Here is a 72,089-nt window from a genome sequence, read left to right on the forward strand (position 1 = left end):
AACGATCGGCCGTCTTTTGTCCAGTGCTGTCGTGTTGGTTGAAAACTGCTCAAGACTGCACACGAATTTTGTCGGCCAACAACAACCAACTTCAGAAGTGATGTCATGTGATGGTTAACCTTCCGTGTTTTTTCTTCTCTGAGCATGCCCAGTCTTGCTCATCTGCTTTTTGTCGGCCGAAATCTGTACTGACTGATGAACAATCGGCCGTTCTTTGTTGGCCTACAAAAATTTTATAGCCTGCACACCAGATTTTGTTCGGCCGAAAAGTCACAGTCGGTTGTCGGAAGCATCATACTAACAAGCCGACAATCGGCCGATCGGACGTTGGCCGAACATTTACGGCCGACAATCGGTACGTGTGTACGGGCCATTACAACTGGATATGTTTATTTGTGAACCATTCCGTTGTAGATTTTGCTTTATGTTTTGCATCATTGTCTTGTTGGAAGACAAATCTCCATCCCAGTCTCAGGTCTTTTGCAGACTCCATCAGGTTTTCTTCCAGAATGGTCCTGTATTTGGCTCCATTCATCTTCCCATCAATTTTAGCCATATTCCCTGTCCATGCTGAAGAAAAGCAGGCCCAAACCATGATGCTGCCACCACCATGTTTGACAGTGGGGATGGTGTGTTCAGGGGGAGGAGCTGTGTTGCTTTTACGCCAAACATAAAGTTTTGCATTGTTGCCAAAAAGTTCGATTTTGGTTTCATCTGACCAGAGCACCTTCTTCCACATGTTTGGTGTGTCTCCCAGGTGGCTTGTGACAAACTTTAAACCACACTTTTTATGGATATCTTTAAGAAATGGCTTTCTTCTTGCCACTCTTCCATAAAGGCCAGATTTGTGCAGTATACGACTGATTGTTGTCCTATGGACAGAGTCTCCCACCTCAGCTGTAGATCTCTGCAGCTCATCCAGAGTGATCATGGGCCTCTTGGCTGCATCTCTGATCAGTCTTCTCCTTGTATGAGCTGAAAGTTTAGAGGGACGGCCAGGTCTTCGTAGATTTGCAGTGGTCTGATACTCCTTCCATTCAATATTATCACTTGCACAGTGCTCCTTGGGATGTTTAAAGCTTGGGAAATCTTTTTGTATCCAAATCCGGCTTTAAACTTCTCCACAACAGTATCTCGGACCTGCCTGCTGTGTTCCTTGTTCTTCATGATGCTCTCTGCGGTTTAAACTGACCTCTGAGACTATCACAGTGCAGGTGCATTTATACGGAGACTTGATTACAAACAGGTTGATTTTATTTATCATCATTAGTCATTTAGGTCAACATTGGATCATTCAGAGATCCTCACTGAACTTCTGGAGAGAGTTTGCTGCACTGAAAGTAAAGAGGCTGAATAATTTTACACGCCCAATTTTTCAGTTTTTTATTTGTTAACAAAGTTTGAAATATCAAATAAGTTTCGTTCCACTTCATGATTGTGTCCCACTTGTTGTTGATTCTTCACAAAAAATTACAGTTTTATATCTTTATGTTTGAAGCCTGAAATGTGGCAAAAGGTCGCAAAGTTCAAGGGGGCCGAATACTTTCGCAAGGCACTGTATGTCTTCAATCACATCAGATTTCCCCCATCACTGAGTCTACTCATCACACAGTCCCCTCTTCCCATCCAAGAGTGCAGCAGAGGGCAGGTGGTTGAGCAGGTCTGGAGAAGTCAGACTGCCAGCTGCCAACACCATAGAAATGAATGACATAGTGCTTAGGGCCTTAAGGCCCGTACACACGTACCGATCGTCGGCAGACAAGCGTCTGCCGACGACCGATCTGCCGATTGTACGCTTGTTAGTATGATGCCTCCGACAGCCGTCAGCGCACATTCTGCCGACAAGAATCTGTCATGCAAGCATTAAAATTTTTTTAGAGAGTCATTGTTTGTTATGGTGCAGGTGGCAGGCCCTGGAACAGAACTCAGGACTCTGATCTAGAGCACACTGGGTCCCATGTTCATGGCACCCCAGAGGAACCCAAAGAGCACCCCAGTTGAGAAGCGCTGACTTAGATACCCTTTGGTCCATAATCAGTTCTTCTTACAGCCTCTATTTTTTTTTCCCAACTCTGACAATGTTTTATTTTTAAAGTCTGCACCGCATAAGGATTGTTCTGTGAATCACATGGATAAAGAAATTTAAATATAATCACTTGGTGATAATTTCCAGCCCACTGGCAAATCTCTGCAGCGAAAGTAATGCTGTCACTCTGCGTCACCTACGTTACCAGATTTAGATTGATCTCATCGCTAGGGGAAAAAGGTACTGTGTGGTCAGCCGACAACCAATATCTGGGCTATTCAGGGAACTTTAGGTTAATAATACCCTCCCCCATGCCTCTGTCCAGATGGACAGCCACAAGGAACCTCCTCCACCTTTCAAATCCATACACTGCTGAGTCCCCTTGCCTTCCCATGGGCTTCTCTCAGACAAACACCTCCTGGACATCAGAACTAGCAGCTACATGGCCTGAGAGCTCCCACAGTGCAAAGTCCTGTCCTCAGCCCTCTGTGCTGTGAAGCACTGTGCATGCCACCATACAATCAGTCGATATTACAGGCACATTGACAGTCATGTGTCCCGGGGACTGCAGAAAGCAAAAAACGCCTAAGCTGACAAGAAAGGTAACTGCATTTTACTTCCCATTTCTAAGTCCCCTTGCACAATAACCTCTAACCCTGTTTGCTAACGTGGCAAATCTATTGATTATTACTGATTAGTACGGAGCAAAAAAAGAGTGAAGTGATAGCTATACTGAGCAAACCCTGTCTGCAGCTGTAAATATTTAACTCTTACAAGCCCTACTCCATACCGGGCACAGCTGCCAATGACTGGGTGAACTGTCATGAATTATACCGAGCATGCTCACTTGTAAACCTTGCTTGAAACCGGTAATTAATTTACTAAGCATATTGTAGGAAGCTGTCTATGAATTTACTGCCAGGTTTCCAAGATTTGCCTCTTAAGTTTTTTGTGCCTTGAAATGTCGCCAGTTTTTTATTTTTAACACAATTTTGTTTTACCTTAAATTGATATTTACTGACCAACTGTCTACGAATTCCCTGCCAAGCTTTCAAGAGTTGTCTCTTAAATGTCTTGTCTATGGAAATGTCACCAGCATGAAATACTGACAAGCGTGGCATAAATTCTGTATTCTCAGTTTGTAAACCTTGCTTAAAACTGATATATATTTTTTAATCCAACGCAATTTTATTTTATTTAAAACCGATATTTGCCAAGCATATTGTTGCCAACTGTCTATGAATTCACCGCCAAGGTTTCAAGAGTTGTCTCCTAAATTTCTTGTCTATGGAAATGTCACCAGCATGAAATACTGACAAGCGTGCCATAAATTCTGTATTCTCAGTTTGTAAACCTTGCTTAAAATGTACATATATTTTATAATCCAACGCAATTTTACTTTATTTAAAACCGATATTTGCTAAGCATATCGTAGCCAACTGTCTATAAATTCACCGCCAAGGTTTCAAGATTTGTCTCTTAAATTTCTTGTCTCTTGGAAATGTCGCCAGCATGAAATACTGACAAGCGTGGCATAAATTCTGTATTCTCAGTTTGTAAACCTTGCTTAAAACGTATATATATTTTATAATCCAACACAATTTTACTTTATTTAAAACCGATATTTGCTAAGCATATCGTAGCCAACTGTCTATAAATTCACCGCCAAGATTTCAAGATTTGTCTTCTAAATTCCGAGTCTCTTGAAAATGTTACCAGCATGAAACACTGAACAAGTGTGGCATTAATCTTGCATGCTAACTTGTATACCTACCTTGTTTGAAAATGACATGTAGGAAACAGCTACCTATGAATGCATCGCCAGAGTTTCAAAGCTTGTCCCTTAAATTTCTTGTACTGACTGCAAGGAAAAAATGGTGTTATCAGTTTACAAATTTTATGTTAGTAAGTGTCGAAGAGCTGCAAATATAATTTAGAAATATTCCAGTTTTAAAAATATGCAACAATTGCATCATTTTGCTGCATGGTCTGCTCAGATGCATGCAATACACTAGATTGAGAAGCAATTTTTTTTCAAATTGAGGCAATCTCGACTAAATGTTACTGTACTCTCAATGTATGTGTTTTACAAAGATTACACAGTAACAAAGTTCAAAGCTTTATTCTTTTCACTTTTTTATTGAACAGGTCTTTTGCTCCTATAGACCATTTTGATTTTTTTTATGATATATTGTTTCAAATCATATTTAAAATGATTAAATATTAAATTATTAAATATTATTATTATTAAAATTATTACTTTTTTTTTTTATTCCTGATGTCAGTTCTGCATTATATCTGGAAATGCCTGACACTTTAAAGTAAAGCAAAAAAAAAAAGGAGAAAAGATTTGTCAATGGCAAATTGCAAATTGCTATTTTAATTTTTTTTTTATCTTGCAACGGAATTTTCAAGTAAACGTGAAAAAATTCACAAAGCACGAGAAATCAGTATCTCAAAGCTATACCGCTTTTGATTCCCAATGAATGAAATGTTATTACCCAGGTGAGCATGAAAATAAAATAAATACTAATGACTATGATCATCCATTAATTTTGGCATCTTCATTATTGGAGGTGTTCCCATCAGGACAACTAACATAGGGGCTGATTTACTAAAACTGGAGAGTGCAAAATTTGGTACAGCTGTGCATGGTAGCCAATCAGCTTCTAACTAATCAGCTGGCCATACACGGTTCCTGCTGAACTGGCTGAGATTCGAACGATTAATGGGAAGGCTGAATGTACCAATGATCGATCGATCAACTTGGGTACAACCAGGCTGCTGGATTGCTATAGCAGCTAGAGATAATCACTGTCTTCTCCCGGCAGAGTTGGCTTCCCCCGTTTGCTCCTGAACCTCTCCGGGAGGAGACAATTACTCTGCAGGAGGGATTCCCCTGTCAACACTGTCTGTGTTGATGGGGGAATCGTGTGAATTTCTTTCCTGCAACCCGTGGTTGCAGGAAAGAAAATTTGCACCATCTGTGGCCTGCCTAAACTTTGCCAACAATCTGTAAGCTGACTGGTTACTATGCAGAGCTGAACCAGATTTTGCACTCTCCAGTTTTAGTAAATCAACTCCATACTTGATACTATATATATATATCAAAAAATGAAATGTATTCATGTTTATCTCAGTAAAGAAATACTGAAAAACATTTGGTGTTTGTCATTATGTCTGTGTTTTTAGCACATAGTATAGAGTTTAGTTGCCCAGATTGGAAGATCTCTGTAAAGGACTATCACAGTTATTCGTATTTAAACGTTTTTGCATTACTAAGGTTGGGTTCACACCTTTGCGTGTTGGAAATGATTGCATAATCACACTCTTTCCTGACATGCACAGTAATGTGCTAACATTTAGCAGATGCAAGGCTGTGCTTTTAATTATTAATGGCATCCCCACACATGTGCAAACGCTTGCATTTTCGCATGAACGAAACTGCAAGGGTCTGCGGAACCATGCGGTTTGGTATGGGGTGTTTCTGAAAAACAGTCAGGGACTTATTTTTTGTGTTTCTTGCATGTAGGCCAGCCCACTAAAATGAATGGGTTGCCCTACATGTGATGCGCAGAAATGTGGCGTACATGCACTTAATGGCACCTGTGGGTGCAAACCAAGCCTAAGACACGAATATTGCAGTTTTGTTTGTTATGTAATAGAAAAAGAAAAAATTGCGCTAAATATCAAACCTAATAGCAGCAACTTAAATGTGACAAACATATAGATAACAGATAGTGGAAAAAGCTGCGCTAAGTGACATAGACCATAGATGATACGGTCAAAAAAATGAATTATAAAGTCCCAGAAAAATACAAAAAAGTCCCACAATAATTCAAATGATGAATAAACAACTGAAGTCCAGTCCACCAAAGCCCCAATAAATTCAGTGTGTATAGGTACTGCTTACCGGATGTAGCAGCAAAATGAGCATAGAAAAACACAGAAGCCAGGCCCAATGGAATTCTGCAGAGGACTCCTCACAGATGGTATCCACTCAAGGATGTAGATCCGTGAATAATGTAATAAAACATAAACCAAACATAGCGTGATACTGTATAAATATAAATCTCCCAAGTGTGTCAAGGAAATAAAAAGTGTAGACCACCACCAACACAGGCTGCTTACCAGAAGTAAGGCAGAGTGAGCAAAACAGGTCTTAATGCACAAGTAGAAATTGAAGATACACCTCCGTGCTCCCAATTAATTACCAGAAATCTGTGGGTATCTCATGCGATATTGATCACTCAAAAGAAACACAGCCACCACCAGGAATTCCTGCTTACCAGATGTCAGCAACCAAATTGCATGTAGTAATCAGGGTGCAGCTGATGTATGGCAATCCACCAGACAGTAAATTGAATCTCCCTTAATAATGAGGCTGGTCCACAAAGGTACTCTGATATCACTTGAAAAATCTTTCATATTGTGAGCTGCCTGCTGGCCATCTCCTACCACAATTTCCTGGATTCCCTGCATCCAAAAAAAAACAATTTTTCGCCCACTAGGGGCGCCGGACTGGGTATGGGGGGGGTGGGGTTTTTTACCCCACCCTCGCCCGGCAGAGGCGCTCTTCTGGGGGTGTGTCGGGGCGCAGAGCAATGCGCCCTGACACACCCCACTTTAACGATGTCCGGGCTGTGATTGGTCCAGAGTCCAGCCTGGACCAATCACAGGAGGACATCGGACCTGGTGACGTGACGCCTGGGGGCGGTGCACCACCCAGGCGTCACGTTCACCTTCAGTTCCCGCCGGCCGGCTCCGGAGAAGAGAAGAGGAGAGCCGCCGCCGCGCTGTGAGGATTCCAGAGAAGAGACCGTCACAGGAGAGCCGCCGCCGCGCATGAGGAAGAAGAAGATGACTGTCCACTCCAGTTCGTGTCACCACCGCACCGCGTCCCGCCGCCGCCCCGGGCTGACTCAGAGCAGCACGCCGTCCGTGACTAGTGAGGTAAGTGAAGGGGGCACGCACGCTGATCTCTGCATTGGGGACATCACATGTACACTGGTCACTGCATTGGAAGCACGCACGCTGATCTCTGCATTGGGGACATGTATGCTGGTCATGCATTGGGGACATGGACGCTGGTCACTGCATTGGGGACATGTACGCTGGTCACTGCATTGGGGACATGGACGCTGGTCACTGCATTGGGGACATGTACGCTGGTCACTGCATTGGGGACATGTATGCTGGTTACTGCATTGGGGACATGTATGCTGGTCACATTGAAGGCACGCACGCTGATCTCTGCATTGGGGACATGTATGCTGGTGACTGCATTGGAGGCACGCACGCTGATCTCTGCATTGGGGACATGTACACTGGTCACTGCATTGGGGATATGTACACTGGTCATTGCATTGGGGATATGTACGCTGGTCACTGCATTGAAGGCACGCACGCTGATCTCTGTATTGGGGACATGTATGCTGGTCACTGCATTGGGGACATGTACGCAGGTCACTGCATTGGGGACATGTACACTGGCCATTGCATTGGAAGCACGCATGCTGATCTCTGCATTGGGGACATGTATGCTGGTCACTGCATTGGGGACATGTATGCTGGTCACTGCATTGGAACCACACACGCTGATCTCTGCATTGGGGACATGTACACTGGTCACTGCATTGGGGACATGTACGCTGGTCACTGCATTGAAGGGACGCATGCTGATCTCTGCATTGGGGGCATGTACACTGGTCACTGCATTGGAAGCATGCACGCAGATCTCTGCATTGGGGACATGTATGCTGGTCACTGCATTGGGGACATGTACACTGGTCACTGCATTGGAAGCACGCACACTGATCTCTGCATTGGGGACATGTATGCTGGTCACTACATTGGGGGCATGTACGCTGGTCACTGCACTGGGGACATGTACACTGGTCACTGCATTGGGGACATGTACGCTGGTCACTGCATTGGGGACATGTACGCTGGTCACTGCATTGGGGACACGTACACTGGTCACTGCATTGGGGACATGTACGCTGGTCACTACATTGGGGACATGTACACTGGTCACTGCATTGGGGACATGTATGCTGGTCACTGCATTGAAGGCACGCATGCTGATCTCTGCATTGGGGGCCTGTACACTGGTCACTGCATTGGAAGCATGCACACTGATCTCTGCATTGGGGACATGTACACTGGTCACTGCATTGGAAGCACGCACACTGATCTCTGCATTGGGGACATGTATGCTGGTCACTACATTGGGGGCATGTACGCTGGTCACTGCACTGGGGACATGTACACTGGTCACTGCGTTGGGGACATGTATGGTGGTCTCTGCATTGGGGACATGTACGCTGGTCACTGCATTGGGGACACGTACACTGGTCACTGCATTGGGGACATGTACGCTGGTCACTGCATTGGGGACATGTACACTGGTCACTGCATTGGAGGCACGCACGCTGATCTCTGCATTGGGGACATGTACACTGGTCACTGCATTGGGGACATGTACACTGGTCACTGCATTGGGGGCATGTGTGCTGGTCACTGCATTGGGGACATGTACGCTGGTCACTGCATTGGGGACATGTTCGCTGGTCACTGCATTGGGGGCATGTGTGCTGGTCACTGCATTGGGGGCATGTACGCTGGTCACTGCATTGGGGATATGTACGCTGGTCACTGCATTTGGGATATGTACGCTGGTCACTGCATTGGGGACATGTATACTGGTCACTACATTGAAGAGGGGAATGTACTGTGGGGTTTGTGCTAGGGGGCTTGTACTGTGGGATTAGTGCTAGGGGGTCTGTACTGTGGGATTAGTGCTAGGGGGTCTGTACTGTGGGATTTGTGCTAGGGGGCGTGTACTGTGGGGTTTGGGCTAGGAGGCCTGTACTGTGGGGTTTGTGCTAGGTGGCCTGTACTGTGGGGTTTGTGCTAGGTGACCTGTACTGTGGGATTAGTGCTAGGGGGTCTGTACTGTGGGGTTTGTGCTAGGGGGCATGTACTGTGGGGTTTTGTGCTAGGGGGTCTGTACTGTGGGGTTTTGTGCTAGGGGGTCTGTACTGTGGGGTTTGTGCTAGGGGGCCTGTACTGTGGGGTTTGTGCTAGGGGGCCTGTACTGTGGGGTTTGTGCTAGGGGGTCTGTACTGTGGGGTTTGTGCTAAGGGGCCTGTACTGTGGGGTTTGTGCTAGGGGGCCTGTACTGTGGGGTTTGTGCTAGGGGGCCTGTACTGTGGGGTTTGTGCTTGAGGGGTTTGTGCTAGGGGGTCTGTACTGTGGGGTTTGTGCCACTCTCAGTCAGTGTATCCCATAATAGGGTGTCTCTCACAGTATATCCCATAATAGGGCCCCTGCTCCCTATTATGGGATATACTAGTACTGATGGACCCCTTAATATGTGATATATTGGGAGAATTTGTTCACGCAAGCAAAATACAGGGGACAAAATGGGTGGAGTTTATAAGGGGTGGGGCTTCTGAGAAATGGGAGGGGTCAAAATGGAAGGGCGGGGTCTTGCACCCCCCCATCTTAAAACGTCACCAGCCGCCACTGTATAGCAGAATAGTGCATCTGGAAGCTGTAAACACTGCTTTGTTCCTGATAATAATTCACAGAAAGGCAGCACCCAGGCTGAATTTCATATTACCATGAATCTAAGCACTGCCTTACCAAGTGAACTGCTGCATGTGTAAGTGCTCTTATCTTGGTCACATGTGTATTTCATATGAATATAGCATTGTTTGAGTGATCTCTGTCAAGGGTAAGATTATATAGCTTACAGTATACCAGCTGCTAAGGGACTACCGATCTGAGCTAACCCTGCACAACCAGCCGTGCTGAAATGCGTTGTTCTTTTACATCTGGACGCCACAGTTTGCATTGCTAGAGACATAATTATTTGTCTGGTACTTTTCAGTTGTGCCTGCGTGATTCCATGCTTGTCTTATTTATTTTCTACCCTTTGAATGTTTACAAAAGGCTACATTTCATTTACACAGGATGGGAGCATTGCCCCACTGTGCCTGCTGTCGCCACTTTGCTGGTATAAATATCGCTGAATGCCAACATCCAGCTATAACATGAAGTTAATATTTACCAATTGTCTTGTATCAGTATGCAAACAGTGCAACGTGCAATTCCCAAATCATTTGCATGTCTTCTGCTGACAACAATGCCTGCACAGTGTATATCTATATGTGTATATATACTGTATCTCTATCTATCTATCTATCTATCTATCTATCTATCTATCTATCTATCTATCTATCTATCTATCTATCTATCTATCCATCCATCCATCCATCCATCCATCCATCCATCCATCCATCCATCCATCCATCCATCCATCCATCCATCTATCTATCTATCTATCTATCTATCTATCTATCTATCTATCTATCTATCTATCTATCTATATACAGTGCCTTGCGAAAGTATTCGGCCCCCTTGAACTTTGCGACCTTTTGCCACATTTCAGGCTTCAAACATAACGATATAAAACGGTAATATTTTGTGAAGAATCAACAACAAGTGGGACACATTCATGAAGTGGAACAAAATTTATTGGATATTTCAAACTTTTTTAACAAATAAAAAACTGAAAAATTGGGTGTGCAAAATTATTCAGCCCCCTTAATTTAATACTTTGTAGCGCCACCTTTTGCTGCGATTACGGCTGTAAGTCGCTTGGGGTATGTCTCTATCAGTTTTGCACATCGAGAGACTGACATTTTTGCCCATTCCTCCTTGCAAAACAGCTCAAGCTCAGTGAGGTTGGATGGAGAGCGTTTGTGAACAGCAGTTTTCTGTTCTTTCAACAGATTCTCGATTGGATTCAGGTCTGGACTTTGACTTGGCCATTCTAACACCTGGATAGGTTTATTTGTGAACCATTCCATTGTAGATTTTGCTTTATGTTTTGGATCATTGTCTTGTTGGAAGACAAATCTCCGTCCCAGTCTCAGGTCTTTTGCAGACTCCATCAGGTTTTCTTCCAGAATGGTCCTGTATTTGGCTCCATCCATCTTCCCATCAATTTTAACCATCTTCCCTGTCCCTGCTGAAGAAAAGCAGGCCCAAACCATGATGCTGCCACCACCATGTTTGACAGTGGGGATGGTGTGTTTTGCGTTGTTGCCAAAAAGTTCGATTTTGGTTTCATCTGACCAGAGCACCTTCTTCCACATGTTTGGTGTGTCTCCCAGGTGGCTTGTGGCAAACTTTAAACGACACTTTTTATGGATATCTTTAAGAAATGGCTTTCTTCTTGCCACTCTTCCATAAAGGCCAGATTTGTGCAGTATATGACTGATTGTTGTCCTATGGACAGAGTCTCCCACCTCAGCTGTAGATCTCTGCAGTTCATCCAGAGTGATCATGGGCCTCTTGGCTGCATCTCTGATCAGTCTTCTCCTTGTATGAGCTGAAAGTTTAGAGGGACGGCCAGGTCTTCGTAGATTTGCAGTGGTCTGATACTCCTTCCATTTCAATATTATCGCTTGCACAGTGCTCCTTGGGATGTTTAAAGCTTGGGAAATCTTTTTGTATCCAAATATGGCTTTAAACTTCTCCACAACAGTATCTCGGACCTGCCTGGTGTGTTTTGAAGCCTGAAATGTGAGTTCAAGGGGGGCCGAATACTTTCGCAAGGCACTGTGTATATATATATATATATATATATATATATATATGTATATATATATAAACGTACACTGTGTTTTACAAAGATTATTTTGAGAAACACATAGGAAACACATAGGAAAGCATTGTACTCATGGTCAGGCGTGCAATGTCATTCTTCTACAGACAAGCCCTGCAGCTTTCAGCCTATATCTTCCTATGGGCTGTCAGTTTGAAAGCTGCAGGGCTTGTGAATGAACTACAAGAACGCTTATCAGCGCCCTCGCAGCTCATTCAGAACTGCACTTATAAAGTATATAGTGAATACAATCAGCGCAAATCAAACAGTGAAATAAATAAATGAATCAAATAAATAATGAATCAATCAATCCGGCTGCAATCACTAGTGTGTGTGTGTCCACTCCACAAATGCAATCTGTATACCAAAAAAGTGTAGCGCCACATAAAATAAATAAATAAATAAATAATCAAGATGGTAGATGTAAATCAATAAACTGAAGTACAATATAAAACATCCCACTGTGTAAACCAGGGGGTGAGCGCGCGCCGCCGGTGGCGCACTCCTGCCCCCCCGCTCGTCAGCGGGGAAGCCGATGTGTGTGTCAGGCGACTCCGATTGCCACCTGACAAAAAAAACAACAGTAGTTCCGGAACACTGTGCGCTCCACAGACTGGAAGTGCACAAGCAGAAGTGACGTAATGATGCTCTACGCGTTTTGTCGATGTGACGTCATCAGGAGCAGCTACTGTTGTTTTTAACAGCTTGATTTTTCTTGTTCGTTTGAGAGTATATTTACGACTGTTGGAATAAATTATCTATCTTTTAATGGATTTACACTATGAGAAGTTTTTTTTCCATTTCTGCATACCTGTGGCAACTGGGAATGAGTACCTAAGAGATTGGCGTTTGTGGTCTACATATCTGAAGTCTTCACTACCTGGCATGTATAGAAGAAGCCATATTCATTCTGTGATTGATGCTCATTACCCCTGTAGGCATTCTTCTCTTTTTAACGGTTTATCACTGAAGATTGAAAATTATCGGCACTTTATTAAACAATAATTTTTTATTTATATGTTGTTTTATTTATTTATATTTTTTGATGGACTTAATTCAAGTTGGAATTATTTATTGATTGAAAGATTTTTTATGCACATTTATGTGGAATCATTTTTTCACCCATATTGTCACTTTTTTGGCACATAGTCACTTTATTGTCACTTTCTTTTTTTAGGGTCTATATATATGTATTTTTTGCACATAAGCAACTTATTTGTGCTGTAATTTCCCACTGTTTTTCCTACTACTGGTACTTGTTAGATCATATGCATTATTACTAGAGGTTTTCACATATTTTCATTTATTTTTTTTTACACAATCTAGCTTGTCCCCAAGGCAACGCCACCTATCCCTCCCTTTATACTTTTTGTTTGCATACCCCCTTTAGGGTAACATGTGATGTAGGCTGCAACCTGTTACTTACATCCTAGCGTGGAAAAAACCTCTTTCTTTCAGAATTTTTTTTTTTTTTTTTTGCCTATAGTTCTACTTTGTCAGCCAAACTTTGAGCTGTGGGTGGTTCTGTCTGTGCCACCTAGCTGGACTTGGTTTCAAAATTAAAGGAGGTGGAAAATTGTTGGCTGAAGAGTGACTGCATCCAATCAGATCAGGTAGCTGTTTGGGTATTTAGGCAGCTACAGGTTCTCTTTCTGAATACAATAGCTGGCAGCAGAAACTCCTCCATCCATAGAATGAATGGGGGAATTGAGCGATTTCTCTTAACCAGCCCCGCAGCTAGCCTTAGGCAGGTGCATTGTCATATGTCGTTGTGCATTTCCTTTGTGTGTTGATATGTGTTGTAGATACGTGTTGATTTCCAGTGGGCTTTTGATGTTAGGATTACGGAGCTAATACAGAGACAGCAATTGACCAAAGCCTAATACATTTGCCAAAGCATCAAAAAAATGTTATATGCATTTTAATGTGTTGTCATTGACTTCTATGGGCCTTCTATTCACTAAAATGCAGAAAAAATGGATGTGTCCTATTTATCAAAAAACAACGCACTGCAGCACAGAGATGGGAACAGACGCCATTTTTATAATGGACAACCTAGACATGTGTTTCAGCACATTTCAGTGTAACAAGGTAAATTGGACCTAAACCATGTTCCTTTGGCCCTGATTCTGATCTTACAACCTAATAACCCAAAAACAATCATCGCAGACAGAGAATGTGTAAATTAAAACTAAAAGCAGAAATGCATGCTGAACACCGACCCAGGAAACACAGCGTAAAAACCCAGACAGAAATAAATACAATAAAATGGTGCAACACAAATCAAATAACTCCACAAAGGATAATTAAAATGCAAAAACAAATAAAAGATGGGTAGAGGAACCGTCCATGAAAAGAGGTAAAGACCCAAAAGCCATTAAAGTAAATAGGATCCCCATGAGGTGCTGAAAGGCAGGCTATGTCCAGTGCTCATCCCCTTCACCAAAGGCACACATATGCGCTCACCTCAATATATGACCCCTGTATTACTGGCGGGTCAAAGACGCAAACAGCATCAATCCTTCCAGTATGTTACACCCCCAGGATGCAGCAAACCTCCTGGATCCAGCCGCTTGAGAATATAGTCCAATCGGTATATAAGGGGAAAGAACAGACCTCTAAGCGTATACTGTATGATAATGTCAGTTTAATAAAAGAATCACACTTACATGAAAAAGAGGGTAAAAGCGCACATCAATCCATAGAAATCGGCAGCGCCGCGGTCTCTGTTCAAAAGCAGCAAACCGCAGAGACGCTGAGAACAGCAGCGGATGACTCCACCTCCCGTACGTGTTACGTCCTACGGGACTTCGTCAGCGGGGCGGAGAGGAGAGGAGGATAGAAAGCAGCACTGCAGGGGGTGCAACACAGGGGTAAGCACACCCCCTGCACACGCCTATGCCCCTGCACTATATACGTTAAATACTGCTCACACCTGCACTCTGTACATTATATACTTCTGACTCTAGCACTAACGTTTTAAGCCCCTCCAGCTTTTGCAATTTTGCCACACTCCACCATTGAAGTCAAGAATCGGGCTGGACTGGTTGAGTTGTTTTTTATCAGTTTTTGGTGGCTCTGCGGGTGAGTGATGCTATTTAACTCCCTTTGGAAGTGTGGGCTGCTACCTTACTGGTACATCTGCAATGTTGCTTCAATGGCAGAAATATTTGTATGGTGAGAGAGGAGCACCCGTTGTCCAGAGTAATATCACTATCAGTAGAAAGATTTCAATCCTGTACTGTGAGTAATAAATATTCAAGTTAAGCCCACACAATTCAGGAGAATCCCCTTCTTCAGGGCTAACATGAAAACATAGACATAAAAACAAAAATATAAGCAATGAACAATCGGTAATTATTGTGGGGCTGAATCAGAAGCGGTTTATATACACATATACCCTTATGTGCAGGGGCAGAGTAGATAATCCGTATATGGTGCCTAAAAAGTAAACTAAATTGGATGTCATACTTGATAGGCACCAGTGTTGGGGTAGTTACTCAAAAAATTTAACTAGTTACTAGTTACTAGTTACTTCTGTAAATTGTAATGAGATTACTTTACTAGTTACTGCATTTGAAAAGTAACTTCACTACTTATTACTTTACTTTCCTCTTTCTTAATTGACCGTGTAGAAGAAGATACATGACACTCTTTCTGCATAGAATTTATTGTATAAACACAGGCTTTGGGAAACATGAGAACAAAACCTGAAAAAACAGAATAAAACATAAAGTGCAACAAAAAGTCATAAACTTCATCCCTCTCTATTGTTCGAAATAACGATTGTATCGCACGGCTTGGGTAACGCAGGAAAGCGCGTTCCTATAGCCTTGTAAAGTAGTGTAGCTACCAATATTAGTATTGTAACTAGTTACATTACTTAGTTACCAAAAAAAATAATGTAGTTACTGTAATCAGTTACTTTGTAACTAGTTACCCCCAACACTGATAGGCACCATATACAGATCATCTACTCTGACCCTACACATAGGCCCGAATGTCCATGGAACATATGGGCCAATTTTAAAGGTATTATCTAGTAAATACCTTATAAGCCGACTCTAAGGTGATCAGGTTAATAGCAGGTTGCGATAGGTAAGTATGTGCAGATGGAAAGGGTAGTCTGTTGAGTCGGGAATAGACCAAAGAAATAGGTTTGGATGCTATGGGGGACTTGCAGTGTTTTTCAAGTGATAGAATATAGGGCAAAGTTAATGATATACTGAATATTCTTTTTTTAACTTTATTTTATTTTCCCCAGACATCAACTTTACCCAACTGCTTGGCAACCTCATTCACCGTATCAGACTACTGTTTACATAGTCATGTTTTTGGCTAAACCTAAAGTTAGGATTGCAAATGAATCTCATGAAAATCAATAACCAGCAACCAAGGAATTTTTTAACAAGTTTCAATAATTTGAATGACTTTCAAAAGGGTGTTGTAAATGTTCTGTTTAAGGTAAAGGAGGTCGTAAATCGAAAAACTCCGCTTTAGAAATCCAGGTTGAGACTTTCCACCCAAATCAAAGTAGGAAAAAATGCTTCCAAATATTTTACTCCACCTTTTAGGCCTAGGTCACATGACCGCATTGCTCTTTCTTGGAACTAAATTGTCCAGGCGGTAGGTAGGACGAGTCTGCCCTGCTATGAACTGAAATGACGGGAGGAGCTGCATTCAATCAAATACTGTCTACCTCACCAGCAGGACTGCTTGACTGGTGGTGTTAGGCAGGCCATAGACAGTCCAAATTTCTTTCTTGCAACCATGGGTTGCAGGAAAGAAATTTGCATGATTCCCCCATCTACATAGACAGTGTTGACTTCCCTCCTGCCGAGCAATTGTCTTCTCCTGGTGGGGCGGCCCGGAGCGGGCAGGGGAAGCTGACCGTCCCCGCCGGGAGAAGACCGGGATTATCACTAATGGCTATAGTAGCTGCTTGAAATAATTGCAAGCGAATCAGGCAGGCTGGTTGTACCCAAGTGGATCAATCGATCGATGGATGGTATATTCAGCCTGTCCACTAATGGTTTGAATCTCTGCAGATTCGAACCGTATATAGCCAGCCTTCGAATGACTGATTGACAGTGGCTCATCCTGCAACTGCCATTCATGGTACAGAAGATTGGTCTGGGTGGTTTGGATCATGAAAGAGCAAGGCAGAGTAGACATGGCTTTTTTGGAGCATATGCACAAGTGGTTAAAACACTTCAGAATAGGTCACTGACAGGATCAACAAGTATTTTTACTGTACAATTTGTACATACTGTACTTACATTGGTCCAGCTTGATGTTTGTGCCATACTTGTGGGATCCCCGTAGAAGCTAGAAATCACTGCGTTAAGCACCGCTACTCCAGTGATCTCCACCAGTTTCTGGGTCCCATGCCAGACGACTATCCTGCTACATTGTGGATACAGTAGGTCCCTGGCTTGGCACGGGCACATTTAATAGAACACTTTCCATTTTCTCTTTTCAAATAGTTTTTTGAATGCACACAATAGAAATGCCTAACAAACATACATTGTTAAAAAGGGAAACATTAGGTACGGATTTACAGGGTGGAGGACAAGTGAATTATTGAAATATAATAGATTTCAGGATAACTTAGTATATAATGTAATTTTGCGGTACAAACATAGTTATGCATTGGTGTCCAACTTGGGGGGGGGGTGGTATAGATCTCTCAGGCCCCGACACCCCAATGGGAACAAACTGTGCCAGGATCACAGGACCATGCCACCCACCACTTTCCATTTTCTCAATCAATGCAAAACGTTCTCTGATTGATTGAGATGGAGAGGCAGGGCAGTGATATCACAACTAACACAGAGCGACCTGCTGTGTTTAGTAAGCAGGAAGACCCACAAGCTTCCACCAATCATTGTAGTAGCTCACACTCTCACATTGCCAGGCTTTTGGCCTCTTGATTGGCCGGTGGGGCTTCAAGATTGGCATCATTGCGAGATTATATCTGGAACTCACTGTACGTTTATTAGAAAATTGTTTACAAGCAGGTAAATTATTTTTTTTGCAGAAGTGTCATAGTATGTCTCTTCTGTATTAAAGTGCCTGTCTGCTTGCAATTTTTTTTACTGAAGGTTTAGTTGCACTTTAACGCCGTTATGCTAAAACTGTGGGATTTTACATTGCGCTTCTATCATGCATACAGTCAAAGTTATTAAAGTTCAACTTTGAATAAGCATTTTATTTATACTCTGCATGAGATGTTAGCAAGGGAACATACAGGCAGCTGAAAGCATGGGATCTGAAGAGCAGGGCAGATGAAAAAAAAAAAAAAAAACTGAGTCATCCTTCTCACCCCCCCCCCCCCCCCACGCTGCCCTCTCCCCTTGTCAAAATGTTATTGTCAGCACTTTTGCATTACAGAAGAACCTGATTAGCATTTTTTGGCCCTCCCTCTCCTACGGTGCAGTCTATAGGGATTACAGGGGGGGGGGGCGATATTAAGATAGTTGCAAGAGGTTTCATCTAAAAATACATTACATTAACTTTATATATATATATATATATATAATATAAAAAGTAAAAAAGTAAAAAAAAAAAAAAAAAAACTTTTTTTTTTTTTAACAATGCTTCGCTCATGCAGGGTTTGCATTAACCTTAAGGTAAATATACTACTTGGTGTACTTTGTGTAGGGACAGTGTGATGGATACTTTTTTTTTTTTTTGAGGTGAGGTGCTTTGCACGTCTGCATATTTACACAATACATCAGAGCCCACCACAACGCAGCTTTATGTAATGAATAATGAATAGGGCAGATGGAAAAGAGTTGTGTTCTATGTGTTCTTGCATTGGGCCTGTATTGATTTATGCAGATCAGTGCAATTCAATGGACATGGTTACATAGTTAGCCAGGTTGAAAAAAGACACAAGTCCATCTAGCTCAACCAATAAAAAACAAAAAACAGTAAAGAAAACCCAACCATAAAAACCCATATACACAATCCTATACCTGTAGTTGATCCAGAGGAAGGCGAAAAACCCCAGCAAAGCATGATCCAATTTGCTACAGCAGGGGAAAAAATTCCTTCCTGATCCTCCGAGAGGCAATTGGATATTCCCTGGATCAATTTACCTATAAATAATAATATGGTGTGAACAAGCCTTAAAAGTAAAAAAATGCAATACATAAAAAAAAAAAATGTAATGTTATCAGCACTATAAGAACATTTTAGGTTAGTTGACCACTAAATGGTGAGTCATAGAACTCTGATTTAAATGGTTTCATCATGACGCTTTCACAATCCACATGAGGTTAAGCAAATTCCCACAGTACAGAAGTGTCAAGAACAGGTTTATACAGATCTATATTTAACGTAAAACCAATCAGCAGCTTTGTTTATTGGACAATGTAGATATATTGCATGCAATGTATTATAAGCAAACGTTCTTCTGGGAAATCAGTGGTCATTTCATCAACTAAAATATTTTCATCATAGTTTTCGTCAGCTGCATGTTTTCAGTAAACAGGAAATTAAACGAAAATAAAACTCAGTTTCAATTCAGATGACTAAAATATGACTAAAAGTAAAATGGCATTTTAAACGACTGGGACCAAAACTTATCCGAAATTTTTTTTTTATATCCAAACAAGAACTTTATTAACCACTTGCCGACTGCCGCAAGACTATTTACTGTGACAGTCGGCGTCTCCTGGGCAAAGTGATGTAGTACTACGTCGCTCGCCCACGAGCCTGTAAGGGGCGAGCGCGCGTCACCGGCGGCGCGCTCCCGCCCCCGCTCGTTCCCTGCCTAACCAGCGCGTGTGACCAGCGGCTCCGATGTCCGCCGGCCACTCGCGATCTCCCACAGGAGAGGGAGAAAGACAGACGGCTGATGTAAACACAGCCGTCTGTCATTCTCCCTGAAGTAATGACAGAGGCTATGTGATCCTGCTATGTAGGATCGTATGTCTCTGTGATTACTTCACTATCCATGACCCCTAACAGTTATAATCACGCCCCTAGGGACACACTTAACCCCTTAATCACCAATAAAGTTAACCCCTTCCCTGCCAGTGTCATTTTGAAAGTAACAGTGCATATTTATAGCACTGATTACTGTAGCAATGTCACTGGTACCCCCAAAAGTGTCAAAAATGTCAGTCAGGGGTCCGATCTGTCTGCTACAATGTCACAGTTCCGCAAACAAAATCGCAGTAATCGCCATTACTATTAAAAAAAAAAACAATAAAAATGACATAAATCTTTCCTGTAAATAGTAAATGCAATAACTTTTGCACAAACCAATCAAAATACGCTTATTGCCATTTTTTTTACCAAAAATATGTAGCAGAAAACAAATTGGCCTAAAATGTTAAAAAAATTTGATTTTTACATTTTTTTTTGAGAATTTCATATAAAAAAATTTGAAAAATATTGTTATTTTTTTAGAATTGTCGCATTTTTTTGTTTATAGCGCAAAAAATCTAAATCGCACAGGTGATCAAATACCACCAAAAGAAAGCTCTGTTTGTGGGAAAAAAAGAAAGTCAATTTCATTTGGGTGCAGTGTCGCACAACCGCGCAATCGCCCGTTAAAGTGACGCAGTGCCGAATCGCAAAATAGGGCCTGGTCTTTGAGCAGCCAAATCCTCCGGGGCTTAAGTGGTTAAACCATCAACATCAACAATGACAGCAATCCAGTACCAATGTTACAAAACATCATGTACATGGATACATATAGGCAGCATCATGACATTCCATCATATATCAACATATACAAATGTCTCATTCCCCCATAGCTCCACCCACCAATTCAATAAGTATCATCCAAGGGCATAGAGAGTGTCGGGGACAGAAAGGCAGCATATGGATCTACCCTACAGGGCCCAACACCCTGCCCATCATCCAGATCAACCAACTTATCCAAAATTTGACGTCAGCATTAATGTGGTCAAAAAGCAATATTCTTGTTTGTTTACAATACTTGGTTTTATTTATCCACTTGACCAACAGAATATTTACCTCCCTTCATGACCAGGCCTTTTTTTGAAATTTGGCACTGCGTTAATTTAACTGACAACTGCGCGGTCATGCAAAGCTATACCCAAATAAAATGTATGTCATTGTTTTCCCCACAAATAGAGCTTTCTTTAGGTGGTATTTGATCACCACTGCATTTTTTATTTTTTTGCGGTATAAACAAAAAAAGGCCGTCAATTTTGAAAAAAAAAAAAAAAACAACAATATTTTTTACTTTCTGCTATAAAACATATCCAATAAAAAAAAAATAAAAAATAAAATGTCTTTATAAAAGTAGGCCAATATGTATTTTGCTACATACTTTGGTAAAAAAAAAAATCCCAATAAACGTATATTGATTGGTTTGTGCAAGCATTATACTGGCTACAAACTATGGGATATAATAGGCAGAGCTCCATTCTGTGTGTCTCCCCCTCCGACGATTGGCAGGGGTTCGGCGGGCATCCATTGGTCGGAAGCCACTGATTGGCCCTACTATGTATGTATGAATGTGAGTTAGGGACCTTAGATTGTAAGCTCCTTGAGGGCAGGGACTGATGTGAATGTGTAATGTATATGTAAAGTGCTGCGTAAATTGACAGCGCTATATAAGAACCTGAAATAAATAAATAAATAATTGACTTCCGCTGTGAGTAATCAGAGCACTGGCGAGCTGGCGGCACGCCTGCGCCCCCTAGGCGTAAGTGCAGTATCACATATATATATACGTAATTCTGCACAGAACGACCACTCTGTAGCAGTAAATCTGCTAAAGGGAAATTGTTAAGTGGTTATAAAGATGTTACTTAATGCATGTTTTCCTTAAACAAAGAGGAGCTCCAGGCTGCCCTACTAAAAAATGAAAAAGTCAGCAGCTACAAATACGGTAGCTGCTGACTTTTAGTATACGAACACTTAGCTGCTCCTGGATATAGCGATGTCCTCACCAGAGCCAATTCGCCAATCGACTTCGGGTGCAGGCGCCAGCATGTGAAGGAAGGGAAACAGAAAGCGAAGCCTTTCGGCTACACAGCCAGGTTCCTACTGCGCATGTGTGAGTCGCACTGCTCCTTATGAATGGTTCCGTAGGCTTCTGGGACCTTTAATGTGTCCCAGAAGACTGCGGGGGGAAGCAAGGGGGTCAAACTTCTGGCTCAGTTTGCTGTGGCGCTCTGAGCCGGAAGTAGAGGCAGGTACCTGTCAAAACCAGGTACCCACTCTCCCCTTCCCCCCAAAAAGTGCCCAATGTGGTAGTGGAGGGTTCAAACAAGTGGGTGGAGCTCCACTTTACCAGGGAACTGTTAAAGTGTTTACATTCAGGTGATATGTGCAAGGGCATTACAGCCAATAGAGTTCACAGTTTTTTTTTTTTTTTTAATATTTTGAAGTTGCACTTCTGTTCATCAAAAAGTAAAAAATATGACTAAAACTAAAATGGCATTTTAGTCAAGACTATGACTAAAATAAAAGCAAAACCCCTGGAACTTACTCTCATTGAGAGGTCTTTGAGTTTTGCCCTCCTCCCCCTTCCTCCTTTGCCTCCCTTAGGTATTCGTACCTATGGTAGGGGAGAACGTAAAGTCTTTGGCTATGTGTCTCCTGTTTCTTTCACGCCACCCGTTGGTGTTGTTTGATTACTAATCCCCAACTGGCCTGTTGCCTTACTCTTGTTTATATCAAAAAATAGAGTTGCGCTAAAACTAGTGAAGAATAAGTCCCAACAGTCCACATGCAATCAATTGCTCAATATGCGTAGGAAACTGGAGAATCTTGATAGCAATAGTGTGTCAATGCAGCAATACAAGAAGTGGGAGGTACTAATAGGACATCCACCCAGGTGATAAACCGACAAAGTGAATTACCAGCCACCATATACTGCCTCTTACCGGACAAAAGTGGATCTGGAGCAGTGAGTGGTTAAGGACCACTGCAACCTTTCACAGAATCATACAGCTCCCAGCGCTTCCGCTTCAAGATGTTGTTGTACAATCCTATTCAGACTCCCATAGGTGCCGCATCTCACATGTATTGGGGGATATTAAACAAAAGGGACAGGCCCATAGTGCATTATATTTAAACAAACTTTATTTGGCTTTACACACAATTATGCACTCACCCATTTGATGTATAACAAGCACATATCACAGCAGATAGTAATCAGCCTGAGTCTGTCCCGCAGTGTTCCTTCCGCAAACCAAAAAGATGGCCGTGCTTAGACTTCTGGGTGTGACGTAAGACGCTCGGCTAGCCCCTCCTGATGCATTTCGTCATTCTAACGTTCTCAAAGGAGGCTTGTTTAACAATTACTCTTTTATGGGTAAAATGCTCACCATGTCTGTTTTCTTACTTGTGTTCTGACAATATATTTCATTAAAATTTTATTAAAAAAAAAAAAAAAAAAACGAAAGCAAAATTTGACGTCAAAATCAACACTGTGTGGACTTGGGCATTTTGCCACTATACTGCCTACTGCATCTCCTACTGACATTGTGCTGAAATCTGGTCCATCTGATCCATTCTGAATCAAATTAGCTGCTCCTCGTTTTTACCTCCACCAATGCTATAATGACTTTCTTTGGATTATTACAGTTTCAAAAGCCAACCTAAGGGAAAATGGAAGATACCATTGCTTACTTTCCACTGAAAGTATATGTTGACTCTTTCTGGTTTGAGTGTTTTTAAGGTCCTGCCCTGGAGTAAGCATCCAAGGTAGAAGGAGAAGTCAGAACTCATCTGATCTCCTTACTTGTTCCAGGCTAAGTTACTCATATAGCGCTTAAGCTGAAATTTTCCAGTTTCTGTGATTCACAATTGGGTACTTGATAGAGCAGATGCTTCGGGCTCATTATCGAAGCCTGAACCAATAAGAATAAATCTTAAAAGAAGCACATTAGGCCAACTAAGGCCCACAGATACCTAAATGGAACTAAAGTCTGCAATACTTACTTCTGCGTCAACAGTCTGAGGGACCTAGCTGGCATCTTTTCCATGGCTTCTCCTGGGTTCTTGGTAGAGTACATTCTACGGCCTGGTTCACACCTATGCAGTTTGCAGTTGATGCATATTCCAGGTGCATTTTGCGTTTTTCAATACACATTTCTGATCAATTGAAGTCTATGGAATCAAAAACACATCCTGATGGTTCCTGGCCCTTTCCATAAAATGCACAAATGTGAACATAACCCATAGGAAACTATGTCAAATGAACTGTAGTGTGTAGTGTGTTTCTGCAAAACTGAAAATGCACTAAAAAATGCTTTAATGTGAACCAGGCCTACATGTCTCTTCTGCAATAAAGAGCCTGCCTGCTCACTTTTCTTTTATTTGAGACGTCAGTTCCACTTTATGGGCCATACACACTATAAGATTTTCTGAAGACTTTTTCCTTTAGATTTACCAAAACCATGTAATATGAGGTCAGACCAAAACACTTTCAATTTGTATGCAATCTGGCAGGCCCTTGCACTACATAGAAAAGGTAAATCTGAAGGAAAAAGTCTTCAGAAAATCTTATAGTGTGTATGGCTCTTTAAAGTGGACCTATCCTCGTATATACTATGTCATGTTTAGTAGATGCATGCCAAGGGTAGGGATGTGGTATTTTTTTTATTTTTTTTTTACTAATGTTCTTTTTTGTAATTTTCTTAATTCTGTAGTCAGCAGTAGGCTATAGTCATATAGTCAGACTATGGCTCCTTTCACACGGCCGCTCCGTGTGAAAGGTCCGCTGCGGGACTTTTTTTTTTTTTTTCCACGGAGCGGATGACATTTCTGTCATCCGCTCCGTGTGCCCGCATATCATCCCATCCGTTTGCGGATGATATGCGGACATAATGTAAGTATATGGCACTGCGGATGTCAGCGGATGACACCGCTGACATCCGATTTTCCTTCCTTTCTGTTTTTTACACGGAAGGAAAAATGGGGTTCTGTTCCATTTGTAAAAACGGAACAGAACTGAAAGGAGGAAAACCTCAGTGCCATTCACTTACATTATGTCCGCAAATCATCCGCAAACGGATGGGATGATTTGCGGACACACGGAGCGGCCGTGTGAAAGGAGCCTAACTATATCTCAACAGGAGTGTTCGCTAAGCATAGAATGTATTTTCTCTGCCACGCTTTGTCTGAGCTTGCTGTAGCAGGGTGTGCTAGAGGGATATGATTATTTGTTATGGACATTTGATACCCTGACTAATCAATGGACTTGGGGAACCTACTGAGGCATACTTGGATATGAATAAATATCTGAGCTACTGTTTTGACTCTTCCCTACTAGACTTTTGCCTTGTGAGGATATCAATGCCTTTCCAGTCTTTCCAATGTGTCCTGCCCACTTTCATGTATTTTTTTATATCTTGCATTGTACTGCATGAGGCTTTTTTGGGAAACTGAAACCTGTTTACTAACGTAAAATATAAAAATTAATCAGCGCACGTTTATATCCCACTCCTGTTGACCAAACCTGTAGAGCCGGTTCACATTAGCGTGACTTGTCAGGCGACTTGTCAGCCTGACAAGTCGCGCTCCCTCGCGGTCCATTGACCGCTACAGGACCCGTTCTAATAGGAGCGACACAAGTCGCTCCGACTTAGAAAAAGGGTCCTGTACTATTTCGGGGCGACCTCGGAGCGACTTGCATAGACTTCCATTATGTGAAGTCCCTGCAAGTCGCTCCGAAGTCGTGGTGCAATGTAATGCACAAGTCGCCCCCGAAGTAGTAAGGAGTCGTGTGAAGCTGGTCAAATTATAAACTGGCAACCACACTTCCAATAGTATAAGTGTTCTCCAGCAGGATGGTCTAAAATTCAAAGGTATGTTCTCCCCACTTTATCCATGGATATTTGTATTCTCAGAGCTAGGGTTATAAAGAAAGAGAAGGAGAGGATTCCATAGCATAACTCCGTATGATCAATTATTTATTAAAACATATTTTAAAAAACTCACATTTCCATGTGTCTACCCAATGCAACGCTTGTTCTGATCTCTCTCCAGCTCCAGCTGCGAGCCCAGAGTGTCTAACAATACCATGTTGCGGTGTTGGTCGGCGTCCTGGCCCCGCCCTACTAGTTTCGTCATTCAACGTCTTCACGGAGCGGTAGCTGTTTACTAATGTGATGCTGACTTTTAATAACAGGACACTTTCCTGTCCAGGGATCCAGCGTGATCCTCATCCGAGCTGGCTCTTCAAACATCTTCAGGTCAAGGCTCCAGCATGTTTACTTTGGGAAACCAGCTCTGACTGATTGTAGCTGCAAAGTCAGAGTCCCACTCCGCATGCGTAAGCACTTATCAGTGCCCTCGCAGTTTATTCAAAACTACAAGCCATCTGCTGCTTGTTCAGGCACCCCCACCCCCAAGAACACACTGATCAGCCAATTAGAGCTGATCGAATGCCGATTGGCGGATCTTTTATGATCATGCCCCTTCGGACCGACTGCCAGAATATGGACCGAATGATGGTCAGTTTCTATTGAGCCGGCCAATACTGCCCTATATTCAACCCATGTGTATGGCCCTTTACAATACAAGTTTATGAATCAGCCAACTCATTGCAGTTTACACACAATGCCGTCTTCAGGTAGCTGATATCTTATCTCAACATTTGTATGGAATTGTAAGCTGCAAAATATCAACTTTTTATCCTTGGGTTTAGATATCCTTTAAGGAAAACACTGCAAAAATAACTCAAAATATGTGCTCACCCTATAATTTTCCTGAAAGGCTGGCCATACATTATTCATTTTTTTTCAACCAGTAGGTTGAATGGAAAAAAAAAAAAAGAGCCAAACGCTTACCACTGAGCCTTTATATTCTGACAGGGGGGAACCTTCCCCGCCACCAGAATACAGTGATCAGTGTTACTGACTATAGCCGACAGCACTAATCGATCGGGAATAATCTGACAGGCTGGTTGTACACAAGTCCATTAATAGATGTAAGACCACCTTAATCCTAGGATTAAATATGCCAATAAACAGTGAGTAACGACTAGGGAATTACTTCAAGGAGTTAGAACAGGAGTTCATCATGGGAGATATGAGAACCAAATGATAGGAGTATTGGATTCAATTCTTTAATTTTTACATAGTTACATAGTTCATCTGGTTGAGAAAAAAAAAAAAAAAACGCTAGTCCACCCAGTTCAACCAACATAGAAAAAAAAAAAATGTTGTTGAGCCATCACTTTGAATAACACCCAAGTAGCGTTTCTAGCTGCAGCCATCTTGAATAAGGGCAGATAATTTGTGTAGCATTTACTTCCTGGAATCCATTTGCCCTTAGATCAGGCATACAGGCAGGTAGGTGTGCATTGCTGATATACCCCTCCTCCCCCTTGTCCAGATAAAAGAAAAAAAACATTTTTTAAGGTTAAAAGAAAAAAATGCCCATGAAAACTTTTGGGATATATTTGGGGTGGGTCCATTTGGCCTAAACCGGGAACCAGGAAGCAACTGAAGAAATGTAAAAAAAAAAAAAAAAGAAGTAAATCCTATCAATTCATTAATGATAGCAGCATAAGACTTAATATTAGTTAATATTGATTGAAAGAGTTTAGTTCCGGTTTAATTGCACTGTAATTGCATCTGTCCAACCCCTTTGCACACTTTTCATTTTGCTACTAATGACTGAAGTAAAAGGTGGAATCAAATGACACGCAAGTTACATTGGTATTAAAGTGGTTCTAAACTCTAAAGGTTTTTTTACCTTTATGCATTCTCTTTTTGACCTTCAATTGCACCCCCCCCAACACTTACCTGAGTTCCCCTTCGATCCAGCGCTGTGCCCATCTGTAGATCTTCTCTCCCCTCTCAAGAGCCATTGGCTCTTGCTGCTGCCAGTCAAATCCTATCAGGAGAGAATGGGTGTGTGGCCAAGCCATGCTCTGTGTGCCTAGAGATGCACACAGCGTAGCTCAGGAACACTCCCACATGTGTGCTCCCATAGCAAGCTGTTCACATTGGGTGTACACACAAGAGAGAAGGAGCACACAGTGCCAGCGGGGGACCCCAGAAGAGGTAAGGGCAGGTAAGTATAAACCTTTTTCTTTTTTTTTAATTAAAAAAATAAAGGTTTACAATCACTTTAAGCGTACCTCAATTACATGACTGCAAAATACAACAGTAAAAATGTCACTAGTTGTAGCAAGCTTGTCTATTAGTGATTTGCCTAATAACTATAAAGACATATACTAAAATCCTTATGGTTTTCTTTCAGCTGTCTATCTTCAAAAAGATTATGATGTTGGGTCTGAGTAAGAATGGTGGATGATAATGTGGGGTCTGAGTAAGATTGGTTGATGATGGTGGGTCTGAGTAGGAATGGTTGATGATGATGGGTCTGAGTAAGAATGGTTGATGATGATGGTGGATCTGGAAGAGGAATAGTTGATGATGATAATTGGTCAGAGTAAGAATAGTCGATGATGATGGTGGGTCTGAGTAAGAATTGTGGATGATAATGGTGGGTTGAGTAAGAATGGTTGATGATGATGGTGGGTCTGAGTAGGAATAGTTTATGATGATGGATCTGGAAGAGGAAAGGTCAATGATGATTGTTGGTTAGAGTAAGAATGGTTGATGATGATGGTGGGTCTAAATAAAGATGGTTGGTGATGATGATGGGTCTAAGTAAGAATGGTGAATGATAATGGTGGGACTGAGTAAGAATGGTTGATGATAATGGTGTGTCTGAGTAAGACTGGTTGATGATGGTTGATCTGAGTAAGAATGGTTGATGATGATTGTGGATCTGGAAAAGGAATGGTTGATGATGATAATTGCTCAGAGTAAGGATGGTGATGGTGGGTCTGAGTAAGAATGGTTGATGATAATGGTGGGTCTGAGCAAGACTGGTTGATTATTAGGGTAAGTCTGAATAAGAATGGTTGATGATAATGGTGAATCTGGAAGAGGAATGGTTGATGATGATTGTTGGTCAGAGTACGAATGGTTGATGATGATTGTTGGTCTGAGTAAGAATTGTTGATGATAATGGTGGGTCTGAGTAAGAATTGTTGATTATAATGGTATGTCTGAGTGAAAATGGTTGATGATGATGGTGGGTCTGAGTAAGAATGGGGGGTGAAAACGGTGGGTTTGAGTAAGAATGGTGGATGATAATGTTGGGTCTGAGTAAGAATGGTTGATGATGAGGTTGGGTCGGAGTAACAATGGTTGATGTCCATGGTGAGTCTGAGTAATAATGTTTGATGTCCATGGTAGGTCTGAGTAAGATTGATTGATGTCCATTGTGAGTATGAGTAAGAATGGCTTGATTGGGGGAAGATTCACAATTAGTCAAAGTGGCAGTGGCTAAGAGGCAGCTTTACTCTTACTCTTTGGTAATTTCATAAAAATGTATTTATCGACTGCCACAATATTTTAAGCCATATCAGGATCACTAAAGAAAGGAAATGTTCAGTCATCCTAGCAATGTGTTGCTGATTTGGACAGCAAAAGTTATATGAAATCCAGTCCTAAGTTTGATTCATGTGTTTTAAATAGCGGTCGATATGTTGGAGTTTAAAAGTCCATCTCCGGGCTTTGTAACTTCCTCCACTGGCTGTTTTTTTTTTTTTTTTTCTGTTCAAATACTTACTGTATATTTTCCAAAGTCTTCAGGATGGTCATATGATGCTGCTAGTATGCATTGCATACTAGCACATTATGTAAAACTTACCTTAAAACGAAGCTGTTCCAGTGCCGAGATGTCAGCGCTGCAGGGGGGCCCATCTTCACCTGTCTTGCTTCTGGGTTCATGGACTCCAACTCTGTGACTGGCCAGAGCCACGATGATGTCACTCCTGCACATGCGCGTGGGAGCCACCGATGAAAGAATGACACGGGTGGCCGTTCATTCAAAGCGAATGCGCCAGTGATGTCACTGGCTGCGTGCACAGTAAATATCTCCTAAACTGTACGGTTTAGGAGATATTTACACTACCTTTGTTTCTGAATGCAGCCAGGATTGTTTCTTTAGCTTGGTAGTAATGTAATTTCATAAGGACATCTCTGGGGGTCTCTTGTGGTAGAAAGGCAGGCTTATGGATCCTGCCGATTGTGAGGTCACTAGGGCTGAGTGCAGGAGCCACCGCATGAAACAATTCTTTGACATAATGGGGGAGTTGCGAGGCATGTACTGATTCCGGGATACCCCTTAATTTCAGGTTGTCGCGTCTTGAGCGATCTTCGAGGTCTGCAACTTTGGATTTTAACCACGCTATCTCTTCTGAGTGGGAGTCGTGGGCATCGACCACATTATTATAGGAAGTCATGCATAGGATCACAGATTCTTCCAAATCATTAACTCTATGACCCAATCTTTGTATGTCAGCTTTGCACGTTTGAAAACAAGTGAACATATCTGTTTGTAGGGAGATCGGAGAGAGAGGAGCATATCCTTCATAATCACATCAGACATAGGTTGTCCTACCGTAGGGAAGGATGTGATAGGGTCCTCCTTTGCATTAGATTTGCATTTGCATTAGGGTTCTGCAGCATCTTCCTGCCTAGATTCTGTTCTTGGCCTCGATTTGGCAGGGCTGCTGGTGCTGGGAGAGGGTGGTGAGGAGTCTCCTACATTTTCCCTGTGCTCCGTATCCTCTGCGGCTGCATGGTTGTATACAAAGGTTGGCGCTGCTAGAGGGCCGCCTCCTTGTTGTGCTTGCTGTCTCCCACCGCCATCTTGTTGGAGCCCTCTGCGAATGGGGGGGGTGAAGAATCTGGAGAGTTTTTGAAGTTTTTGGTCCTCTCTTGCGCGGCGGGACATGGTGGCCATGTGAAGGTAAGGTTTGCCTCAGTGACTGCTCTTTTAGGCGGCTGTAGGGTGCGTGGATTTGTCTGTTTTCCCCCGGAGTAGAGCGGAGCTACAGCAGCATACGGCTTGCTCCTTCAGCAGTCACGAAGCCCCCGATATATTTACACTACCTATAGGTAAGCCTTATTCAGAGCCATCTTCATAATTGATTGGACCCTGGGCAAACATTTTCTTTGGCCCTCCCAAATTCACTTATCAACTATTTGTGGGCTCAAGGGGCAGCAGCTTTGGGCCCCACAACAATGATTGGGCCCAGGGCAGCTGCCCCTTTTGCCCTGTGTTAAAGATGGCCCTGGCCTTATTATAGGCTTACCTATAGGTAAAAGTTACTTATGGAAGTTTGCTTCCTCTTTAAAATATTTTCTATGCACATGATTGGGTATTCTTTGCAAAGTAAGCTTTACCTCATTCACTAAGCTCTGGGTAAAATTGCCTTTGCAAAGTGCAACTTCACTCGTAAATTGAACAATGCAATTGTCTTTTATAAATGAACCCCCTTTATATCTAAAAATTAAAAAGAAAACCAATAAACATACAGAGAAAGCACAACTAGTTTTGGAATGCCCTGTATGCAAAGAAGGTCTTATGTGTTATGCAGGGTTACGTGATGTTTTGTCATGGATAAGTAATGGATATGACAATGTTTGTGTTAGGTCTGTTTTTTTTTTTTCTTCTTTTAGCTTGAGGATCCTATTATCTTGTCTGCTGTACCTATGAACAGCTGTGCAGCCATGACCTCCACCCTCCCCACTCTTCACACAGCCGAACAAACATTTCAGTATTTGCCTACAGACAGGGAGATACAGCGAGTTAATTGGCAGTGAATACCGCACGTGCATAGGGTCACTGGCAAAAACATTGTATTTTTGAGGGCTTCATGTTTGCAGAGACATCAGTCAAGTAGAAAGCAATATTGATATTCAGTAGAAACACATCTGGTTAACCATGGCGGCTATAACTAATCATGTCTTTTTTTTTTTGGCCATACAAAACTTAAAAGGCAAATTTAGTCATAGAAAAAGTTTGCGGTCAGACATGTGGGCATGTATTCGGAACTCGGATCCAGGACACAATAATTTGCTTTATTAGTCTTAGGCATTTATGTGCAAGTGTTGATTTATCAGGGTAGTAGCTCATCTATGAAGTTATTATGCCAACATTTTCAGTTTATCACATTATTTTTTCTTATGTACTGTATATAGATTGTGATATGTGGTTTCAAGTAGGGATCTACCGATTATCGGCAATGCCGATATATCGGGGGCCGATATGCACTTTCCCTGATATATCGGAATCGGCCCCTGAGGTTACCGATATTGCCGATATTTCGGGAAAGTACTGTACCGGAGTGATGCCTGCAGCTAGAGGCATCACCCCGGTACTGGCGTCCAAAGCCGACGGCCGGCTGTCTTGTAATGACAACCGATGCGGCTGAGAAGCCGCTCGACTGTTATTACAAGGAGCGGTAGGGGACGTCCCCCCCCCTCCCGCTGCCTTCCGCAGCTTGCCCAGGTCACCCGTCCCACCGGGAGACCCGAGCATCCTACCTGCACGGCCGCTGAACAGAAGACCCGATCAAAGCCGCATTCGGCTCTGATCGGGTCTCCATGTAAAATACCCGGAAGTGATGTCATGACATCACTTCCGGGTACTCGGCGCCACATTAAAAAAACTGACAGCATTCAGCTTTTTGAATGCTTTTCAGTGCCGAGGAGGGTTTTGGGGTCTTTTAGACCCCCAGATCCCTCCACAAGGAGTACCTGATAAAAAAAAAAAAATTTTTTACATGTCCGAAAATATCGGCCGATACCGATGACCAAAATATCGGTATCGGCATTAAAAAAACGATATCGGTCGATCACTAGTTTAAAGTGTTACTAAACCCACAAAAGTCAGTCTGTATGTGCAGAATGGCATGCTTGTTATACTCGCTGTGGAAACTAAGGGGTTAATCCTGCATATTGTGTAAAAAAAGGCTGTTCGATCCTTTCTTCTTTGATCCTCTCCTTCTTCCATTGTCCCCAATCCATCTCCTGATAGAACACAACTTTGGGGGCACACCACACATGCTCAGTTTGGTGTGTATTGCTAGAGATTTTTTTTTTTTCTTGGAAGGGTGCATGTGATCAGCACAGGGTCAATCAGCACTTTCCAGACAGAGGGTCAGGGGTCCTGCAGCCTCATAGGTTAGTCAGAGGAGAATGAAAACTCCTCTTAGAAGTTTTAACTAGTGCTGGGCTACACACTGACAGAAGTCACAAGACTGCTATATACTGCTGATGAGAAAAGGTATTTAGCAGTTTATATTTACTAAAATAATTCCATTTCCATGTTCTGTGTACTGTGGGAGACCAGATATAGTGAATGCAGGGTCCTTGGTTTAGTATCACTTTAAGGTACAATTGTACAGAGATAAACATGTAGGTTGAGGTTGATGACCTCCTTCTGAAAATGGTAGTTATGTGGTTAAAACAGTTGAGCCACCAAACCCTGACGTAAAGTCAGACCCAAGTCGGAGCTCTTGATTTACATGTGTGTTTCTGATTTGGCTAAAAGCATTAAAGCCAGGATAAAAGCCAGGCAACTAACGCTTTTAGAAGAAGTCAACAATGGCAATCCATATGTTACCATCAACATAGGTTCTGGATTTTGGTGTTTATAATGGAAGATGCTCTGATCTGCTTGAAACTAGCAAAAAAGGGTGTCCAAGGGAAGGGAATAATGAAATAATGCATATCAATACAAATGGTTCCTGACAAACCCACAAGCTAGCCAGCATAAAACTAAACAGTTTTTACCACTCTGGTTAAACAGAGGTTCTGATTGAACTATACTGTAGACAATCAAGGCACCAAGCCACCTTGATTGCCCATAGATATCCTCTAAAGGGGTGCTGAACTCCAAGAACCTGTATTGCATACTTATGTTGGTCCAGCTTGACCCAATGTAAGTATGCATTTTCCATACCTGATGGGCTGCTTGGAAAGCTGAAAATTACTGTAGCAGTCAGCGCTACTCCAGTGATAGCCGCGATCCTGCGGGTCTTGCTTGTTTTCTGTGTAAATGCCTTTCCCTCTGAACACAGATTACAGGGAGTTAAGCCTCGTACACACGCAATGATTATCGGCCGACCGATCGGCCGTCTTTTGTCCAGTGTTGTTGTGTTGGTTGAAATGTGCTCTAGACTGCACACAAATTTTCTCGGCCAACAAAAACTAACTTCAGAAGTGATGTCATGTGATGGTTTACTTTCCGTGTGTTTTTTCTTCTCTGAGCATGCCCAGTCTTGCTCATCAGATTTTTGTCTGCCGAAATCTGTACTGACTGACGGAAAATCGGCCGTTCTGTTGACGGCCAACAAAAATTTTATAGCCTGCACGCCAGATTTCGTTCGGCCGAAAAATCAGAGTCGGTTGTCGGAAGCATCATACTAACAAGCCGACAGTCGGCAGATCGGACGTTGGCCGTAAATTCACGGCCAACAATCGTTGCGTGTGTACGAGGCATTAGTCGAAAGCCAAACACTGCCACCATTCACAGAACACTTTGTATTTATCTAACCATAAAACATCTTGAAAAACATGTTCTCTAAATAGTGACCATGGTTACATAGTTACATAGTCAGGTTGAAAAAAGACACAAGTCCATCTGGCTCAACCAATAAAAAACAAAACAAAAAAAAAAAAACAGTAAAGATAACCCAACCAAACAATCCCATATACACCACCCTATACCCGTAGTTGATCGAGAGAAAGGTGAAAAACCCCCAGCAAAGCATGATCCAATTTGCTACAGCAGAGGAAACAAATTCCTTCCTGATCCCCCGAGAGGCAATCGGATATTCCCTACTTATATTAAGTACACCAGGAAAGAATCCAGGCCTTTTTTAAAGCAATCTAGTGAGCTAGGCAGAGCCAACTCTGGAGGGAGTCTATTCCACATTTTCACAGCTCTTATGGTGAAGAAACCTTTCCGTATTTGGAGATTAAATCTGTTTTCCTCTAGACGTAAAGAGTGCCCCCTTGTCCTCTGTGTTGACCTTAAAGTGAACAACTCAACACCAAGTTCACTATATGGACCCCTTATGTATTTATACATGTTGATCATATCCCCCCTTAATCTCCTCTTCTCAAGAGAGAATAAATTCAGTTCCTCTAATCTTTTCTCATAGCTGAGCTCCTCCATGCCTCTTATCAGTTTGGTTGCCCTTCTCTGCACTTTCTCCAGTTCCCCGATATCCTTTTTAAGAACTGGTGCCCAAAACTAAACTGCATATTCCAGATGAGGTCTTACAGATTTGTACAGGGGCAAAATGATCTCTCTCTCTGGAGTCCATGCCTCTGTTAATACAAGAAAGGGCTTTGCAAGAAGTTGGTGAGTGCCTGACTCCTTAGGTTCAGTGTACACAGGGGAAGTCCTTTCCATAGAACCCCGAGCAGGTTCTGCCCACTACTACGGTAAAAAACACACTATTCCCAACACACACATTCCTAAAAAATGGCTGTGGGTGTAAGTGGGTGCTTCAGCGACCACCGGCTGGAAACTGAAGACATTCAAAGCGAGAAGTATGTCACCAGCACACCAAGGATCTCCAGAATGGGTCCATAGCTTTATTCAGTGGTGACATCATAATTACAGAGGTGTTTACTGAGCCATGTAGGACCCCTTCATCAGGCTTGTGTTAGTCAGGTGCTTGATGAAGAGGTCCTGCATGGCTCTGAAATGTTGCTTTTGTATTTATGATGTGATCGCTGGTTAAAGTTATGGGCCCGTTATGGAGATCCTTGGGGTGCTGCTGACATCTCATTACTAGAGTAATTGTTAGCTTCCTCGGTGGTCCATCAGGGATGAAAGATGTATACATTAACTGTTGCATATCTAAAGAAAATTTTTTTGTTCACATTGATGAATTCGTCATATTTGGATTTTCTAGATTGCTTAGCACTTGACAAGTAGCAAATCAAAGTCAGAGGCATACTTCAAAGGAAATAATGAAGGAAAGGTGACACAATCAAACAGTTTATTGGGTGGCCTTTGCCTCACTGTGTTTGCATATAACGTTGACTTTTTTCACCTTTCCTAGAAAGCAGCACCGCTCACTGTCAGTCAGGTGATGCTGTGTCTGTCTCTGGTGTTTACGCTATGCGTAGGAGTCGCCAACGCTCGCTGTTCCAGACGTTCAAAGGAAATGCTGTGTGGCTCGGAGCTGGTGGACATGCTGCAATTCATCTGTGGGCCCAGAGGCTTCTATGTCAGTATGTATTTCTTTAAAGGACCGATCCAGCTAATACCCTATATCCAATTATTCATGTTCAATAAGTACCCAAACCAATTTACTGAAAAATTCTAGTAATTTACACATTTTTGTTTTTAACATCTTCTCATTTATTTCATGTCATGATTTTTTTTTTAGAATTGTTTCAGTAACTGTGAAATGTGTACAGCCTCAGGGTTAGTTAGGAGTAGTTAAAGCATTTCTAAATCCAATATCAAAATGTAATGTATTGCCGCCTGCCAGTTCTTAGATGTGATGGCTGCATTCGTTTTCTCGATTTAGGCTTTTTGTCATTGTCACCTGGTGATGTGGCTAGTAACACATTTCCCAGCTCATGCACACACTGCTGCTCATAAATAGGGATGGGCTCAGGCGTGTTCGGACCGTAGTCCCAACACAACTGAGCAGTCCCCCCAGGAAGCCATTACTGCACACCACCAATAATGGGCAGTGAAACATTTCCCGGCCCGCAGTTGCACATACACACGCTGCTCATGATTGGCGGTGTTCAGTGACGTCTTCGTGGCAGGATTGCTCAGGTGAGTTGAGACTAGGATCCGAAAATGCCTGAACCAATCCCTACTCATAAACTGATGTTTTTGGGGCTTTTGGCATTTTTTTGTCCAAGCCCCTGAACGGACCAGCCAGCTCCCAAGTGTCATGGTATGGCAACACCCCGACCCACCTATCTATCCTCTATCTATCCAAGCGTTTCACAGTTTAGGAAAGCCGCACCCCCTGCTGACCTCCATGTAACTGCAAACATTTATAACACAAGATTTTAATTTTTTATAATTTTTCCTCTGCACTTGGGGTATAAGAATGGTTTATATCTGGCGTAATGAATGTGATGTGTTACTAATTAGGCACATCAACCCTATCAGAGATCATACAATTTATAAACTTTATTTGACCACCAAATAAATCCAAATTAAAAACTCTTGGGTTGATTTACTAAAACTGTAAAGTGCAAAATCTGGTGCAGCTCTGCATAAAAACCAATCAGCTTCCAGTTTCTTTTTTTGGCAAAAATTAATTGAAAAAGCTGAAGTTACATAATTACATAGTAGTTGAGGTTGAATAAAGACATCAGTCCATCCAGTTCAACCTGTGTAGGTGTGTGTATGTGTCAGTGGCCTGCTCATTTCCAATAACCCTGAATGTTGTAATCTGTGAGATGCACGTCCAAGAGTCTTTTACAAGTAGCCATACTCCCCGCAGCTACCACCAATTGTGGAAGAGAGTTCCATATTCTCACCGCCCTTACAGTGAAGAACCCCTTACGCAGTTTAAGGTTAAACCATCTCTCCTCTAATCTCATTGTGTGGCCACGTGTCTTCTTGCACTCCTTGGGACTAAATCGTTTTCTACCTATGCTGGGATCGCCATTGATGTATTTGTAAATCGCCATCATGTCCCCTCTCAGGCGTCTCCTCTCCAAGGAGAATAAATTAAGCGCTTGTAATCGCTCCTCATAATTTAGGTCTTCCTATCCCCTTATTAGTTTAGTTGCCCTTCTTTGAACTCTTTTCAGTTCCAGCATATCCTTTCTGAGGATTGGCGACCAGAACTGGACAGAATACTCCAGATGTGGCCGGACTAGAGGTTTATAAAGTGGTAGGATTATAGCTTTATGTCTGGAGTATATCCCCTTCCTTATGCATGCTAATATTGTGCTGGCTTTGACAGCTGCAGCTTGACATTGCATGCTATTACTTAGTCTATCTTCCACTAGAACCCCCAAATCCTTCCCCATTCTGGATTCCCCCAGAGGTCCCCCCCCCCCCTAGAGCATAATTTGCGTTTATGTTTTTTGCCCCCAAGTGTACACTTCTCTACATTAAATCTCATTTGCCATGTAGTTGCCCACTCTTTTATTTTGTTCAGGTCATTCTGTAAGATTTATATATCTTGATATGAAGTTATTGCCCTACATATCTTTGTGTCATTGGCGAAAATTGAGATTGAGCTACTAATTCCGTCCTCTATGTTATTAATGAATAAATTAAACAAAATTGGTCCCAAGACTGAGCCCTGGGGTTAGAAGCTGATTGGCTACCATTAACAGCTACACCAGGTTTTGCACTTTCCAGTTTTAGTGAGTTAACTCCTATGTGTCCATGCTCACATAGGCATTTAGAGGAGTTTAGGAACAGCAGTTAAAGCTCCTTCTCCTAAATGCAGAAGAATCACGTTCAGGAGCGGAGCTTTTGGGCATAAAAACACCAATCACTGCAAAATGGCACTATGCATGTTTAGCTTCAATGTTTATTCATTTTAGTGGCCATGATAAAACAAAATTCTGGCCAATGAATTAAACACCCAAACACCAAACGCTGCTAAACTCACCTAAACTGGTTTGAAAAAAACGGTGAGTTTTTAACACTGATTTTATCCCGTTAGGAGAAATGGCATTTACAATAAACCAATGGGCATGAGGCCTTAGGGTGACTTCATTCTGCATGGAGGAGCATTAGAGTCACCCTTGGATAGTAGCATTGTCAAATTGTGGGGAGGGAAGTGTTAGATGCACTAGCAAATTTAGATACACTTACACATTAGAGCTGAACTCCAGCTAACACTTTAAAAGAGGTTACAGTAACAATTAATTTCTTTTTTTTTGGGGGGGGGGGGGATAAAGATTTTACATAAATGAAGAAAGGCTGATCATTTTAAGCACCCCTGTCTGTGCTATATGGTTTATCTCAACCCTCTAACTGCCACTTTTTGTTGGACAGCTTGGTCTGTGAAAGGAAGTTGAAAAATAACAGAGATACTGGCCAGATCGCCGGGTGAAAATTAAGGGAAAATAATTAAAAAATGAAAACCATTGCAGCCACCGCATTTAAGGATTGGTAATACAGTACATTTTTCTTTTGGGTTTACACATGCTTTAAGTTATAGTTAAATGCTAAGTTCACCTTTAGTAACATGTAACATGTTACACCCATATTTAGAGTGCAACATGTAACATGTTACTATGCAGAGCTTCCCCAGCCCCACTGTGACAGTGGGCAGGGGTTCTTCTCCCCGTACCTGCTGTCACAATATAACCCCTTGACCTCCTGAAGATGTAATCTCTTCATGACCAGGCCACCTTTTGCAATATGGGACTGCGTTACTGTAACTGACAATTGCACAGTGCTGTACCCAAATAAAATTGATGTAATTTTTTCCCACAAATAGAGCTTTCTTTTGGTGGTATTTGATCACTACTGCATTTTTTTTTGTTGTTTTTTTTTTGCGCTATGAACAAAAAAAAACTAAATATTTTTTACTTTCTACTATGAAACATATCCAATAAAAAAATGAAAAAAATGTAACTTCCTAATAAATTTAGGCCACAATCTATTCTGCTACACGTTTTTAGTAAAAACAAATTCCAATAAGCATATATTGATTGCTTTACGCAAACGTTCTAGCATCTACAAACCACGGGATATTTACTGAATTTTTTTATACTAGTAATGGCGGCAATCAGCGGCAAAAATCTATCCCGTAGTTTGTAAACGCTATAACTTTTGCGCAAACCAATTTAAATACGCATGTTGGGATTTTCTTTTACCAAAAATATGTAGCAGAAGGCAAATTGGCCTAAACTGTTAAAAAATGTAGATTTTTTACATTTTTTTTTTGTTGGGAATGTTTTTTAGTAGAAAGTAAAAAATATTGTGTTTTTTTTTCAAAATTGTCGCTCTTTTTTTGTTTATAGCGTAAAATCTAAAAAACGCAGAGGTGATCAAATACCACCAAAAGAAAGCTCTATTTGTGGGGAAAAAAAAGGACATCAATTGTATTTGGGTACAGAGTAGCACGACAGCCCAATTTTTCATTAAAGTAAAGCAGTGCCAAATTGCAAAAATGGCCTAGTCATTAAGGGGGTAAAACCTTCTGGAGCTGAAGTGGTTAAATAATTGAAAGGGTCAGTTTTTAATTTTCCCTGTTTCACAACTTCTGGGAGATTAGGCCACCTAATAGTTTCTTATAATTCACACAATTCTGATGGTGAGATAAGTGAGCTTTTAGACCTGCATTCCAGCTGTTGTGAGGAGGCCCTGCTCTCCCTAATGGATGTTCCATTTATTTTATATTATCGGAGGAGTGGGGGGCCATCAGATGTGGAGGTGAACTCCCAAAATCCATTGTAGGTTGGGACAGAAACAAGAATCTTGCAGTTCTCAGTGGTAGAGTCCTCCAGTGGTGACTCAGACAAGAGATGGGCAAAGTGGAAAATTGCTCAATCTGTAAATCTGTAAATAAGGAATCACTATGCATTCATATTAGAATGTCATTTTATAAGGAAGTCTATTATGTCTATATTTTGGCACTTACATTATAGAGAATGAATCTCGCTCAATAACCCCCTGTGACCTGCAAAGTATGATTGCCATTGCCATGATGGTTGACCAGAGATCATTCAGGGGATGGGGGACCTGTTCTCTCTAAGAATGTAGGCTTACTATTGGGTGGTCTGCTGCTCATTTTGCTGCTTGGAAGTGAGTCAATAATGGCGCTTTTCCATTGCATGGAACCGAACGGTTCGGCTCGCTTTTGTGCTTTTCCACTGCTGGTACCGCATGGTACGGTGTAGGAACGGTTTGGTACGGTACGGCGGCGCTTTTCCACTGCATGGAACCAAACGGTACGGCTCTCTAATGGCGCTTTTCCACTGCATGGAACCGAACGGTTCGGCTCGCTTTTGTGCTTTTCCACTGCTGGTACCGCATGGTATGGTGTAGGAACGGTTCGGTACGATACGGTACGGCGGCGCTTTTCCACTGCATGGAACCGAACGGTACGGCTCTCAAAAACAGTACCACCTCGATTGTGGTTCCAAGAGGTACCATGCCCGGTACCATATCCCACAATCCTTTGCATGCAGTCACTACTAGCCACTGATTGGTCAGAGAATCCCACCCACCCCGTTGTTATCCCACCCACTTAACTTTAGTACTACTTTAGTGGAAAAGCAAACCATACCGTACCGTACCGAACCGTTCCAACACCGTACCATGTGGTACCAGCAGTGGAAAAGCAAACCGGGCCAAGCAGGGCCGAGTAGAGCCGAGCCGGTACTTGCAGTGGAAAAGTGCCATAACAGTACCACCTCGATTGTGGTTCCAAGAGGTACCATACCAGTACCATATCCCACAATCCTTTGCATGCAGTCACTACTAGCCACTGATTGGTCAGAGAATCGTTGTTATCCCACCCATTTAACTTTAGTACTACTTTAGTGGAAAAGCAAACCGCATCGAACCGTTCCAACACCGTACCATGCGGTACCAGCAGTGGAAAAGCAAACTGGGCCAAACAGGGCCAAGCAGGGCCGAGTAGAGCTGAGCCGGTACTTGCAGTGGAAAAGTGCCATTAGTGCTCCTTTGGACCACTTTACTAAGTCCCTAAGTAAATCAAAGCAAAGCAAATTGCAGCTTACAGGAAAACCTCAAATAGAGGCATTCAGTTCATGCAAGTCAATCAGCTCATCTCTAAACCAAACCTCTAGATTTGTCTACAGCAGAATTATCACTTTTGTGTAGACTGATCCAGACATTTTTTCAGATTTATTCAATTTCTACATCAAGCTTTTGATAGAGACATCTTCACTGTGTGCATTACAAGATGCTATTTTGCTGTGCCTGCAGTGACATAATCTGCTGTACAATCCAGGAAGTCCAAAGCATGTGCCTGTGTTGGATCAGATTGTAGGTAATCCATGGAATTGCAATTGCATGCCTCCCAGGCACAGTAATACAGCATTGTTTGTAGTTGAGCATTTCTAATTAAAATTCATGAAATGTGAGTAGTATTGCAGACTTCATCCAGTTTCTTAGGAAAAGTTGATTTTAGTGAAATAAATAGTAACTCCAGGCAAACAGCGCTAAAGACACAGCTGAAACACCCTTTTAGGAACTGCCAAAAAAAATTCACATACTCTTGTGACCCATCAGTATAATACAATAATGGGCTAAAGGGTTGAATGGCTCTTCAAATTCATTATATAAAGGGGATGTGAAGTTTAGAGTTCCCAAATGAATTATTTGTTCATGGTATTTTTTTGACATTTATATTACAGATAGACCCGGAACAGTTCGGAGCAAAGCCCGGCTCGGTATAGTGGAAGAATGTTGTTTCTGTGGCTGCAGTGTTTCCATATTAGACTCTTATTGCGCTGCTCCAATCACTAACACCACTGGCAAAGAAGGTGAGTGTAACCTGACTATCTTGCTTTAAATAAATGTTCTTTAATTTTTGGTAGCTTCTACAAAGGATAGAACAGGGGATTTTACAGCACATTGATTGATTGCATACTCAGATATTTTACTTTTAGCAAATATTATTTGCTGGAAGCCTTCTCCGCTCTAAAACCAAATCCTTCCCACTCTGGATTCTGTGCAGAGCATTTGATGTTCCGATACAAAGAAGGAGCTCTCCACACACCAAAAACGTCACGCATGAATCTAGTTTATCGAGGCAGACAATCACTACAAAAGCCTCCACCCAGAGTGCACTTTACACAAAAGGGCTTGCTCATAGAGATGGGCATCTTTACAAGTAAGCCCTTTTTGGGTAAAGGTCCCAGGGGCTGACTGCCAACTTTCAGTCCAGGGGGCAAGTACAAACCAGAGACTCATGCTGCACAATTCAGCCCCCCTCCCACTCCCCCTCTTCATGGTCTCCTCCTGACCCACATTTCAGGCTTGAGCTCCGCTCCCGGTACTCTCTACTCACCGGCCAAAAATCCAGGTCCCCAACCTGACCAGTAGGGGGTGGTTCGGGGGAGCTGGGACAGCTCAGTCGTGTCTAGCTAGGGGATAGAAGAGGAGAGTCTCCAGTGGGGCATGGAACCGGCCTCTGCTCAGACACACTTAACATCATCCATGCTGGGGGGAGGAGGCCTGCGCTCTGTCCTTGTCTTCATCCCGCACTCAGTAGGTCAGCAGTGGGGACTTTTTACTTCTCTTCTTCAGAAATCCTATGGGCATGTCTGTGGCAGGAGTGGTGCAGCCTTTTTAGGGGGCATCAGAGCAGCCCAAGGGGCAATTTCCCCCCTGCCCCCTGGCCCAGTCCTCCCCTGGAAGGTCCCATAGGAGGAGACTGTTGTAGTGATTGTCAACCTCAAGAAACCGGAACCTTATGTGACATTATTGGTGTGCAGAGAGCTCCTTATTTTCCCTCAACAAGTATTTTTTATTAACTGGGTGGATAGAAAGTAATTTAGTCATTTTATTCCAATGACACAAAAATATACAATTGTCTAAACTCAGGAGAATATTATACTACAGATCAATCATACCAAAATGGCATCTTGGATGGTTAAATAGGATATTAAAGTTATGCTGATTAATGTCACCCTAAAAGGTTATTCACACTGGTCAGGCCTGTTTGCAGTGTTTTTAAAGCATGCGCATTAACGGGTGTTAGGTTGCATATTAATGTGGGTTGATTCTTTTGAACACCACAAAAAAACAAAAACGTAACGCTTTCATTTGTCCTTGCACAATGCTTAACAATGCATGGCAATACTTTACAATGCTTGCATTGCAGTTCAACGCAAGAGTGTGGTGAAGATGCGTTGAGGTGCAATTCTCAACAAATGGCATCACAGAACATCAGTGCATATAACATGCATTAATGGTGTGATTGGGCAATAATGGAACTGAAAATAGGCCTGGAAAAACTGGTTAAATTAGGTTTAGTGCTGAATGCCAAGTGATAGCTGCAAAAGTAAATAAAATCTTGGACTATATAAAAAAGAGATGGAAAAAATGAATACTAGTATAGTAATATCCCAGTTTAAATCACTTGTAAGGTCACTTCTTAAATACAGAATCCAAGTTGGGGCACCACTAGTCACATCACCAGTATTAAGTTAAGTTAAGTTAGGGAATACCCTATCACAGAATATAGTATTTAATCATAAAAATGGTTAAGATGATTCTCTTATAAAAAAAAAAAAAGAATTCCAGCATTATAGTTATATACAGTAAAACCTTGGTTTGAGTGTAACTTGGTTTAAGAGCGCTTTGCAAGACAAGCAAAAATTTCAAATAAATTTTGACTTGATATACAAGCGATGTCTTGATATACAAGTAGCCTCAAGTCACAGCTGAGTATAAAAGAGAAGAGAGGAGCCTCTAAGTGTAGCAATATGGTTAAATTTAATGAAGGTACAACATTTAGCAACTCACATGGTTGATGATTGGAACAGGCACATCTAAGGATGCAGGCATCAGGGGTAAAGCTGTCCACATAAACCATCCTCCGCACCGCCATCTACGTCATCCCTTCCATGCTGCCCCTCGCTTTCAGATCGCTTTACTGCAGGGTGGTCTTCCCGGTCAGGATTACAGACTGGCAGCCGGCGGTGCAGAAGATGGTCTATGTGGACAGCTTTACCCCAGATGCCTGCATACTTAGATGTGCCTGTTTTATTCATCAACCATGTGAGTTGCTAAATGTTGTACCTTCATTAAATGTAACCATATTGCTACACTTAGAGGCGCCTCTCTTCTCTTTGATACTCTGTAGCTCCTGCTGGATTTTGCTTCTAATCCCCTTGTGGAAGCGGCTATTTGTGGATGGACATTTTATGATTATATAACCTATCGCAATGCTATAATATTTTTATATGGACTATAAACTGAAGGATTTATGAATAAATGGTTGTGGAACGAATCATCTGAGTTTCCATTATTTCTTATGGGGAAATTCGCTTTGATATAAGAGTGCTTTGGATTACAAGCATGTTTCCGGAACGAATTATGCTCGCAATCCAAGGTTTTACTGTAGTTACATAGTTTGTCTAGGTTGAAAAAAGACCAGTTCAACCAATAAAAAGGGGGAAAAAAACAAACAAAAATAAATAAATAAAAATAAATTATTCAATCCTATATACCCAATCCTTTTCCCCACAGTTGATCCAGAGGATAACAAAAACCCCCCAGCAAAGCATGATCCAATTTGCTCCAGCAGGGGAAAGAATTCCTTCCTGATCCCCCTGAGAGGCAATCAGATATTCCCTGGATTAACTTTACCTATAAATGTTAGTATCCAGTTATATCATGTACATAAGTACATGTACATCTATGCGGTTGATGCAGTTTACAGGCACGTCTTGCGTTTTTTTGAACATATATTTTTTTATGTGTTTTGAATGCGTTTTTTTCTCTTTAACAAACTGTGTATACAGTAGCTGGTTGTTTAGAAGGGGGCCAGGAAGCCAGCTGCCGCGTCCTTAACAACCGTTAAGTCATCAGCTGTCAGCGGGCTTCCCTGCTGACACCTGAATGCAAAAACAAGAATTGCCGGCAATAGAAAAAAAAAAAATCACCAAAAAAACGGCGTGGGGTCCCCCCCAATCCATATCAGGCCCTTCCCACACAATCTGCTGTGGGAATAAAGTCCCCCACCCTTTCCAAAAATGGTGGAAGCAACGGCTGAAAAACGGTGTGAACCTAGGGTTAGGAAGGAATCAAGACCTTTTTTAAAGCGATCCACTGAGCTAGCAAGTACCAGCTTTGAGAAAGTTTATTCCACATTTTCACAGCACTGTGAAGAAACCTTTCCATATTTGGAGATTAAATCCCTTTTCCTCTGGACGTAAAAAGTGCCCCCTTGTGCTCTGTGATGACCTTTAAGAGAATAACTCTACACCAAGTTCACTATATTGACCCCTTATGTGTTTATACAAGTTGATCTTACCCCCCCTCCTTAATCTTTTCTTCTCAAGAGAGAATACATTCAGTTCCTCTAATCTATCCCCATAGCTGAGCTCCTCCATGCCTCTTATCAGTTTGGCTGCCCTAATCTGCACTTTCTCCAGTTCCTCGATATCCTTTTCGTGAACTGGTACCCAAAACTGACCTGCATATTCCAGATGAGGTCTTACTAATGATCTGTACAGGGGCAAATTGATATCTCTCTCTCTTCAGTCCATACCTCTCTTAATACAAGAAAGGAAATTGCTTCTTTTGGAAACCGCAGCTTGGCATTGCATGCTATTATTAAGCTTATGATCTACCAGAACACCCAAAACCTTCACCATTGTTTTCCCCAGTTCTACTCCCCCTAGTATGTATGATTCATGCATATTCTTAGCTCCCAAGTGCGTAACGTTACATTTATCAACATTAAACTTCATCTGCCACATAGTTGCCCAATCAAACAGTGCATTGAGGTCGGCTTGTAGGTTGAAGACATCCTGTAAGGACGTTGTTTCACTGCATAGCTTGGTATCCTCTGCAAAGACTGAAATGGAACGTTTAATCCCAGACCCGATATCATTTATAAATATATTATAGTTGGTATTAGTAGTATTATGATGGTCTTAGAAACTAGTCTATTTGAATAGTTGTATCTATAGGTAATTACTATTTCTCTAAGTGGCAAAAGTTGCCAATAGGGGTCGTTTGTTTTGTATTCCTTTCGGACCAAAACTGAACTTGGTGGAAAGGGCTTTTGAGCTTGCACCATACTATTTTCAAATAATACAAATAGTATGTCCTATCATATTGCATTATAATTTGTAGACTGAATTAAGTCATAAAATTGCAAACCTAAAGTCCAATTTTTTATTGTATACTTTCTGACCAAAGCGGAAATGTTCTTTTTTTGGATAACATTAGGGGTTTTTGATTTGCCTGTCTCTGCTTTTTAAGTAGCTATTTTAATGTATGTATATAATTATTTATTACAGAACAAAAATCTTAGGAATGTTCCCAGGATCTGCAGAAAGTTATCTCTTAAGCTGATTAAAGGATGATCAAAAAATCCAACCAAAGAGACTTTTTGACTGCCGTGGAAATGTGCAATAATATTGGGATGAAACCAGGAAGAAAACCCAATCATATGAAGAGAATTCTCCTGAGCTTGTGTGACCCTACATTAAAAAGCTGAGTTAACAACTAGCTGTGAAGGTATTAGTCAGGAGATGGCCTTGCTTTGCTTTGACGACTGTAAAGCAGGTATTGGACAGCCCATATGCCCAATGTTCTGTACAATGTGGAACACACATGGAATTTTGAACTTCGGCTCCATTGTATATTTTTCCAATTCCTTGGTCACATTCAGTCACCCTATACACCCAACTCCCACCCAACTTATACCAAATGGACAATTTAAATGGAATTCATTCAATTACATGTTTCTATAAAAGCTTTATGAAATATTACTAAAATGTATGTCTAGCTAATGTACTCAGAAAAATAGGCAGGATTAAAACCAACCTGTTATTTAGGTCTTCATTAATGACTTGCCAATATTTTTAAAGTTTGAGAGGTTTTTCTATTATGGTTTTCTGCCCAAATTGGTTATTTTTATAGATACTTTTTCCAACAGAAACAGTCAATGCTGCCTAAATTTCTGTAATGAGAAATAATTGTCGTGCGGTTGATTGGAGGTCAATGGAGGGGGCAAGCAAATCTGTGCTTTGCCTGTGCAGTTACCTTTTATTTCCCCTTCCCAAACCTAACCTAAGACCTTCCCAAATGCATACTTACCACAATCTGAGGGCCATGACCTTTGCTGTTTTTTTACACCCAGCACTGCAAGTCTTTAGTGTCCTGGACATGACTATGCATTATACCTCCATAGACTTCTATTGAGATGTCTTCTGAGGCCAGAAGTGCTCTGGACATGGCTCCACAGAAGTCTATAAGGCCGTAATGCACAGGCTCAGCCAGGACACTAGGGACTTGCTGTTCTGAATGTAGGAAAACATTTTAAAAGTAACTGTTCTTTTAGGCTAAGTCCACTTAAAACTTTATTTTTTTCAGGTTGCGTTGAAAGGTTACTTGGGAAAAAAGGTAAAAAAAGACTACTCAACTCAACAACCTAGAACTAAGTGGACAGACTCTTTTGGCACTTTTCCACTGCAAGTACCGGCTTGGCTCTACTCGGCCCTGCTTGGCCCTGTTTGCTTTTCCACTGCTGGTACCGCATGGTACGGTGTTGGAACGGTTCGGTTCGGTACGGTATGGTTTGCTTTTCCACTAATGTAGTACTAAAGTTAAGTGGGTGGGATAACAACGGGGTGGGTGGGATTCTCTGACCAATCAGTGGCTAGTAGTGACTGCATGCAAAGGATTGTGGGGTATGGTACCTCTTGAAACCACAATCGAGTAGGTACTGTTTTTGAGAGCCGTACCGTTCGGTTCCATGCAGTGGAAAAGCGCCGCTGTACCGTACCGTACCGAACCGTTCCTACACCATACCATGCGGTACCAGCAGTGGAAAAGCACAAAAGCGAGCCGAACCGTTCAGTTCCATGCAGTGGAAAAGCGCCATTTGATAACAGTTTAAGGAATCTTAAGGAAAAGAGCTTATGTGCACTAACTCAGAACATCAATACATTTCAGGCTGTATAGCTTTCAGGTTGCTGTTGACAAATGTATTTTATACACTGCTTAATGAACAAAGGTGAAGTGGCTCATTTAATAAGGCAGTGTAAAGAACATTCATGATGTGTAGAGTGTCATTATACCTAGTAACCAATCAGATTTCACCTTTTATAACTTTAGAACATTGAAAATTAACAACAAATTGGTTGCTTTAGCATTTCTTAGGGGCCTCTGTACCAAAAGCCGTATTGTTTTCCTCTTCACCCTAAATAGAAGTTTATTATTTTAGATAATTTTGCAAGCCTTGTTTGCAGCAGTTTGTAAAGTACTGAAATTAGGAGTTTCAATAGAGGTATTGCATACAAAAAACAAAAAAAAAACGATGGTATTACATCAAAAAAGTATAAAAACTAGCAAAAAAAGTAGCAAAAAAAATTATACTTCCTTCTCCAGCTTACGTTAGCAGAGAATGGTAGATTACACATGGTCTAAAGTGCTTTTTACATGTTTACAGAGTGCAAATCTTTGGGAAAAAAGAATTCATGGTGGTAAAAATAATGTAAAACAAAGCCATGACACTCAGAGTGCTTTGGTATGTAAATTAAAATCAGCTCCAATAGTGAGAACCTGGCCCACCTCCTGTGCTTTGGTATTGCCTCATGATTGCATTGGGCAGCTTTACAGGCCCTGATGTATAGCCTGGTACTTACCTTCCCTATCAACCAGTCAAATTTTGCACAAACCTCATTTGATCAGTAAATTGACACCACAATTCAAAGGACTTCTACCAGTTTACTTCTGGTGCTGGCAGAGTGTGCAACAAACCCCATACTTTGCGTTTTGTAAACTGGTAAGTGGTCCTCTGGACTACTTTTTACCACTTCACTGCAGTTTGCTGGGTGGACTGAACAGGGGGTCGATACTGCAGAACCATTAGTAGAACAGATTTTCCATTATACTCACATCTTACTACGACAATTCTAGACAAAAATCAATTGCTAATAATATAGGCAGATTACATCACATTTGTATCCCGGAAAACAATGCCCCCTTGGTTAAAAATAAAAAGTTTAAGGTGCTTTAAAAAAAAAACACAAAGGGTCCTTTCACACGGGCGTTCCATATGTCCGTTTTTCATCCCATCAGATTGCGGATGAAAAACGGACATAATGCATGTCAATGGGATTGCGGATGTCAGCAGATGACCATCCGCTGACATCCGATTTGCGTCCTATCTGATCAGTTCCGTTTTTTGGAACGGAAGAGAACCCTATTTTTCTTCCGTTTAAAAAACGGAACGGACACAAAAACGGATGTCAGCGGTGTCATCCGCTGACATCCGCAATCCCATTGACATACATTATTTCCGCTTATCATCCGCAAATGGATGGGATGATAAACGGACATACGGAGCGGATGACACAAGTTTCATACGTGTCCGTAAAAAAAAAGTGCCGGAGCGGATCAAAAAACGGTCCACTCCGTGTAAAAGGACCCAAAGGGGTTTATTTACTAAGGCTAGAAAGGGAAAAATTAGTCACAATTCTGCAGAGAAGCCAATCAGCTTCTAACCTCAGCTTGTTTAATTAAGCTTTAGCAATAAAACCTGGAAGCTCGTTGGTTTCTCTGCAGAATTGTGACTAATTTTGCCCTCTCTATCTTTAGTAAATAGACCCCAAAGTGACCAATTGGAAATTAGATTTCAGGACTCTAGAGGTAATGCAGTCCTGCAAACTTGACTTCTGATTGGATGAGATGGGTTTCAGTACACCCTGGTTCTTTGCACTACTATACTAAATATGTCTATAAATGACCTATGGCGTGAGTCTATTTGCTTTTGGAATGGCTTGGCTTTCTTGCTACAAATATATTCAATTTGGAAAAAAAAGGAAAAGAAAAAGAATGCCTGTGAAATTGTGTCTTGGCTATATAGGATGATCAGCTGTTTGCCACTGTGCAAGTTGGCTTCATATGAATTATGATTTTTTTTAGCAATAATGCTGACATTTCATCTTGCGCCATTCTATTCTAACCACTGCTGGGTTTAGCTTTGTACAAAAAAAATGCTTCACCTTCCAGAAAATTTTGGCATTTAAAACTGTTTGGAAAGAAATAAAATAAACAGTAATGTTACACAAGATATTGCAAAATATTTTCTGCTTCCTTTCTATTGGCGTCCTAAATCCCTGAATGACCTTATACGTGCTAAATCGAGTCTTTGGAGAAAGGATGAGCAAAACAAAAGAATTGTTTTCTATGTGCCCTGCTCACAGCATGCATGTGCCGTGGTGTGCAGAAAAATGCAATGGAAATGGTGGGAACATGCCCTAAATCACAATAGACAAGTTTCTCCTTCTGCAGGACAGTGTGATCCCCCCTTCCCATAGTAAGCAGGTCCCAGCATACAAGTTTTTCAGTTTGCAAATCATCACATCACTCTAACACCATGCATATTTAGGCTGGCTTCACACTGCCGCGTGGAGCGGCTCACAGCAGGAGTGTGGTGCATCCCTGTTCACCATTTCAGGTCCAATTTCAGTCCGAATTTTTGGCTGAATTCGGATCTGAAACGGACCAGAAGACGCACAAGACTTCTGTGCAATTTTCTTTGGAGCCGCTCTGGAGATATGTGAACCAGCTCCATAGAGAGCCAGTCACAATCTCCTGACATGTGAGTTGGATGCGGTGAAACCCGCATCATTCGCAATAGTGTGAACCCAGCCTTAATTGTAACGGTTTAAGGCTGTGGTAAGGGTTTGAGCGGTTCTAGTAACGTCAAAGAAAGTGATTCTGCTGTGATTGGGGTAGTATGGTAAGAACCGTGCAGAGAACAGCAGGTCAATGAACAGCTGCATTTGTAGGCAACATGGCTAGTTGATTATGTTTCCCTCTGGCTGGACTTCTACTGGGCTACAGGGGTGGTCATTTTTCCACCTAAATTTGTATAAAATGTGATGCATGCTACTGAATGATGGGGTGTTACCATTGTACTGCCCCACAGACAGCTCCTTAAAAGCATAAATAGGGTATAAAAGATGATTTTGTCTCTATAAACTGCTTGATCAACACTCTCCCTTATTTATTTACCCAAGTAAAACACTAGACACCATAGTTTGAGTTTAATGGCCAAAGCAGCCTTTTATTAAACCAAATTGTATAAATAACATATATAAATCATACCAGCAACAGTAAGTACATTCTGAAATTTGGAGCCCCAAGGTCCTTGTAGGCACCCCTACTTCACGTACCTGCTTAACCAAACTTAGGCCTCCAGCCGCAAAACACTGACTCAGAGACAGCACCACTATTAGCAGGTACAACCCAGACAAACCACAGGGAGCCGTACCCAAGACGGGTCCCTACTAATTTTCATTTATCAAATAAAGCACATACAAGGACCTTGTACCCTGCAAACTGCCTTGACATACCACCCAGGGAAACAGCCCAAAATCACACAAGAACGTAACCACCAAACAAAAGGGGAGGGTGGGAAGTTGTTCTGACGTTGTCTCTCTCATGATTGAAGACCTCTCTAGGACCCTCCTACTGTTTGACCCCTAAAGCCCCACCTGTTCCCTACGCTCCACCAATCCAGTAAGTATCCCTTTACTATTTTGTTTAAACCCTCCTTAAATTACTACTCCAAACCCGCTTTTAACCCTGTCATGTCAGCCCTCCGTCTAGGTTTTTCTTCCCTTACTCCGGGCCTTGCTGGTTTGATAATGTGGAGTGCTGAAAACAGCTTTAAATTTAACAGGTACGTGATTCACTCATATAACCATTTAGTCATCCATATAATGGCCCAACATGTTTTGCCATTTTTGCTGCTTTTTCAGGGGTACAGCATTTATTCATAATGACCTTAGTGCTCTGTTACATGTGAGCATTGCTGTTATTTCCTGTTCGTCTTTGCACATGCACCAGTGCACTGAGCACTTTTTTTTAGTTCATGTTGTACCCCTGAAAAAGACCCAAATGTGGTAAAACATGTTGGGTTGGGTTGTATGAGTTAGAGTGCTAATGCCAATTCGAGTTTATTTAATTAAAAAAGTCTTCTAAGAAATTCAGAAACAAAGAAAATTGTGAATGGTATAATTTGTAGTTGGTAAAATACTGTAACAAGTCAATTGAATAGCATGTCGGTGGGATATGAAGTATGGAAAATTAGCACACATACAGTGCCTTGCGAAAGTATTCGGCCCCCTTGAACTTTGCAACCTTTTGCCACATTTCAGGCTTCAAACATAAAGATATAAAACTATAATTTTTTGTGAAGAATCAACAACAAGTGGGACACAATGGAACGAAATTTATTGGAGATTTCAAACTTTGTTAACAAATAAAAAACTGAAAAATTGGGCGTGCAAAATTATTCAGCCCCTTTACTTTAAGTGCAGCAAACTCTCTCCAAAAGTTCAGTGAGGTTCACTGAATGATCCAATGTTGACCTAAATGACTAATGATGATAAATAGAATCCACCTGTGTGTAATCAAGTCTCCGTATAAATGCACCTGCACTGTGATAGTCTCAGAGGTCCGTTTAAACCGCAGAGAGCATCATGAAGAACAAGGAACACACCAGGCAGGTCCAAGATACTGTTGTGGAGAAGTTTAAAGCCGGATTGGGATACAAAAAGATTTCCCAAGCAGCACTGTTCAAGCGATAATATTGAAATGGAAGGAGTACCAGACCACTGCAAATCTACGAAGACCTGGCCGTCCCTCTAAACTTTCAGCTCATACAAGGAGAAGACTGAACAGAGATGCAGCCAAGAGGCCCATGATCACTCTGGATGAACTGCAGAGATCTACAGCTGAGGTGGGAGACTCTGTCCATAGGACAACAATCAGTCGTATACTGCACAAATCTGGCCTTTGTGGAAGTGTGGCAAGAAGAAAGCCATTTCTTAAAGCTATCCATAAAAAGTGTTGTTTAAAGTTTGCCACAAGCCACCTAAGAGACACACTAAACACGTGGAAGAAGGTGCTCTGGTCAGATGAAACCAAAATCAAACTTTTTGGCTACAATGCAAAACGTTATGTTTGGCGTAAAAGCAACACAGCTCATCACCCTGAACACACCATCGCCACTGTCAAACATGGTGGTGGCAGCATCATGGTTTGGGCCTGCTTTTCTTCAGCAGGGACAGGAAAGATGGTTAAAATTGATGGGAAGATGGATGGAGCCAAATACAGGACCATTCTGGAAGAAAACCTGATGGAGTCTGCAAAAGACCTCAGACTGGGACAGAGATTTGTCTTCCAACAAGACAATGATCCAAAACATAAAGCAAAATCTGCAATGGAATGGTTCACAAATAAACATATCCAGGTGTTAGAATGGCCAAGTCAAAGTCCAGACCTGAATCCAATCGAGAATCTGTGGAAAGAACTATAAACTGCTGTTCACAAACGCTCTCCATCCAACCTCACTGAGCTCTAGCTGTTTTGCAAGGAGGAATGGGCAAAAATTTCAGTCTCTCAATGTGCAAAACTGATAGAGACATACCACAAGTGACTTACAGCTGTAATCGCAGCAAAAGGTGGCGCTACAAAGTATTATCTTAAGGGGGCTGAATCATTTTGCACGCCCAATTTTTCAGTTTTTTATTTGTTAAAAAAGTTTGAAATATCCAATAAATTTCTTTCCACTTCATGATTGTGTCCCACTTGTTGTTGATTCTTCACAAAAAAATTTTGAAGCCTGAAATGTGGCAAAAGGTCGCAAAGTTCAAGGGGGCCGAATAGTTTCACAAGGCACTGTAGGGGTTGATTTACTCAAAAAACTGTAGAGTGCAAAATCTGGTGCAGCTCTGCATAGAAACCAATCAGCTTCCAGTTTTTTTTTTTTGTCGAAGCTTAATTGAACAAGCTGAAGTTAGAAGCTGATTGGCTACCATGCACAGCTGCACCAGATTCTGAGCTCTCTAGTTTTAGTTATTCCCGACCCCAATCTCAATCCCACCTACCACTATATTATAGCCCCTTATAAGTGTGGTATAGGAAGGAAGCGAAAGTCAACAGAATATTGACAAAGTTGGTATTGCACTTTAAAGCGGTTGTAAACCCTATAAAAAAAAAAAAATAAAAAAAAAAACCTGCAAGACAAAGGCATAATGAGCTAGTATGCATCGCATACTAGCCCATTATGTGTAACTTACCTTAAAACGAAGCCCCGACACGGACCCCCGGACATCGATGCGGGCGCTGCCATGATCCCTCGTCGTCTCTTCCGGGTTCGGCGGCTCCGGCGCGCTGATTGGCCGGAAGAGACGGCTCCAGCACGCTGATTGGCCGGAGCCGCGATGACGTCACTCCCGCGCATGCGCACGGGAGTGATTTTTCCGGCAAGCTCCCGGCAACTTAATTGAAGGTCCCCCCGGACCTTATTATAGGCTTACCTGTAGGTAAAAGTGTCAAAAAGCGGGATACAACCGCTTTAAACAGAAACATGGCAATATGTAAAAACACATAGGTTTAATATGATTTAATTGGTGGTATAATAAAGTTAATAAATTATATGATCTCTGATAGGGTTGATGTGCCTAATTAGTAACACATCACATTCATTACGCCAGATATAAATCCTTCTTATACGCCAAGTGCAGAGGAAAAATTATGAAAAATTTAAATCTTGTTGTGTATATAAATGTTTGCAAACAGTCACATGGGGGCCAGCAGGGAATGGGGCTTTCCTAAACTGTGAAACACATGAGGATAGACAGGTGGGCCAGAGTTTTGCCATGCAATGACACTTGGGAAAAAAAATACAAAAGTAGAGAGTGCGAAGCCGCCCTAGTCGAGCTCAGCATAATTGTGGAAAAACACTACAATGGTCGAACTCACATTGTGTGAAGATAGATAAAACATAAGGATTCCACTGTGGCCGTACTCCTAAAACCACTTCCAGATCCCAACAGGGGAGGGGGTAGCCATGGTCATTCAAACTAGCTGCCCAGGTCCTGGCAGCACATCCGAGGTTATCCACCACCACGCTCGACGTGCAAATCCTAATGCGTATGCGCCTGGTTCAGCCGGCACTGCGTTCCGAGGACACACAAACTGACACAAGCGGGATACAGGGGGGAAGAGAGTGTGGACATCACACAGTTGCCATGACAACACGTTTCGGAGGCATTAACTCCTTCCTCAGGTCACGCCAACTCAATGGTAACTCGCCAAATTATAGGGAAAGAGACGCCTTCTCGTCTCGGATCTTAAAGGGACACAGGGGTAGGGGAGGCAAAAATACTTATAGGCATTGGTTACTATGATGGGACTATAGCAACTAATTAGATCAAACATTATTAAAATTCCCTGGCAGGTGGTAATAAAAACAATTAAACAATTTATAAAGATGTATCTGCTCCCAGCGAATACTAATAGGTTAAAAAAGTTACTAATTTGAATATGCTTAAAGCGGAGTTTCGGCCTCAAAAACAACTTTGGCCCATCCGCTTGCTGTAAACATCCTAAAAAAACAATTGGATAGTCCCAAATTTTTTTTGCTTTACTTACCTTGTTTTTGCAGAAAATATACTTACCTTCCTTCCACTTCCTCCCTCTGCGGCCGCGGCCCGCGCTGTCACTTCCTGTGATCGCATGGGGTTGCCGATCGCATAGTACTGCGCATGCGTGAGATTTTGCTGCGCATTCTGGGTAGCCAGAATGAGCTGCAAGCGGGAAGAAGGCAAGACATCATTACACTGCGGCTTCACATCACCACAGCAAAGATGGCCGCGCTCATACAACGATTTTAAAAGTAAGAATTTGACATAAATCATACCCTATAAAACTACTAACTATTGGATTAGCGGTTATTTAACCACTTTACCACTAGAGCATTTTGCTGTCTTACGTCTGGGCCACTTTTTGCGATTCGGCGCTGTGCGACTTTAACTGACAATTGCGCGGTCGTGCGACGCCGTACCCAAACGAAATTTACGTCCTTTTTTTCCACAAATAGAGCTTTTTTTTGGTGGTATTTGATCACCTGTGCGATTTTTACTTTTTGTCATTTTTGGTGTTTTTATTTTAACGAGTAATGGCGGCGATCTGCGATTTTTTTTGTGGGACTGCGACATTGCGGCGGACAGATCGGACCCTTGGCTGACATTTTTGACACTTTTGGGGGTACCAGTGACATTACTGCAGTAATCAGTGCTATATATATGCACTGTTACTGTAAAAATGACACTGGCAGGGAAGGGGTTAATTTTATTGGAGAGGGAGGGGTTAATGTATGCCTGGTGCTTACTAACGTGTGGGGGGGGAGGTGACTGTGTGAGCCAGGGACAGATCGGATGTTCAGCTATGCTGAACACTCCGATCTGTCACTCCCTGTCACTTAGGAGATCCGCCCCCTCTGTTTACACAGGTGGGCGGATCTCCAAACTAGATTCCCCAACGATCGGGGAAGAGCGGCGGCGATCGCTGCCGCTCCTCCCCTGGCCCGACTCCTGCTGTGAATGAAAACAGCGGGAGCACGCCTCCGGCGCCGCGCGAGCGCCGCATACAGGGGGAGGAGTCCAGCAACGTAGGTCTATGTCGCTGGACGATAACGAGCCACTGTGCCGCAGTAGCAGCACAGTGGCTAGAGGTAAAGTGGTTAAAGGGCAATGGATCACTATTTAGGCAGCATTTTTATCTAAAAAACTTTTCTGAGGCCAGAACTCTGCTTTAATTATGCTGAATTAAGGAATCGACCATGAGACAGAGAGAATACTACTCCCATTAAATGATGCTTTGATCACTGAACTGACCTCTGTAATCATCTATTTTCAATATATACATATATTCTCTTTCCTCTCCCATAAAATACACACATGTATTTTATATGGAGATATGTAGAAAAAGAAAATTTAAATATAACAGGAGAAGGGAGGGAGTGGAAAATAATCTATGATTAAGAACAACCTCTTGTAATAATGAACTATTTGCATATCTCTATCTCTGTATAACCATCTTCCCTCCTCAGATGGAGGCAAACTTGATGACAAAAGAATTCAGTGAACATATATATATATATATATACATATATAAAGGATTGGTATACATACACATATTTCCCAAGAACGTAAGAGGAAACCCGGAAGAACAGTATTCATATAAGGGTGTTCAGTTCCAACTCCTCATTCAACCCATTGGGTGACATTGAACTTAGGGTAGAAATCCAGGTTTGCTGTGAACATCATCTGGAAAACCTTTCACCTTCTGGAATTGCCATAGGTACAGCTTATATGCCAAAAAGCTCCAGCCCCTGTGTGCTACCTCTATGTACCTGTGAGAAATGCCGTGGGACACTGTGCTTATCACGTTCTTTTTCAACAAACCGTCTGTGTTCTCCGACTCTCTCCCGCATGGTGCGTACAGTTCCCCCCACATAGAGGAGCCCAGGCCCACATGCACACCCACGAGGTAAGGCTATGAAGAGTAATCTCAGTAAACCAGAATGGTTGGCCCTAGAAGCTTTTAAGAACAATCATGATGTCATTGTGCGCTTAACTGACAAAGGGAGTGGTATTGTTGTCCAAAATAGAGAGGGCTATCTTAAGGAAGCCACAAGGCTCCTTTTAGATTGTAGCACATATGAGATCTTGGGTAAAGATCCTCTCCCTGAGTATAAGCTTGAATTATCAGAGCTGGTCAATAAGGCATTTACTAGTGGGATTATAGATAAAGCTGAAAAACTGTTTTCCATTAACTATTATTTCAAGAGTCCATACTTCTACCACATCCCCAAAGTTCACAAGAACTTATGTCCACCTGGAAGACCCATAGTGGCTAGTATGGATCAGCATCACTAGTAGGTTACCTCAATACGTAAATATATTTCTTCAACCTATAGTCACATCTTTACCTGCTTACATCTGAGATTTCTTCCATGTCTTAGAGAGTCTAAAACATTATAGGTGGGTGAGTAGGGATGGGAGAACAGTTTTGGCTTAACATTGGCTGTTCGCCCGTTCGACGAACACTTGAATTATCGGGCCGTTGGACCGTTTGTTCGGTCCACTGAATGATCACAAATGCTCTGCGCTACCTCACAGTGTATTGGAAGCCCTGATTGGCTGAAGCAATGAAAGCTTTGCCCAATCAGGGCACATAGCACTATCAGAGTCATGATTGGAGAAAATAATCTATCCAATTTTGGCTCATTGCTCTTAGTCCCATCCAAAACTATAAAAGTATTCTTCCAATAGCAGGCCTTTTGTAGTGTGATATCGGCATAGGGAGAGATAGAAAAGGGCTCTGTTCAGTGCTACCGGAGATTTAGTGTGCTATTCTGTTTCTATTATCCGTGTAGAATATCAGTTTAGTGTGAATCTAGGGATGGTTCAGTCAGTGTGAGTGTAGTGACCATTCATTTTTACTTTAATGTCATATTAGTGTGAATCTAGTGATGGTTTAGTCATTGTGAGTGTAGTAAACGTTCATTTGAGTGTAGTAAGTGACCATTCATTTTTACTTTAGTGTCAATTATTTTTGTCAGGGCAGGTTTACTGCATTATAGTTCAGTGCTATAGAGCACATTTAATAAAGTATATTTCTATGCGTTACTGCATGCATAACGCAGTATATTTCTGTGCGTTATGTGCCGTTTAACTCAGAATATTCCAGTGCATTACTGCGTGTTTAACCGTGGTATATTTCTGTGCGTTAGTGCACATTTAATGCAGTCTATTTCTGTGTGTTAGTGCTTGTTTAACGCAGTATATTTCAGTGCGTTACGTGCCATTTACTGCAGTATATTTCAGTGCGTTAGCGCATGTTTAACACAGTATATTTCAGTGCATTAGTGCACGTGTAACAAAGTATATTTCAATGTTATGTGCTGTGTAACGCAGTATATTTTTATGCGTTACTGCAGGTTTAACGCAGTATATTTCTGTGCATTAGTGTACATTTAATGCAGTATATTTCAGTGCATTACTGCATGTTTCACGCAGTATATTTCAGTGTGTTACATGCCCTTTAAAACATTATATTTTAGTGTGTTTGTGCACGTTTAACACAGTATATTTTAGTGCGTTACTGCACGTTTAACGCAGTATATTTCTGTGCAGTAGTGCACATTTAACGCAGTATATTTTTGCGCATTAGTGCATGTTTAACGCAGTATATTTCAGTGCGTTAGTGCACATTTATATGGATAATAGTGGTGCGCTATTTATACATAAATACTATGTGACAAAACCTTTAAAAGTGCCTATTCATAATATACATACAAAGTTCATAACATAAAAACAATGTGATCGAACAAAGGTGATGATCTATAATACAGTCCAGGATCTCATCAATACATACAGTGCCTTTCCAATACAGGCAAAAATATGATGATGTGGTTAAAGAGCTTCTTCAAATCAAACAAATATAAAGTGCTTGGTGCTATGTCCTTCCACCTGCTGAAGCACCTCTGTGTGCAGTGCACGTTCACCTGCAGCACAAAAGGTTTGTGATAAGAAGACCAAATTGTGTAATAAGAAGACCGAATTCCTCTACCTATGAGCCTCATCAGCTTTCACTCCTCTTATCTCAGTGGGCTGATTTCACAGTTTATGCAAATGAAAGAGGATTTTCTATAGTGCATTATACTTTTAAAAATGTTTATTCAGCATAATTATATTTATAAAAACTCACATTTGTAATAAAGTTATGCTCGCTCACTCCCGGCTCCCAGGCTCCCCAGCTCTGATTGTCATAGGACAGCTGAGTCTGACGTCACTGTCACCTCCTACACGTTACGTCACACAACACGTGCACATTTAACGCGGTATATTTCTGTGCGTTAATGCACATTTACCGCAGTATATTTCAGTGCGTTGTGTGCCGTTTAATGCAGTATATTTCTGTGCGTTAGTGCACGTTTATCAGAGTACATTTCAGTGAGTTACGTGCCGCTTAACGCAGTATTTTTCAGTGCATTAGTGCAGGTTCACTGCAGAATACTTCAGTGTGTTAGTGCACGTTTAACGCAGTATATTTCTGTGCGTTAGTGCACATTTAACGCAGTATGATTCAGTGCGTTACGTGCTGTTTAACGCAGTATATTTCAGTGTGTTAGAGCACGTTTAATGCAGCATATTTCGGTGCGTTACTGCACGTTTAACGGAGTACATTTTTGTGCATTAGTGCACTTTTAACGCAGTATATTTTAGTGCATTACAGCATGTTTAACACAGTATATTTCTGTGCATTAGTGCACTTTTAATGCAGTATTTTGTAGTGTGTCGGTGGAGTGTATTTGTGCAGTGGGTACTCAGGTTAAAAGTGCACCAAACACCACTTTCCATTGATTAAAGTGCATCCACATACACATTTTCACATCTTTATTTACATTTTGTTAATAAACACCCCCCCATCATGTCTGGGAGGCCAACAAGGAGAGGCAGATGTTTCCATGGCACTGTAAAGGGGGCCAGCAGTGTATGTGTCCACAGGTAAAGATGGACATGGTCAGTCCTCAGGCAGGGCATAATTTCCTCTGTAGTGATGTTGCCTGTACTATCCAGCCATAGCATGCAGAGGAGGTGGTGGACTGGCTTACTAAAGCATCCTCATCCTGCTCATCCTCTGTCACCCAAGCAAAGACTAGTGCACAGTCCCCTCTGCTTGCAATTTAGAAGGATTCACGACAGGGCTCAGTGCTGCAGCTTGTTGTACCGCCATGTCTCCATACAGCTAGTGGTGATGATGCAAGATTTGTCAGCTCTACCCCTACTCCTCCTCCATGCCCTCCTCTGCTGAATTGTCCTACGAACCACAAGTACCCCCTAAGTGTTCAAGGGGCTATTCAATGAGTCATGCTAAAAGGTGCCATGCAGTGCTTCAGTTGGTGTGTCTAGGGGACAGGAACCACACCGGAGCAGAGATTATTGCAACTCTGCAGGGGCAGGGCCAAAGGTGGTTCACGCCCTGTCAGCTGGAGTCAGGACTGGTGGTGTGTGATAATGGGACAAACCTCCTGTCCACCCTTAAACAAAGAAAGTTAACACATGTGCTATGCCTGGCACATGTCCTCAGTTTGGTGGTGCAGCGTTTCCTAAATAGGTACCCAGGTCAGAAGAGACTGTAGCCATTTCAGGTGGTCATACACAAATTCAGCGGGAATTCCACCTACCCGTAAACCGCCTCATTTGTGACATACCCAGCAGGTGGAACTTGACTTTGGCAATGCTGCACATGCAACAGAGGGCCATCGATGTGTACCTGTGTGAGTATGGCACAACGACAGCCTCAGGCCGGCTCTGATTTTTTTCCCCCACACCAATGGCAGCTGATAAAGGATGAATGCACTGTACTGTCAACAATGTGACACTGTGACACTGTGACAATGCATGCATCAGTGACACAATCCCTGTTGTATTCCTACTGGAGCAAACTCTGGTTGGCATTATGGACAGGGCACTCGAAGCAGAGCAGCGGGAGGAAGAGAAGGACTTCCTTTCCTCTCAAGGCCTGCTTTATGCAGACACCATTCTACCTACACCACAGAACGCACAAGAGGAGAGGGAGGAGGAGGATTTGGGCAGTTTTGGAGGCATTGAAGCAGAGGAAGACATATGTCAAACCTTAAGAGATGGTTTTCCATCCCCAGAACCCTTGAGAGTAGTACTACAGAACCTTAGTAGTAATGGAAGGAGGCAGTTCCAGATACTGTAATCCTCAGTGACCCCGGGTAGTCTGCTTCTCGTGCCTTGGCAAACTTGCAGTGCATGGGCTCCCTCATGCTTCAAAGCCTGCGAAAGGAGAAGGCTCACTGTTGGTTGGCAACCCCCCTTGACCACTCCACTGTTACAATGGGAAAGTCTCAGAACTCATCCCGTTCCCACAGTGGGTGCAGACGATGAAATCTCTTGAGGACACTTTAAAGAGGTGTTTATCTAATGCTTTTCCCAACTCTGGTAGGTTACAGTGTTGTGGAAAACATCATTTTTATGCTTCTGTTGGTCAAGAGAGGAGTGGTGGAGAAGGGGGCCACCTAAGTGATCTATTTCACAATTTTTTTAATCCTCGCTGCCGAGGGCTTTTAGCTTCCACATCCCATTGGCAGCATCTGCATTATATGGTGGACGATTATCTAGGGGCGAAAACAGAGATGGAGGACTTTCTAGTTGACGATCCACTGGGTTACTGGCTCATGAGAATAGACCACTGGCCAGAACTTGTCCAGTATGCAATTGAGCTGCTGGGCTGCCCTGCATTCATCATGCTTTCCGAATGGGCATTCAGTGCTGCTGGAGGTTTTGTTACTGATAATAGAATACATCTGTCCACAAACTTTGTGGACCGTCTGACATTTATCAAAATGAATCAGTCCTGGATTATCAGCAGCTATGAAGCCCCTGATGCTGATGTCACAGATTAAGTGTTTTTGGGATGTGGAATCTCTGCAGATTTCTAGGCTGCCTAGTGTTGTGGGTGTTGATTTCATCTGGAAGAATTTTTTTTGGTGTAGGTTTTATGGGCACTGTTAACACCCAAAGATCAATTTTTCCGCACTCTTTAGACTGAATGAATCACATACTGAGCCCACTGAGCAGACCTCAATAATAGATGCTGCTCCCTGATAGGCAGAAAGCAATATAGATTTACCTGAAGCTCCTCTGGTAAGCAGACAAAGCTCAAAACTATACTCTCCAACTAGCACCTACCTAGGAGGGTGCTACACTTGCGCCTGTGAGTTGAGGTACAGGAGAGAGTGGCCTGACATAGCTAAAAGTCTTTCCCCTGCCCTCCCTCTGCCTGTTCACATAGGCCTCATATGCCTAGACAAGGTTTTGACTGTATCTAATTGTTCTATATAGTTTGTCATCAGTTATTGTCTGTTGCTATTATTGTCTCTGTCATCAGCAGTACCTTTCAAGAGGTTTTTCTGTAAAAAAACAAGCTCATGTCTTTTAACTCTAATGTCTTTCTTACTTCAGTAAACTATGTTCAACTGTTTCACCTAACTTGTGTGTGTGCTTCTGATTGTTTGGTCACTACCAAAATGTCTGAACCCAGGGTGTCAGAGGACTTCCAAGGTCAGGGCAACCAATGGGGTACCAATTCATTAAGCTGCCCTCATGAGAGTAGCGCTGCATAGGCATCATGTACACTAGCCTACACTGGTGTTTTTTTGCCAAAAATCCTAAACTCAATTCCCTAAAAGCCCATGTGTCAATGTACACATGTACTGTATGTATGCACTTAGTAGAGTTTAGGAGCTGCTGTGTTTAGGTGAGATTCAACTTCCCTCTACTGAACACAAAAATGTGTTGCAGAATAAGAATGTTTTCACCTCCAGCTGCAGGAAAAAAACCACGCCGTAATTTTGCCGCATTTTGCATTTTCCCGCACTTGCGCTAAATGTAGGCCAGTGGACATTTTGCCTTAGGCAATAATCCTCTCTGTGACCCCGGATCAGGCTTTCTCAACCAGGGTTCCTCTAGAGGTTGCTAGGGGTACCTTAACCAGTGACAGATTTGTCTCCAACCTACAATGATCACCAATGTAAGGGGATCATTTCCCACTGGCATACTTGTAATGGGTCAATCCACTGGTCATAAATGTAAGGGGTCATGTCTTCAATTGCGCGCCGCCGGAGGCTCGCTCCCGCTGTTTTCATTCACAGCGGGAGTCGGGCCAGGGGAGGAGCAGCGGCGATCGCCGCTACTCTGCCCCGATCGCCGGGGATCTAGTGTGGAGATCCGCCCGCCTGTGTAAACACAAGCGGGCAGATCTCCATAGTGACAGGGAGTGACAGATCGGACTGTTCAGCATAGCTGGACATCCGATCTGTCCATGACTCACTCAGTCACCTCCCCCCCTACACGTCAGTAAGCACCAGGCATACATTAACCCCTCCCTCTCCAATAAAATTAACCCCTTCCCTGCCAGTGTCATTTTTACAGTAACAGTGCATATATATAGCACTGATTACTGCAGTAATGTCACTGGTACCCCCAAAAGTGTCAAAAATGTCAGTCAAGGGTCCGATCTGTCCGCCGCAATGTCGCAGTCCCGCAAAAAAAATCGCAGATCGCCGCCATTACGCGTTAAAGAAAAAAACACCAAAAATGACAGAAATCTTTCCCTTTGTTAGTAAACGCAATAACTTTTGCGCAAACCAATCAAAATACGCTTATTGCGATTTTTTTTACCAAACATAGGTAGCAGAAAACAATTTGGCCAAAAATTTTTAAAAAAATTGGTTTTTACATCTTTTTTGGGGGGAATTTCATATAAAAAAATGTTAAAAATATTGTTATTTTTTCAAAATAAACGCTTTTTTTTGTTTATAGCGCAAAAAGTAAAAATCGCACAGGTGATCAAATACCACCAAAATAAAGCTCTGTTTGTGGGAAAAAAAGGACGTAAATTTAGGTTGGGTACGGCGTCGCACGACCGCGCAATTGTCAGTTGAAGTCGCACAGCGCCGAATCGCAAAAAGTGGCATGGACAGAAGACAGCAAAATCCTCCGGTGGTAAAGTGGTTAAATACCCCAAGTTTCAGGGTATACATTTTGCCAACACATAAGAAAGCGTTGCACTACAGTGTGCTACTCATGGACATGGGTGAATACATACATCTTGCAAGACACCGATTGATGATCAGTGCAACTGATGATCAGAGAAGTGTGCCACCTCTATGATATAATCAAGCTGTAGTGTAGAACATCAGCAAGTGAAACGATGAGCCTATTGCATGGCTTCATTCAAACAGATAATGAATAAAGGGTTCAACTCTGACACCTAGTGGCTAATATGACACTGACAGCTGTTTTTACTACTGTTCTTGAATCTGGGGTTACCTTTGCTGTGCCCTGTGGCTTTATATGCAGTTTAAACAGGAGTAAAAACATGAGGAATAAACACCATATTTATTATTTTGTAAAAGAAGTGAGACATGTAAATGCCTTCTGTTCTCAGATGTTTTTTTTATGGTTTGGAATTTTAATGATTTCTATTCCTTGTCTATTCCTTGTGTTACAAAGCACTGCAGTGCCTTTTTGTGCTTAGTGTATTTAAAAGGTAACTGCACTTTTGTGGGGGAAAAAAATAGCAAATAAAGAAAAAATATTATAGCATATACAATTGCAACACAAGTCAAATTGTAATGGAATGTTATTAAAAAGGACTTTTCCTTTTCAATCTGCAGTGCTGTAATTTTATGAAAATGCAATGCAATATGGTTACTGGTTGTAGCTGTACACAGAATGTGTACTGAATGCCCCCCAGAAACATAATTTCCTGCTTGTGTGATTGGCTCACCAATTTTCCCAGAAGTCTGCCTAATCTAATTTCGAAATAATTTTCTCTCGAAAATTTTATCTAAGAATTTTCGTTCAAATTTGGCACCATTAGTGGGCCATGGCAACAGCTGATTTTCATGCAGTCATCGAATTTGAGTAATCGGGCATGTTGGAAATTTTTTTGAAAAACGAACGATTTTGTAATCAATGATGGGAGAATCATGTGAGAAGTATAATTAAAAAAGAAATGCACATGAGTGCAAGAAAAGAGAATTCCCGGACAGAAAAGAAGATTCCCAGCCACGAAAATTCTTTTATGTAGCAATATGAGGTGAAATTGAAGGCTTGGTTGGTCGAAAATTTGGAAATCAATGGTGGCACCATTGAATCACGAAACACACAAAAGTTCAGATTTTCGAAAGAAAAGTCTTTCGAAATTCAACCCATGTATGGCCAGCCTAAGTTACAAGTCCCATTTCAGGCATCCCCTGCAACAAAAATGTCATTTTTGGTGAGATACTCCGAATAGGAACACGTCTAAAGGAATGCAGGCCCAGCAGATTTCCTCATTTGTGCTCTGCAGCTGCCACAGCTGATAGATAATTATGGAACCACTCCCATGAGACCAACTTAGCACAGAGGAACAAACAATGATTTATTCAGAATAACAAGATGGTCGGAATCTGCAACAAAGGTTGTTATAATCCTTGCAATGTACATAGATCACCCAGAGGGGAAATTTTTTTTTCTCAACAAAAGTGGAGTTATGCTTTAATGACTAGCAACAATTTCTTTTGTTTCTGTCCAGGGAATCTCATTTGTTTTCTAATCTCTTTTAACTGGTTGCCGACCGCCGCACGACGATATACGTCGGCAGTCAGCCCCGGCCAGGCAAAGTGACGTACCGGTACGTCACTAGCCTGTCACTTGCTTGGGAGCCAATAGCGGGCGAGCGCGCGCCCGCGGAGGCGCGCTCCCGCCCCGGCTCGTTCCCCAGCAAGTCCATGCGTGTGACCGGTGGACCCGATGTCCGCCGGTCACTCGCCGATCGTCGGTGCAGAGGGAGAAAGGCAGGCGGCTGATGTAAACAAGCCGCCTGTCATTCTCCCCTGTGTAGAAACAGTGATCATACCGTTCTACTATGTAGGACTGTTGATCATTGTTCCTACACTTCAAGCCACAGCCAATCACAGTAAGAATCATGCCTCTAGGGACACACACCACCCCTCCCTCTCAAATAAAGTTAACCCCTTCACTACCAGTGTCATTTTGCAGTAACAGTGCATATGTATAGCACTGATTACTGCAGTAATGTCACTGGTAGCCCCAAAAGTGTCAAAAATGTCAGTTAAGGGTCCGATCTGTCCGCCGCAATGTCACAGTACCGCAAAAAAAATCGCAGATCGCCGCCATTACGCGTTAAAAAAAATCGCAAAAAAACCCCTGGTCAGGAAGGGGGTAAAATCTTCCGGGGCTTAAGTGGTTAAAGCCACACTGCACAACACCAGTTCTTCATTTATTTAATTTAGCAAGTTGAAATATTTGGTGGACATTGAGGAAAAGACTACTAGATTAATAAAGTAAACATCTATACTTCACAAACTGACAGCATACACAGGGCAGGGAACATGAAGTAGACTGTAGTGCTAATTAGGGGCTATTCTTGGGTCCTATACATAATTATTTATTGTATGGACACACTGTATCCATAGCTAGAATGGGAGAGTGAAGTTTAGTATAGCCCATGGAAATACAATATATACATGGACTTTACCCAACCTAAAAAGGAGTTATATAATATTTTTAGTGTGACCTTGTCAGACTAAAATCCAAAGTGCATCTGCTGTAGGCTCTTCTCGTGGCTATGAAGCCTTGCCACTCAATTTCTGCAGAAGTGTACAGCTGTACTACACGCTTCTGTGCAAATAGTAGGTACAGGTTTTCTAATCCCATGTAAACTCATGTACAATGTGTCTTCCAATAAAAAGAGGTCCCCACCAGATAATCCAGAAAGCACAGAACAGCTCTCTAAGTGCAGATTGATTTATTAGGGTGTTTTAAAACAAATATAGCAACTCACAAGAGCCAAGGGATGAAGAGGCTAACGTCACAAAATATAGTCGATGCTCCTCTTGGTGGTGCCGTCCATCCACATGCAATAACACATCCAAGTTGGAAGAGAAAAGAGAGGCATCCCCTAGGTTTTGGGACTTTTTAGGCACTCAAAATCATACATAAATAGATAAAAAGTATTGACATTTTATTGTACAAAAATATATAAATAACACATGAGTCATAAATATCAAAATAATGAGCAAACAGTTCCATAAAAGAAAACACAGGGCTGTATGAACCGGCGCCATTGAGAGCAGGTCACACTCTCCTGTCATGCAAATTGGATGATAGAATACCCGCATCCAATTCACATAAGTGTTAACCCAGCCTTAAGGTGATATACACTGCCTGGCCAAAAAGAAAGTCACCACCTGGAATTAACTAAGCAACTAACTAAACTAAGCATGCAGTAACTATCCTATTGGATAGTTACTGCATGTGCCCAAAGAATGAGGTCAGCTGATTATCTGAATAGACTGAATGACCAGGTTATTCCATCAATGGATTTTTTTCTTCCCTGATGGCACAGGTATATTCCAAGAAGACAATGCCAGGATTCATCGGGCTCAAATTGTGAAAGAGTGGTTGAGGGAGCATGAGACATAATTTTCACACATGGATTGGCCACCACAGAGTCTAGACCTTAACCCCATTGATAATCTTTGGGATGTGCTGGAGAAGGCTTTGCGCAGTGGTCCGACACTCCCATCATCAATACAAGATCTAGGTGAAAAATGAATGCAACACTGGACAGAAATAAATCTTTTGACATTGCAGAAGCTTATCGAAACAATGCCACAGCGAATGCGTGCCATAATCAAAGCCAACTAAATATTAGAGTGTGTAACCTTTTTTTTTTGGTGGCAACTTTTTTTTTTTGGCCAGGCAGTGTATGTAATAGCACTGGGGAGAGGAACTGGGGGGTGAGCGCGCGTCAGCGGGGAAGCCAATGCGTGTGCCAGGCGGCTCTGATTGCAGTCTGACACTCTCGATCGTTCCCCGCTGAGAGAGAAGGACGGTCGGCCGACCATCCTTCTCCTTGGGATGATTGCAGAGCTCATGTGAACCTGCTGTAAAGGATCACATGTCTCTGTGGTCATCTCAGAAGCCACGCCCCCCCACAGTTAGAATCACTCCCCTAGGGTCATATTTAACCCCTTCCCTGCCAGTGTCATTATTACAGTAACAGTGCATATTTTTAGCAATGATTACTGTAGTAATGTCACTGGTCCCCCCAAAAGTGTAAAAAATGTCAGTCAGGGGTCCGATCTGTCTGCTGCAATGTTGCAGTCCCGCAAAAAATCGCAGATCGCCGCCATTACTAGTAGAAAAAAAAAACATGAAAAATAACATAAATCTTTCCCGTAGTTAGTAGACGCGATAACTTTTGCGCAAACCGATCAAAATATGCTTATTGTGATTATATGTAGCAGAATACAAATTGGCCTAAAATGTTAAAACATTTTGATTTTTAAATTTTTTTTTTGGGGAATGTTATATAGCAGAAAGTGAAAAATATTGTTTTTTTTTTCTCAAAAAATTGTCACAATTTTGTTTTTGTTTATAATGCAAAAAATAAAAATCGCACAGGTGATCAAATACCACCAAAAGAAAGCTTTATTTGTGGGAAAAAAAGGACATAAATTTTGTTTGGGTACAGCATCGCACGACCGCGCAATTGTCCGTTAAAGTAACGCAGTGCCGAATCGCAAAATAGGACCTGGTCATTAAGGGGGCAAATCCTTCCGGTCCAGAACTGGTTAAAGGATGGCTGCAATAACACCACTCTGTCTTTTCCACTCCACAAGTAGGCCTAGATATATTCTCCATAGATAAAATAAAATTGAATAGTGCTCTCTGACTAAATTAAAGTTAAAAACAAAAATATACACTCGCATTAAAGTGGAACTTTAATCAGAAAATTAAAGCGGAGTTCCGGCCTCAAAATCGAAAAAATCTATTTTGGGCCATCCGCTTGCTGAGTGCAACCTGAAAAAGAAATGGATAGTGCCGATGTTTTTTTTTTTTGGTCACTTACCTTATTATAGAAGAAAATATACTCACCTTCCTTCCACTTCCTCCCTCTGCGGCCGCGGCCCGCGCCGTCATCGCTCCCAGGAGTCAATGCGCCTGTACCGGCCCTGCTCGTCACTTCCGGGTGCAAGCGCGGCATTCCCTGCTATACAGCTTCTGGGCATGCCCAAAAGCTGTGCAGGGATGCCACGCCTGCACCGGAAGTGACGAGCGGGGCCGGTGCAGTGCATTGTGGGACTCCGACGTCACGGAAGAGGACACAAAGAGGGATACTTTGGCTTCAGCTGCCCACATCTGAGATGGCAGCGCTGGAGAAGAAATTTTCAAGGTAAGTATTTCTTCTAAAAGGTAAGTGCGACCCGGGACAGTTCAGAGGCTATCCATTATGGAATGTACTAGCCCTGACTGTCCCGGGGGTATTTTTAGCTAAAATTGACTCCCGAGGCCGGAACTCCGCTTTAAGTCTTGCTAGATCACTTCAGGCCGGCCCCATCTGCAGATATAGCTATTTAAAACATTAAAGGATAACTCCACTTTCATGGGGAAAAAATGCAAATAAAGAAAAAATAGTATAGCATATACAATTGCGACACAAGTCCTATTTTAAATAAATGTTATTAAAAAATACCTTTCCTTATTAATCTGAGGCTGCTGTAATTTTATGAAAATTCAATGCAATATGGCTACCTGGAGCTTTTCTGTACACAGAAGGTAGGAATCTGCAACAAAGTTTGTTAAAATCTTTGCAATGTACATAGATCACCCAGAGGGGAATGTTTTGAACCCAGTAATACACTATCTCAACCTACTCTGCACATGCTCAGTTGCTCTCCATTTTTAGGCACTTCTGAGTTTGTAGAGGCCCATCAGCCTTAACGTGGAATTAAACCCTCCTATCCTTTGCAGCCAAGGAAGGTGCTTCTGTTTGATTTGCAACTGGCGAGGTGCTACACATGTGATCAGTTATGACACCAGCCATTTGATGGTTTGACAGTTTGGATAATGATACAAGCAAATGTGACAGTTAGCAATCCTAGCATTTCAGAAATTTAACTGTTTTTTGAAATCGTTAAAATTATGGGTTTAGTTACGCTTTATGATTTACTGCTGCTCTGGGGCTCTGGGATACAACAAAATGACAGCCACTGGCAAGAAGAAACAAGAGCAATGCTGGAGGCAAATTACAGCACACACTAATTTTGGCAGCATAATTAATACTGTGGAATGTATGTTCCTTGCTAAAGAACATTCTTTTTTATCAAGTTGTTATGGGTAAAGTTCCACTTTAAAAGGTTTTGTGCACCTTTTAATGTGAGTGTATCTTTTATATTTTTATCCTGTTAATATTATTATACCAAACAAGATCATCATACAAATGCTTCAAGGAACATCTCTCTCATTTCCAGTCAGCTCTCCCATAGAAGAGATCTCATATGTGTCCATGGGAGCCCTCCAGCCCAAGTCCATCACGCTAAAATACTCCCACAATAGAGGAGCCTCCTGTCCAGATCCAGACTCTGTGAAATGGCCATAGTGGATGAAGAAGAGAAAATACTTTAAGCCTGTTTTTTAAGCCCCTTCTTCCAATCTGCATCCTTGCTGCTCATGTAGCCATACATTGTGCTTTGCTCAGTTCATTTACTGGAAATGGATTTCATTCACATTTTAAATAAAATTCAATGAGCTCTAAAAAAAAAGAAAAAATTACTATATACGGCATTTATAGAGCGCTTTACAATATGAAGAGGGAGAGTACAATTACAACACAGTTCAAAAAAGAAGGAATAGGAGGGCATTACTCATGGACAGTGGCGTAGCGTGGGGGGTGCACGCTACCATGTGATCAGCTGTGTCCTGCCGCTGCAGGTAAGTCTCTCTGCATTGAAGGGGGCAAGCTAGTCACTCTGCATTGAAAAGGAGGCACGATGATCTCTCTGCATTGAAGGGAGGCACGCTGGTCTCTCTGCATTGAAGGGGGCACACTGGTCTCTCTGCATTGAAGGGGGCACACTGGTCACTCTGCATTGAAAGAGGGCACGCTGGTCACTCTGCATTGAAAGAGGGCACGCTGGTCACTCTGCATTGAAAGAGGGCACGCTGGTCACTCTGCATTGAAAGAGGGCACGCTGGTCACTCTGCATTGAAAGAGGGCACGCTGGTCACTCTGCATTGAAAGGGGGCACGCTGGTCACTCTGCATTGAAAGGGGGCACGCTGGTCACTCTGCATTGAAAGGGGGCACGTTCGCACTCAATAAAGTGTTTGAAAATAAACTTGCATTTAGATGAATTTTACTTTAATTACATCAGTATTTTAATAACAAACAATACATGTGCTTAGGGGGTAAGGGTTTAATTAACTAATCTAGTGGAAGAGACTCGAGTGCTAAAATCCCGCGGGTTAGGGGGCGCAAATTACTTGCCTTGGCCCGGGTGCTGACAACCCACGCTACGCCTCTGCTCATGGAGCTTACAATCTAAAAGGAGGCGGAGGTGGTACAAAAGGTAATAGCTGCGGAGGATGATCTGATGGAGGTGACTCAAGTACAGTTTTTAGGTGGAGGTCGGATAGGC

The 72,089-nt window shown here is 42.1% G+C and overlaps 1 protein-coding gene across 1 annotated transcript; it reads left to right on the forward strand.

Moving 5' to 3' along the window:
* Positions 1-2,397: 2,397 nt before the first annotated feature.
* LOC309567800 (insulin-like growth factor 3.L) lies at positions 2,398-47,036 on the forward strand. Its single transcript, XM_082273250.1, has 4 exons — positions 2,398-2,628; positions 35,599-35,770; positions 41,867-41,995; positions 46,490-47,036. The coding sequence occupies exons 1-4, from the start codon at positions 2,578-2,580 to the stop codon at positions 46,501-46,503; spliced, it is 366 nt and encodes a 121-aa protein (XP_082129376.1). The 5' UTR covers positions 2,398-2,577; the 3' UTR covers positions 46,504-47,036.
* The last annotated feature ends 25,053 nt before the right edge of the window (positions 47,037-72,089 follow it).

The sequence above is a fragment of the Pelophylax lessonae genome (assembly GCF_965119305.1).
Source record: "Pelophylax lessonae genome assembly, chromosome: 12".
NCBI classification, from domain to species: domain Eukaryota; kingdom Metazoa; phylum Chordata; class Amphibia; order Anura; family Ranidae; genus Pelophylax; species Pelophylax lessonae.

Excerpts from the sequence above, each read along its gene's own strand:
- LOC309567800 (XM_082273250.1), top strand. The coding sequence starts at position 2,578 with ATGTGTCCCGGGGACTGCAGAAAGCAAAAAACGCCTAAGCTGACAAGA. Across the intron at positions 2,629-35,598 it reads CGCCTAAGCTGACAAGAAAG|AAAGCAGCACCGCTCACTGT; the intron begins GTAACTGCATTT and ends CACCTTTCCTAG. Across the intron at positions 35,771-41,866 it reads GCCCAGAGGCTTCTATGTCA|ATAGACCCGGAACAGTTCGG; the intron begins GTATGTATTTCT and ends TTTATATTACAG.